Source organism: Vipera ursinii (genome assembly GCF_947247035.1).
Source record: "Vipera ursinii genome assembly, chromosome: 1".
NCBI classification, from domain to species: Eukaryota; Metazoa; Chordata; class Lepidosauria; order Squamata; family Viperidae; genus Vipera; species Vipera ursinii.
In genome coordinates this window covers 252516476-252588564 of record NC_139512.1, presented here as the reverse complement: position 1 = coordinate 252588564, position 72089 = coordinate 252516476, and the positions used below count along the sequence as shown (strand labels likewise).

Sequence of the window (72089 nt, the reverse complement as noted above, 5' to 3'; positions counted from 1 at the left end):
AGTATGAGAGTACAGGCATATATCCCGCTTCAAGGGAATTGAAAAGTGTTAGGTATTCCCATGTTACCTAAAGTTTAGGTTTTTTGGAAAGAAAATACCAGAAGCTGCAGAAGCAGTGGGCTCATTTTATATTCCTTTTAAAGGTAGTGAGTGATTAGGTAAACACTGTGCTTTATTGTTCAGGCTTGGAGCCTCTGAGGAGTGATTTAAGCTTAGGATCTACCAGCAAAAAGCATCTCTGGTTTACCAGGTGGTAGTAATAATGCTGGTAAAGTGGCTTGGTTGATAACTTAAGTAGCTTGCAGATCAGAAACTCAGATGTAGCCTGTCTCAGTTGATGTCCATCGTGCCATGGGAATCTGGGGGACAAAGAAAGATAGTGTATAGAATTTGAAAAGTTAAAGAGAACTGTGATTTCTCCATCTTTTACGTCTCGAGCAGACCAGCATGTGGTCATGCTTCTTGCTAATAAAGACCAAGCTTATGTTGGGCATTCAAAGAGTGAAAAGAGAGCTGCCCTCTGGGTTACTGTTTTATCAAAGGTTGATTTAAGCGTCTCCAATTCCAACCATGTTTCTTCAGAGCATTGTGTTTCCAGATTAGATTAAACACTTAATCTTGTTTCAAGGTCAAGCAGGGTTTGATTAAGTTTTCTGGTCTGACTTTATGAGATTAGAAACCACAACTGCACCTTTTCCCTTCCTGAATCAGAAAAGCACTGGTTATATTTCACTCACTACTAGTCTGGAGTTGTGGTAAAGGAATGCTTTTGATTTCAGGGAAGACAAGGACCAAGATGGGCACTTACTCACTGAGCTTTAAGATAAGAGCTGTGATTTTCATTTTGTTCTAGAAAAATGCTTTAAATCTGAATTTGTTTTTTGAAAAATTATTTTTAGATTTGAAAAAAAATAACCTCACTGATTTTATTTCTAATTCAGCAGTACAGTTTAACAATGCAGTCCAATTCATGTCTATCCAGAACTTTTTTTCTGGGGGAACATATTCAGGAAATTGAGGATATGATTACAGCTTAATTTTGAACAGCAAAAGCCTGCATTTGATTTCATACTCCCAAAGAGTTCTGGGCATGAATTTTCAAGCAGTGGTTCAACACTACAATATTTAATAGGGATCTAATTTCACCAAGAAAAAGAGAAAATGAAAGAAAAAAGGAGCATAGAAACCATTTATTAGGTTTTGAATCTGTCTTTAAAAGTTGCTTCAATTATTTTAGTACTAAAAATAGTAAAGCATGATCAAATTTGATTTGTTCTTAATAAAGGCCTTGTACACTATGTAGTTTCATTGTTGTATATGTGTCTTTCTTGATACTGAAATAAAATTAGTCAAAACCAGGGAAATTTACAATTTAGCAGTGGAATTGATCACAACTATTTTATTTCTGTAGTGCAGGGGTGTCAAACTCAATTTCATTGAGGGCCATATCAGCATTGTGGTTGCCCTCGGGGGTGTGTGTGGGGGTGTGTGGCCTGGGTGGGCGTGGCCTACTGGGTGGGCATGGCTAGAGTGCGTATGGCCTACTGGGTGGGCGTGGCCAGCTCTACATCGTTCGCATCAAGGGTGCCTATGGGGGCCTGGGCAGGAGTGGGACAGATCTGGGGGCCTCTGGCAGAAGGAGGGTCTCTGGGCCAGGGCCAAGGCAGTGGGGGCTGTTCCCTCACTGTTTCCAGGATGGCTTCGTGGGCCACATGAAACCACTTCGTGGGCTGGATCCGGCCCCTGGGCCTTGTGTTTGACATGTCTGCTGTAGTGGGAAGCAACTGGCCTTTTAAGTCACAAGCCAGATGCCCAGAGAGAGTCACCTGATCCCTAAGAGCCAATAAAGGAAAGGCAGGGGGTTCTGTCAGGTTTGGGAGCAGGAAGAGTTTTGGAGTTTGGAGAGAGTTGGCTGAAGTTTTGGAGGATTCAGGCAAGGTGGGAAATTGAGTTGTTTGAGTGTAGCTAACCTAGCACTTTTTTTAAAAAAAATCTCTTTTTACCTGTGTGTTGTGTATGTCACACCTTATCCTCTTTTGACACCTTTAATAAAGTTTCTTTTTTGTTTAAAACTGGAGTTGACTGGACTCTTCTGGCACCCACCTGTACCGGGTTGAGCTGCAGAATGATAAAGTTACGTTTTGATTTCTCTTTCTGTATTTAGCCAGACCCAGTGTGGGGTGAGGGTTCCCCCTTCAATCATCTCCTGGTTCCCAGAGGGCGAAACTGGTTTATAATGAAAGTTCCCCAGCTGTGGGTCACCTCAGAACTGAAGCACTGCAGAGGAAGGAGTTGGTTTAACCCTGAAGGTATCTTTTCCCTTATTATAGTTGTCCAAAACAGTTGCTTCTCCTAATAAAAAATGTGCTAAAAATGATACCTAAGCTTCAGATTGTGGCGGGTCCGTTAGTCAAGAACATTTGCAAGCTACATCCTGGGTTCTTCTGCCTTGCAGCAAGAAGTCCTCACTCTGAATGCCTTGGAGAATGAGCCCGCTGTACCTCTTTTCCTGGCTCTAGAGATATATACTGCTCAAAAAAATAAAGGGAACACAAAATAAGACATCCTACTATTAAATACAGTACATTGTGTTGTTTAAGTGTTCCCTTTATTTTTTTTGAGCAGTATATTTAGATGCCGAAGTAGAGGTCTTTGTCTCTTTTTAACTATTATTCATAGGTACTTTTGGGTTGCACATCATACAGGTAATCAAGGCATGTAGCTAGGGAGTAGAGAGCTCCCAACCAATGTGTATTTGATCCCACCTCTGAAATTAGTGTTCTTCATTATAATATTCTCGCATATTTATTTCCAATCTAAAATCAAAGTTGCATAGTTGGAAGAGAAGTGATACTGCTTCTTCCTCATATTATCTATCCATTCAACGTGCATCTCAGACGTGTTATAGCAATATGAATAATAAAAATGATAAGTCTTCAAGAGGTGTCTGTTCAGGTTACTATTTGGGGGGGAAATACTTCTTTACTCTCACTGGTATTTTAATGAAAGCTGTTTAATGCTAATAAAGTGATTTTATAGCATATTTCAGTCATCCCATTTTGGAATTCTAGAAACAAAGAACAGCTATTTAGATTTTTGTTTCTTTTGAAAATGTGCCTATAAAGTTTATTGGTGCTTTCTAATATTTCAATTTATGTAAAAGCATTCAAGCAGAGGTTAAACACAAAATCTACATTGTTCCTATATTTGCATTGGGGCAGCAACTACATTAAGATGATAACAGAGCAAAGTTCAACTCTACATCTTTCTCTTCTTCTGGCCAAAAGCTGAAAACTGAAACATTGTTCCATCCAAACATAAATTTCAAAAGCCAAATGTCACAAACAAGATAAAACACCATAGAATATTCCATTTCATACTGTTTGTCTGCAATATTTGACAATCCAACATGTTCTTTATTAGTTGAGGGATATAAAACAAATACCATTCTGATTGTTTGTTCCATGCTTTATTGAAAAACGGAGATTTCATGCAAACTAACAACATGTCTAATGGCTTATGCTTTAAGAGATTGCAAGGAGAACATGGAGTCAATGAGGCTGCTACATGCAGCATTTCTAATGTAAGAATTCTAGCAAGGAACAATCCATCTAGAATTTTGTGTTATGACACCATGTACAGAGTTTGCAGACTGGCTTTTTTTTAAAGTCTTACAAGCCTGGAGGGCATGTCTAAATAAAGTATGAACATTTGATATACAGTAAATCCTTCCATCACTCTTCTTGAGAGATATGAAAAAGCTAAGAAATCTCAAAACGGTGTGAAGGACAGAAAGAGTGATGGTTTTAACCAAGAAATTTGGGGTGAAAATGCAACTGAATCCCAATAAACCTTTATGAAAAATCAACTTGAAGCAATCTATGTTCTTGAGGCTGGATCTTCTTGTCAATTAGGTGGCAACTTTCACTTGGATTTTAATGGTGCATGAATGCTGTGTAGAATGTGCAAGAAAAGACGAGCACATTAAGGATGCTGAATATTTTAGTCTGGGTATGTTAATTTTTTTGTCCTGAATATTGACAAAAGCAACTAACAGAAAGTATTATCTGTTAGGCTTCATAACAAATATTAGCAACAATAAAATACATCAGTAAATACATGATTTACCTGCAATTTAATTTCTTTCATGATTATTTATGAAGCAATAGGGAAACAGGATGCTCGTACCACAAAGCGTGATGGTGTTCAATAGAGCTCTTTGGCATCTTCCCCACCTGTTACTAAGACGAGCATATGTGTGATGTTGTGATTAAGGAGCTGAATTTGAAGAAATCTTGGATTAAGTCCACTTCAGCTGTGGAAGTTCACTGGCTGATTTGGGATTACCGTCCCTTGACTTCCACTCCCCTATATTGTAATGTTGCATGATGTGGATAAAGGATAAGGAGGGAATTGCCCCTGAACTCCTGGAGGAAAGATAGGAGAGAAATTTAATGCAGAAGAATAATGAACAAAATGTGGCCTGATGTGAGAGAGAGAGTTAAAGGAAGGGAAAAAGAGCAAGAGACTTCCTCTGTTGTTATTCTGGCTCTAAAAATTGTTTATGCTCAAGAGCATGATTTAGTTAAAGCAGTGTTCAAAACAAAACTAATTAGATGGATGTAAAACATACGATTTGTTCTCTGTCTGGTTTGACATTTCTCCTGTAATTTTGTATTTAGGAGGCTTCCACGGCTTGTAGTTTGCACATTTTCTAAAATACATGGGTAGGATCTCTAGAATGTGCTTGTGATTGTACAGGAACTCAAATATTACACATGTTGGCAAGCATCCCCATCTTCTTCCTGGAATGAGGTTTCCCCTGAGATCCAAATGGCTCCCATCTTAAGAATGTTCTGGAAGGACATGAAAACCTGGCTATGGAGGACGGTGGATGGACAAACCCGCCCTCCCTTTTCAGATTTTTGTGTTGTCTGAATTGCTAACCATTCTCTATTTTGAAATTATTCTTGGTTTTTCAAGCTGTATCATTTATTTGTTGTTGTGTGTTCTTTTTACTTTATTAGTTGCCCAGAGTCAGTTGGAATCAGGCAGCATAAACAAACGGAATCAAATAAATAAATACTGCAGCTGCCTTCCCCAGCTGCCATATAATCCCAGGAAAGTTTAAGGTATTATTGCTTCTCACCCATGAAGGAATGCCTGTTCTACAAATGCTGTTTGTTATTTTCATTAAATGTACTATGGCCATCCATTCCAAAAGACTTTGCTGAGAAAAGGAAAAGGCAAAATAGCAAAGAGAATACTTCTGTGCAAACGGCATTCATTTCTCAGTGTGACTTAATGTTAAGGGTAGGAGTGGCCTGCTGTGGAACACCAGCATTGTGTTCTGTTCCCGTGGAGCCAATCAGATGTATCTGGGGAGCCCACAGGCGGGACATGAAAGTACACTGCCTCTGTTATCAAAGAAAAATCCTATTCCTATTTGCTGAAGGTAAGAGAGAGCCTTAATGATGACTTGATACCCTTTGGTTCCATTGATCTGTACTGTGTTCAGTATGTAGTCCTTACGAATTTTCCTCAGACTGGGCATGCATGCCATTTTGGGATTTTTCTCTTAACTTCTATCCTTTTGCAGTGAACTTTCCAGCAGGAAAACCAGTCGTAACTGTTACCATTATCTTTTCAGATGAATCAAAACAAGCATTACAAAGCGATAAAGTACAATCACAAAATCAAGAAACACATTTTAGATGTAGAAGTAGAGAAAATGAATGCTTCTAAGGGATGCGAGATTGAATTTGGGTCTGTCACCGGGACCAGAGATTTACTCTGCTGAGCTTTCATACACGTGCTGGAGCCCATCTTCAGGGAATTTCTCTCTACTGGAATACATGCTTTGGGCTGTTCTGTGAGTTGTGTTTATGCAGTGCCTTCCTATTGGCTGATTGGTGTGTTATGGCTGGTGATTGGCTGTCATTTCCTGGTGCTGCCAAGCTCTCGGCTCCTAAATATTTGATAAGCTGGTGGTAAATCAGTACTCCTGTTAATTGACAAGGGGCCCATTTCCCAGGCTTCAATCATTTGCCTGACTATCTTTGTACCTGCATGGCCAATGATCTTACTTGCTGCAAAATTAAATTTTTGTCGTTGTTCATTGCAATGTGAGGCTACCAATGAGTTCAGGTCTCCTTGTCTGACTGCTCACTTGTGTTCTTGCAGTCTGGTGGTTAGCTTTCTCCCCGTTTGTCCTGCATAATCACAGGGCAATCTGTGCAGTAGATTATGTTGGAAGTATCTCCCACCTTTAAGCGATCTGTACAATGCACAATTTGTTTTCATATGGTAGCCTCTGGGCAGTGTGCAAAGCCCACTTGCAGATCTCAGAAGCTGCGTTCTACTGCTTCTGAAAGGTTTTTGATGTATGGCAGAGTGTGGTCTTTTGCCTCCCCCCTTTTGCTTTTTGCGCAGGCATCTTGTAATAAATGCTTGTGGGTACCCATTATGCTTGAATTGTCCATGTAGGTACCTTCTCTTTAGTTGTTTAGCTTGCTGGATACTACAGTGGGCTCTCACTCTGCCATATAGTGTTCTGACGCAGCTCCTTTTGTGTGACAGTAGACATCATCCTGGGACACGTATATTTGCCTTCATTCACTTCTAAGAGAATATGCACATATATGCATGGAAGGCTATTTAAAAATGCCATTCTGTCTTGGTCCACCTGAAGAAGTCCCAGAAAGCCACCAAGGATTTGTTACCTAGAGAATGGCAGGCAGAACAGATCTGGGCTCTAGCAGTATCAGGACCCTGGAGAGTTCAAGGCAGCAACTTTATAACCTGGGTTGACACATGGTAATGAAACTATGGCTCCAACACCTGTTGTGGCCTAGAAAAAGGCTAGTGGCAACCTAGAATGAGAAGAAAAAATGGCTGCAGCCATGCTTATTGTACAGCATGTCTCTGACTGTTGTAACCGTGACAGCTAGATGATTCCCTCACTTCCACACTTACTAAGTTAAGTTAAAGAGTCTAAGTTAAAGAGCTTTTAGCTTTTTTTGAAGTTTCAAGATGCAAAATATTAGTACACATTTGGAAAAAAACATTAGGGTTAATACTGCAAAATTTGGCAGTATCCCATTGAACACAGAGCTCTGATGTCTTTGAAAAGATCTGTTGAACCCAGTCTGGAAAATGAGCATCAATATCTCTGGCTCTGGTTCAAAATACCAGGAAGCCACAAATTCCATGTTGCTTATCCCCAATTTGATAAATAGTTATTGGCTTTTATCTGTATTGACAAAAAAAATCTATGGCTTGGCATTTTGAATAAGAAGGGACATAGGTTCACTTGTACAGTGAATATTTGATGATCTTTCACAGAAAAATCCACTGATGTTTTCAGGTTTGTATTTGTATATACAGTGAATTTCAGTGCTATGCAGACATGAAGTGTTTGGAGTGTTTGGGCATCATCAGTGTGATTCTGTGACACTTTAAACTATTCCAGCTGTTTAGCATGATGTGCAATACAGCATGACCACTATCACTCCTGCTTACATTTAACTTGTGTGTTAAACCATATAGGAGCTTCTGACTATGATTAAGAAGCCATATAGGACAGAACTAAGAAGGTAGTAGACAAGCTCAGATCAATCAACCAGAGTGGTTTAATGGAACATGCACATTTTGTGGTATGAATGCGTTATCTGGAATTTTGCAAAGGAAACAAAGCACAATATTTAAAATGCTTCAAAACCAATTTGATACTGAAATGAGCACTTTCCTTTGATATACATTAGGACAATATTGAATTACAGTTTTATTTTACATGACTAGCTTTTGCCCTTTTCAGTAATCATTTTGCAGAATTCAAGTGGTATTTTTAAAGTTCAAGATGCCACAGAGTTTTCCATACAATAGCAAACTAATAATAGCAAATGTACAAACACAATTAGGATATTAATTCCAAATATATACCTTCTTTCTTATGATTATTTCCCCTAAATCAGCCCAATAAATATTTATTCAATACATTTGAACTTGATAGTATTTACTTCCAAAATGTGTTGGATAGTTGCAACCTTTGGATTTAAACCACTGGACTGCTGTTAGTTCAAAAAAAGATAATAAACACAATAAAGAAAAGGCAGATAAATTTCAAGGAGGTATTTATGATTTGCAGATTTGTGTTCTGGGCAGAGATAATAAAAGCTGTTAGGGCTTTTGAAAAATACAGCGCCATTTATTTTTATTTATTTTATTAGCTTGTTCAAACAGTGCTCTCACAGAGCAACTTGTAAATTATGCTGACACACTATGTGATTAAGACCATAATAAGGTCCTTCGTGCTTGTGGTCACTTGACTGAGAACATGAAATGGAGCTTAACCATACAAACCTTCCAATTTCAGCAAGACATTTTACAGGTCAGGAAAGGTTAAGATTTAAAGGCCAGAGCTCCGTTTGTTATGTTCCAAGCAGCACTTTCATTTCAGTGTCAATTCATGAAAAATAACTATGGTATCTTGGTTAAGCAAATAGTTTTGACTTCTTTCTAAAAAGGCAGATGTTGAAGGCTGGCCCAGGAATTTAGTAAATGAGGCATTTGTCTCAGGTGTCCATCTTGACATAAGTATCCTGTAATCAGTTGTGAGGAGTATCCAGCTCCCCAAAATATCTCTTTTTTCCTTGCCCATTCCCCTGTGGAATCTTGTTTTTTGGCTGCTCCTAAGTGCCAGATTTCTATATCTGGAGTATTTGCCTTATAAGATACCCTGTTATTATAAATAATAAGAACTGGGGTTTCATTCTTGGTACACAGACCACCAATCACATATGCAGGTCATCTTGATCTAGTGGTTAAGACACAGGGCTAGAAAGCGGGAGACTGCAAGTCCAAGGCCTGTCGTAGCCATGAAATCCAGCTGGGTGATCTTGGGCCAATCACTCTGTCTCAGCCCAATTCACCTCACAGGTTTGTTGTTGTGGGGAAAATAGGAGGAGGAAGGTATGGTGAATATGTTCATTACATTGAGTTATTTGTAAAAAATAATGAAGGTGGCACACAACCAACCAACCAACATCCATCCATCCAATCACCCACCAGTCTGTCCGTCCGTCAATCCATCCATCCATCCAACCAACCATCCATCCATCCATCCATCCATCCAAACAACCATCCATCCATCCATCCATCCATCTTGCTGGGGCACAGTTTCCAAATTCAAAAATAACTCATCAAAGAGAAAGAAGAAAACCAGGGGAAAAAGGCCAAGTCAACAATCTCCAGTCAAATTCACACAGAATAGGAAACAGCAAAGCAATTCTTGCACTCCAACATTCCATCACTCTGAAGTTTAAGCTTGGAAACCAAAATAAAGCATTACAACCCACTCCTTCATTAAAATGTACAGTCTTAAGTTGAATTGGCTCCTGGGGACTCTTGCCGGCAACACAGAAGAAGCTTCCCATTACCTGCTCTCAGACTTTTATTCAGCTTGCCAGGCTACTCTACAGCCTTAGATGCTTTTTTGATTTAGAGATGGTGAAGACAGCTCTCCTAATGGTAAATACTGCTTTGACAACAGTTAGTTGTCAGTTTATTGCTATAACAATAGTGTCAACAGCATTACTGCAGCTTTCTTTCCTTTCAATAGAATTCCTGTAAATTCCCTCCCTCCCCCTCCACATTGGCGAGACTTAATTTCTTTCACAGAGCAAAAGGTTATGAATCATTGGTATAAAAAATGTGCTTCATAAATGAGTTACATAGAGAACATAAAGAGTACAGCTTGAAATAGTTGGGAGTGAGAACTAATGAGTTGAGCAACGAGCAAAATGGCATCCTCAACAAAGTCTATGGAGATTCTCAGACATCCAGGCCATGGTTGTCCCAAAGGTGCTTTTTCAAAAGGCAACTGGATTTTCTTTGTTTTTCCTTGAAGACGTTTCACTTCTCATCCAAGAAACTTCTTCAGTTCTCTGGATGAGAACTAAAAAGCACCTTTTGGGATCCTCAACAAAGCGGAGTAGATGCTCCTTGTTACCGTAATGGAAGGCCATAGAAGCTGAAGAATAAAGTGATAGAGACATAATGTGAAAGAAGAGAAGTGTAAATAATCTGTAGCCACAATGCCATGCCAGCTATAATCCAACCTCCTTGTAGCTTCTTGTAGCTGTCAGAAATGTGTTTAGAAAGTGCTTAAAATTCCAGCAGTGCAAGCGCAACCTAGCTTTACAAGACAATACATTTAGAACGAAAACATGGTAATGCTGGCTAAAACATATTGCAAGATAATACAGTGAGGCATAAATGTAGACTGTTTACTATGATGTGAAATCTCTTTGAACTGTCCTTATGCTTCTCCTCCATGTCTTTGTGAGTATATGTATATTTCTGAATAGCAGAATGCTGTGATAGGAAATGATGACTTGGAACTAGCATTGTGCTACACCTTTTTTAAAGATTTTAAAATGTCAGTAAATTTTCTGAACCTACATTTAATGTATTTAATTTATAAATTTAATTTTTAATTTACACGTGTGTAAATATTTAAATTTGCATCTGTTTTCTTGTCCTCCAAAATAATGATTGAACATTTATTGAGTATTTATCACTGTTTTTTTAAAAACGAACCAATAATTTTGTAATGAGCGATTTTCTCAGAGAACTTTTTATCCACTTATAATCTTTTAAAGGGATGCAATTCCAGAGCTTTGAATAAAGGTATAAAGGTAAATACTTACCATTCAGAATGAGAAAGGCTTTTGAAGATACACAAAACTATTGGAGAGAAATTACTTGATGCTAGGTAAACACAATCACTATCACTGTTCTATGGTTTAGACAGAAAATTAAGATTTGCTTTTAAAATAATTAAATTAGCCTTACATTTACAGAAAGCCAATAAAGGAAACTGTTTAGTTTGTGGACTGAAATACTCTATTGATTGACTGACCCATTAATTAGATTTAGGTTCTTTTTTTTTACTTGAAAAAAGGCATTCAAGGTGACAAGCAGAAGATGGAAAATTCCTTAAGACAAATTAAGCCACAACACAAATAAAAACACAGAACACTGTCCAAGCGATGTTGTCCCTTATTAGCAGCACAGTGTTGTTGTTGTTTTCATTTTACTGTAGTTTCACCAACAGCGGGAAACAGTGTGAAATCTCGGGGAAAACGACTGCTTTTTTCCATCACCATCTATGGACACAATATTGTCTCTTCATCAAAGGCAAGATACTGCCTCAGAGCCAGGCACCCAAAAGTGGCCCTTTCACTGCTTAAGTGTAAATAAAATAACAATAATTTTAAATATCAATTATTAAAATAGTAATGAAAACCTTTTTGATGAAATATTCTTGCAATTGAAGGAGAAAAAAACAACAATATCCTCTTCCTCCTCTTCCTTTATTTCTTAATAATATTGGTATTTGTTGTGTACAACACCAAGATGCTATTTTTATCCCCCCGCCCCCGCATGTATGGCAAGCATAGAGATCTATGTCACCTTGTCAGCTATATTTTTAATATATTTACTTAAAAAGAAAAGATTCTGTCTGCACCTTTCTTGCCTGTAGATTCTTACGTATATCATCAATTCATTGCCATAGGCTGCTAGTGTTCAATAAAAATGTCAGACCAAAAGAACAAAGGTAAATCTGCAGCAGTGGAAATTGGTCACTTCTACTCCTCCGGTTCCCTTCCTCCAAAGATGCTTTCCAACTCTTCTGGCTCATTAACCAAACCTTAGCAAGAAGCATATTCGGTTGCAGCTCTTCTTTCTGTCACCAGAGTGTCATACTTCAAAGAAACTTCTCCTGAAGGACAGCAAAGTGTCTTTGTTGGTGAATGTGACTTTTTTTTTAAAAAAAAGTGCTGCAAAATGTCACCAAGGACCTGTTTGCTCTGATTCCCTTCCACCCTGAAAAGCAGAGCAGAGGTATTCAGAAGTAATCTATCAGGAAGTCCTAATATATTTAGGGAAGATTTGTCCTCTTTGGGTGTTGGGATGACTTCCCTGAGTTTCAGCTTTGTTTCAAAAAACCCTTTAATTGTGAAACCTGGGGGTGGGTCCAGCTTCAGTACAATTACAGAACAGATAATTGGGGACCTATTCAGTGAAGACCAGAAAATACTTGTTAGCCAAGTAAGAAATAATCCAAGACTGCCCAGGTATTTGAAAGATCCCAATGGGATGATAGAAAGCACCCAAGTGTCTAGTTTAATCTTGGTAAATGGCCCTTTTGAGGCTAATCATTCTTACCATGGCAGCCATTTTGTAAACGGCAGCCATTTTTGAATGCATTTAAATTTCCAAATGTGCATTGTCCCCAAAGGTTGCCTATCACTCAGCAGATAATCTGTGCAGAAGCCAGTTGGGAATATATATATATATATATATATATATATATATATATATATATATATATATATATGTGTGTGTGTGTGTGTGTGTGTGTGTGTATAGCAATGATCTTCATATCTGCCTGGCTGCTCTGTTTGAATGCTACTGCTTGTTTTATTTTATCTTACATTATTTTTACTCTCCCAAAATAAATACCCAAATGAAAATAGCTAATTCCAGTAAGGAGAGTTTTTTTGCTCAGTGAATTATTTATAGCTGCCTTGTCTACATGTGTTACACTTCACTATTCTACACTCACAGGGAGCTGTACTCATGTTGGAATAGTAAGAGGCAAAGCTCTTGGTGTAGTGTCAATGTGCATGGAAATTGCCAGTCAACCATACAAGCACAATATGGGACTATTTAGCATTTTCTTAGGACTTCATTTCTGCTCATTGGCTTTCTGCGCATTCCATTTAAGTTAAAGGGAGCGGGACTGAATTGTTACAAAGAGGAAAAACTCATGGAGAGGCAGTGCACTTTCCTGTCAATAAATTACCAGCATCATATTTTAACGAGCTATGCCTGTACTGTGTATTTTCTCATCTGAAGATCTGAAGTAATATATGGTAGAAACCAGCCAGTCAAATATCCTGACATAACTGTGATTTAAAAAAACCACACAAACCTTAGGAAAACAGGAAATCTGGCTTGCACCAGGAGGAAGCCAGACACACTGTGGCTTGCACATCTGTCATGTACTAAAACAGTCAGGATAAGGTCAGGATAAAATAAGGAGGACATTTTTCGTCCCAGTTGAAAAATTCATAGCAGAAGGAAAGAAAGCTATTAATGATGAAATAAAACCAAATATAATAGACTCCTCCCTACATTAGATCATGGGAGATTTCACAGGACAGTGTGGTGGTTGTAATTACTTCTTTAAAATTAATTTTCTGGTGGGGGGGGAAAGAGCTGCATGCTTTCCAGCAACAAAACATCTGTTAGAGAATACTAGTCACATTTCTCTTGTACAATGCATATAACCTTGAAATAAAGTCTATTTTTCTTTGTTCACCATTATGGGATTTTAAAATGGTTACAACACATAGACCTGTTTTTCCTCCCAGTCCTTTATTAAGTAGGACCAAAAAGTAAAGAAAAAGAATGCACAAAATTGTACTAGAAGAAATAATAAAGCTGAAAAAAAGAGAAACAATTCATAGAGGTCATATATTCATAGACTTTCATTACATTGCATACACATTACACGTGTGACGTTGTACAGTAAGCTGTTCAATGAATGGAAGTCATACCGGTAATTCATTACAGTTCATCCCTAGCTAATCTATGTTGATAAGATATTGATTTGTAATTTGCTGCTAAGATCAATTCTGCAGACCACTGAATAGTTAGTTGGAGCCACATATTTGCCTTTGCAGTGCTGAACAATAGGACTCTCAGCTCTAGGCAAGGTATGGTAAATCCCCATCCTTTCACCAGGTCAGCTCCCATGTGATGGGAATAAACCTCAAAGAATATGCACATCTGAAAATACTGAATCTCAAAACTGAGTTAATGCATGTAATAACTTCTTTCCCCAAAGGAAAAATTGCTGGACGTACTAGAAACACATATTTGAGTAAAGCATTAATTTCACTGCCTCTTCAACAGCATAATCACTTACTCAGGCTTTTCTATATAAATGAAATAAAATCCCTTTAAAAGGTATTATTAGGCTTCTTTAAATGTCTTCACTTAGTAATGGGCTATTGTGAAACAGACTGTTACGTTATGCATCTAATGGAATTTTTCCGATCTTGTCACAAGTGGAGTGGAGAACATCCACTTTGCCTGACCTGGTGATCTCTGCATCTAAATGAAGACCTCTGTTAGAGGACAACAATTTTGAGAGGATTTTCTCTGGCTACCGTTTTAAATTTTGCATCCCTTGTTTTTTTGTCAACAACTGCAAATACCATAGAAATCCACCAGCATATTGGGCTACTGAGGGTTCCTTCCCAAAACTACTTTCAGATGAGTGTATATCTGAACGTATTGGGGAGAGGGAGCTTAGCAAACTCCAGCAATCATTCCTGGGATTTGACCCTTTAAATTTATGAATTAGCGCTTTAACAGTTGAAAGATTAATGAAAGCTTTAGCAGAAGGTTATTATAGCTCATTTATAATTCCACCATCGACCTTTTGCAAATGATATCAAAAATCCATTAAGCCATTAAAGCTACCTATTACAACAGGTTAATTTATGTAGCACTACTCACATTCATGAAATTCGGGAACATAAATGGAATACTCCTTTCATGTATTATTTTCTGCATATCAGATTGCTTGTCCTTTAATTCTGTTGTGCTAAGTATAGTGGCAAATATCTGTAGCTCCCTCGAGTGTAGGATGAGGGTGAAGGTTTGTTCTTCAAGCTTGAAGGTTGGTTTCCGAACGTTTCATTACCAAGCTAGGTAACATTTTCAGCGGTGTTCAGGGGATGTCAGGGTTCTGTTTACATAAGGGCTTCAGGTGTGGGGGTGTCAAGTGAGGATCTTGTGAGTCATCAGAGAGGGGTTTGTGATGGGGAGGTACTTCAGGTCAGGGTTGTTGGAGGGTGTGAATTAGTGGGTCAGGAGTGAGTCATCAGTGGGAGGCTGGTAAGGGGTCTTGTGATGGGGAGATTATGTCAAGTCAGGGTCACTGGAAGGTTAACTGCTGGTTGGGTGGAGGAAGAGGTCAACCAGATCCAGTGATTATCTAGAACCAAAGACAAGACACAGAAGGATGAAAGAAGCAACGTCATCTACAAAATCAACTGTAACGATTGCAACCACTTCTACATGGGACAAACATCCCATCAGTTAAAAACCAGGATCCACGAACACTGGCTAGCAGCCAAATGCCACAATCCCCATTGCTACCCACACTGACACCAAACAACACCAGTTCGATTGGAGCAACACAAATCATCAGCCACTCTCAGGAGTTCATTGAAGCCTGGCACTCCATAGGCAATTCCATCAACTGACACATTGACCTACAAGCAGCATATGAACTCCTCAGAATCCAAATCAATCGAGCAGCCATCTGGAGACAGCACCACCCTCAAGTCCCTCTTCCCCCCCATCAGTTCACCTTCCAGTGACCCTGACCTGACCCAATCTCCCCATCACAAGACCCCTTACCAGCCTCCCACTGATGACTCACTCCTGACCCACTAATTCACACCCTCCAACAACCCTGACCTGAAGTACCTCCCCATCACAAGCCCCTCTCTGATGACTCACAAGATCCTCACTTGACACCCCCACACCTGAAGCCCTTATGTAAACAGAACCCTGACATCCCCTGATCACCACTGAAGAGGTTATCTCAAGCTTGGAGAACGAACCTTCACTCTCACACTAACTATATTTAAAAAATTCATGAAACAGAATTTCAAAATCAACAGTCCCTACTTTATCTGATTGGCCCTAAGGTAGTTTTTTTTTAAGGTAATAAATGGCAATGTTTTTCCTACTGAAAATTTGCCCTTATTGCAGCTTGAAACTGGCATATTTAAAAGAAAGGAGAAGGAAATAATGTATCTGAATGAAGGTATGTTTTTGTGGAGTAGAGTTGATGAAGTGATGCGGGGTGTGTGAAGGTTTAAATATAATTATAACTGAAAGAACAAAATTGTATGCCAGAAAGTATGAATGTGTCACTGAGATTGTTGTAAGTGCATGTGAAAATGGGAATTCATATACTGGTGATATTTGCATGTTATGTTCCAATGAATGGCAATGTAATGGTAACAGTAATAGAGTTGGAAGGGACCTTGGAGATCATCTAGTCCAGCCTCCTGCTCTCACAGGAGATCTATACTATTTCTGATAGATGGCTGTCCAGTCTCTTCTTAAAAGCCTTCAGTGTTGGGGCATCCATAATTTAATGGAAGAACAAGAGTTCTTTAAATTCCATTAAATTTGTAATGGATGAACAAGAGTTGAATTCTGGAGAAATTATGCAACATTCTGAATGAATGGAATTCAGTAAAAATAATCATATTGTTAGATGACATAAATGGTGTCAAGTTTCCGACGTATGGGCTTGACAAATGGGTAGATAGGTAGATGTTATTGCTTGACAAATGGGTAGATAGGAACACAATGAGGGTCAGAAGAAAATAACTGGATCATTAGGAAAACCAAAAATGAATGAATAACAGATTCTTTTGTAACTATCTGTTTTTTTTAAAAGCTCTGTTTCTTCAACTGCAAAAGGCAAGAATAAGCAAGAATAAGATACTATATGGCAGTGATGGCGAACCTTTTAGAGACCAAGTGCCCCAAAACAGACTCTGCCCTGCCTCCCCGCCCACCCCCGCCCTGCCCCCACCCTGCCCGCCCTGCCCCCACCCTGCCCGCCCTGCCCCCACCCTGCCCGCCCTGCCCCCACCCCGCCCCCACTCTGCCCTGCCCCACCTGCCCGCAGAGCCACTCACTGCCTCCACAGCCCACTGCAGATCGCCCAGGCGATCCAGCAGCACCATGGTGGCCACACCCTCCACCCCTGCTCCCCAGCATCAATTGTGTGTTACGGGGTGCGAGGGCAGAGTCTTGTCCCCGCTGCCTGGCTGCCATGTCCTTGGCTATGCTGTTCTGCATGGGCCACACTAGGGGGTAACTCTCCTCCGGGAGGGCTGCTGGTGAGGTGGGGCTGGGGCGATGGTACACGTGCCAACAGAGAGGGCTCTGAGTGTCGCTTCTGGCACACGTGCCATAGGTTCTCCACCACTGCTATATTTATTTATTATTATATTTTTATTACTTTTATATGGCAAAAGAATGAATGTAAATCTGAAAGTATCCTTGTTTATAAAATGAAGTACTAATATTGAGATAATTAGATTTTTTGTTTTTAATCCCATTTATATCCCGCCCTTCTCCGAAGACTCAGGGCGGCTTACAATCTAAAGCACAATGTGCTTATGATATGAGGGTGGTTAGATCCTTAGCTGTGGGGTAGACCATTATTTGAAAATATCAAAAATGGACCATGAGGCAACAATGGACGTGGAAGAAGAAGGAAGTGAAAGAAATAAAAGTAAACTAGACCAATTGTGGGAACGGAAAGAACAAGCTGTGTGAAAAATTATTGCAATTAATCTGCAAAGCAAATGAATGGACAGTAGACTGAAGAAAAGACAAAGTGGCCACTGGTTAGAATAGAACAAAAAAAGTTACAAAGTGGCACAGAAGTGTGTAAACCTGAGAAACTAGGAAGGACGAAGAAGGATGTTTGGAGGAATGATGAAAGAGGCTATGGATGAGAAAAAAATGCTGAGAATGATTGTTAAAAATTAGGGATGAGAGAAAGATGCTGTATTATGTGTACGGAAAGTAAAAATTAGATGCAAAGAACATAGCAACATCACCCCCCAAGCCAGTCATTAAAACAGGCAGAAAAAATAAGGAGCCATTTTGGTGAAAATAAAAATGTTTTGGAAGCGAATGAAGAGGACTAATCAAAATACCTATGAGGATAAATATATAAAAATGCTTGTGGTGACATTAGAGAGCTGCTGGTTGGAGACATGAATATGCAATTTCTTTTCTATGCCAGTGATATCGTTTCACTGAGAACTTGAATGATTTGCAGCAAAAATTAAAGAAATGTATAATCCAACAAGGAGTATGGATCTGAAAATTAATGTATCAAAGCACAAGATAGTGTGGTTGTGTTTGACAGGGAAAATGATGAGCAATTGGAAGCTGTATATAAATGGCAAAAATGTGTACTTTGGTAGAATGTTTATTAAAGATGAAAGAAATCAATGGGAAAAAATGAGGGTGCACAAATGCTGGTAGAAAGATAGGAAGTAGTATGTGTCTATTATGAGGAATGTGTGGCAAAAAAGTGAAAACTGATGAATATAAGAACAGGTTTCTGCCTATTTTATTACATGGAAGTGAGGGTATGTGTGGTCAAACATAAGTTGAATGTGGTGGAAATAGAGTTGTTAAGAACTGTTTGTTGTCAAGCAAGAGAGACAATCAGGAATCTGATTCGGTCACCGGGACTAGAGGTTTAGTCTTCTGAGCTTTTGGACTTGTGCTGGAGTCTATCCTCAGGGAACTTATGGTGACTGACCCAGACTGGATCCTGCAACATTATCCTGGGACACGTTACGTATATTCGCCTTCATTCATGAGAATCAAGAATTAATTGTGCCCATTGAACATTAATTGATATAGAAGAGTGACCAGTGAAAAAGGAGTCTGTGCGGATGATTTAGTTACAGTATATAGAGAAAGTGAATGAAGAGCAAATTGCAAAATGTATATGTGAAGAAAGAGTGCATGGGTTGAGAAGAAGGGAAGACCAAAAAAAAAAGGCATGATGGAATAGAATGAAAGTGAGCCACAAAACAAAACAAAACAAAAAAGGACAAAAAGTTTAAAGGAAAAAATTAATATTTTAAACAGTGTATGGACATGGTGAAAGAAGGATTGTTTGCAAGGATCAAAAGGTATGGAGAGGTATAGTAAATGGCACCTGTGTGAACTGAATTTAGCTATTTCCTTCTCTTTTTTTAATCATGTGCTTTTATTTTTCTTTTGCTTACTTCAGTCTTTCTTACTCTTTATTCACAAAATGGCACCTATCATGCTGGGGAATAATGATGGTTGCATTATGCATGTTAAATATATCCTCACTTTTCATTTTTTTTAAAAAAAATTGCAGCTCCTTTACTTATGAATCATTTGCCGTTCCTGCCTCCAAGACTGGATTCTGTTGACATGCAGTCTTCCAGAATTCCAGGCCGAAAAAGAGGAAGACCCCCACTCCATTCCAGCCCTATGAAAATGGCAGTTCATAATCTTTACTCTTCGCCTCCTGGATCTTTGCCGGTTGTGAAGATCCCAAAGAAGCGAGGGAGAAAACCTGGGTATAAGGTATGATATTTTCTGCTTCTTTCGTTATTTTACTTTTGTTTTTTGCCTTTGCTTAGATTCTGTCCTTGTGCAAAGCTTCGTCAGAGCACTTTGTTCAGGGTATTATCAGAAGACGTAGACTCTTCTAGCTGGCTTATCTAGATCTAGAGGGAAATTTGTAACAACCTGTTCTGGGGGAGCATGTCTATTGGGTTTTTATGAAGCCTTCCAAAAATCATTGTATAGGTGAAACTACCTATTCTGCATGAACCACAATTAGTGGCTTAGGAAATGGCATAAATATACTTCCCTCCACAGGACAATTTGCTGCTACTGCTGCTGAACAAGCTTTTCGCTTCTATGACCCCCCATGCTGTTTGACTTTCTTTGGCAGCTGAGCTAGTTTACTTACCACTTAGCTGTGTAGTAGGGGAAGAGGAATTGGTTTTCAGCTGCAATAAAGGGGCGGGGGGGGGGAAGAGGAGGAGGGTCTTTGGAATTTGGATGCAAGCTGCTTCCCCATTGAGGGAATTCATGCCTCAACCTTCTTCCTGAGATCTGAGGTTCAGCTGCCCTAGCAGATTGTGTTGTGAAATGTTGGTTTGACAGCTCTACATCTCTTCCTCAGTAATTCAGGTGAAAGGAGCAGAGGTGAAATTGACAACATACTGCACTTCTCTTTTTCCTTTGGCAAGTATCAGGCTAGGTATTAAGCAGCGAATTGCTTTGGTCTTCCTTCCTTCTTTGGGTAAAGTAAGGCATGAGGAATTTAGTTGTTATTGAAGTGTGTAAAAGCTTGGGCAGTGCAATGTTCTTGGTTATTCTGAGTAGTCGGAGGGATTGCAGGTCATTTGTAAAGGTTTTGAGGGATAGAGGAGTGGATAGTGATAGTGTACAACTGCCATTAATCTCTTTGCATAGCATTGTTGACAGTAATCATGAGCAGTTCTCTAGAGCTTTAAAGAAATGGAGTTTTTTTCAGCTCCATTTGCCATGAAGTCATTTTGGGACTTTCCTACAACCAAACATTTCTTTGTTTTCTCTATAGTTCTTCTTCAGATTGCTGATAAAGCAAAACACTACTTTAAACCAAATAAGAGTTCCTACATTTAACAGTAAAAACGCTATGGTTACAAATATCAAAAAAAAGCTCTATTTCCTGATTAGATAGGAGAAATTACTTATTTTGAACTGTGGCCAAAAAAAGAAAAAACCAGAAAAGATTTGATGTTTTCATTCCAGGAATCAAGCTTTATAGGATATTTACTAATATATTGCATTAGAAGCTATAAAATAAGTTGTAATTTGCCAGGTTCCTCCACGAATCACACAATGTTTACAATATCAAAAACAGAGTGTTCTGCTTCTAGTTCCTTTGAGATTTCACCTTCACAAAGTCTGTTAGATCAGGGGTCTCCAACCTTGGCAACTTTAAGGCTGAGGAATTCTGGGAGTTGAAGTCTACAAGTCTTAATCTTACCAAGATTGGAGACCCCTGTTAGGTTACTAATGTATATGCATCCAATCTAGAAAGCGAGTCCAATCAGAGCTGGTCATTTTTAATCTTTAGGAAGCTTGCCAAGACTACAAGACTTTTACATGTGATATTAATTCTGTCTTTTTCATCTGGTTTTTATTGTGTCCTTTTTAAAAAAAACAACATTATGAGCTATTATGAATTTCCAACAATTACCAGATGTAAAGATGACTAGAAAAAAACAAAACAAAACATGCATGGATATTTATTTAGAGAATCAGTTTATGTGACCACCCATGATATTTGGTAAATTGCACAGCAGATGATTTAATAACAGAACATTGATTTTAATGGTAAATCCAGACTTCAAAAACTATGAGTTACTTCTAAACTAACTTCTCATTCAGATGCAATTGTTCCATTGTAGGAAGACTTTTTAACATATGGAGTCCTTGGTACTCTGTCAGCTTGGCTGCTTGTTTGCAGACATTTCATTACCTGATTAGGTAGCAACATCATTGCTAGTGAAAGTGGAGTTTGCTACTTGTTTATATATAGTAGCTTGCTCTGCCAGTGTAGGTAGGAATATGTGTTTTTCCTTGGTACCTTCTTGTTTAGAGTATCTGCTTAGTTTTGTCTACTTGATTGCCTCCTTGATAGCTTTTTGATTATGAGAATATTGCTTTCTGCTTGATTGTTTAGTATTAATCTCTGTTTATCTGCTATAACCACACACCCCACCTACGTTGGCAGGGCAAGCCACTGTGTATATAAGCAGGGAACAAACCCCACAGTCATTATGACTGCTAATATTAGTCAGATAAGGAAATATCTAAAGGAAACCAACAAGTTCAGAGAGCACCAAAAATTCCACAGTCCAACCCTGAGATACGTATTTTTTTCTTCTATGGATACTTTTTAATATATGAAGATGCCTAAGGCTGAACAGCGAAACTTGTCTTTTATATTATTATGGAGTTTGAAAGTTATTTTAGCACCTAAATCTTACTGAGCAGATTTTACAAGACTCCTTGTTTTATATGGATTTTTTTTTAAAAAATGTAATTGGTACAACTTTTCTGCCTTACATTTTATAGCAACTAGAGCGGAAACTCAAGAAAAAATTGAAAGTGTGATAAATAGATATTTTCTTATTATTGGGTTGGAGTAATTCAGGCAAATAAATTTTTCATTAATAATAATAATAATAAGTCTGGATAGTGGATAGTACCTGGAGACAGCGGAATAGAAGAGAAAGAACTGGAGAAGATAACAAAATTCTAAAGACCTGAAAATAGAACTAGAACAACGATGGCAAAAGGAAGCAAAGGTAGTACCAGTAGTAATAGGTGCTTTAGATGCAATCCCAAAACAGCTGGAGCATCACTTGAACATCAATGGCATTGACAAAATCACCATCAATCAATTGCAAAAGGCAGCTTTACTTTGAACAACTTACATCCTGCAGTGATACCTTTAACAACATCAACATCAACATCTGACTATCCCAAGTTCTTGGAAATGACTCAATAGGTGGATAAAAATGCCAGATCCAGACTGAACATCTGGCTGACTACAACAAACCATAATTACTCTACATTCTGTGCTCTGGAGAGATACACAACAGGTTGTGACTTCTATATAGCATCCCTTTCAGGTTACTATTATATTCTTCTCCTTTCAAACACCTTCTCAGCTCTTTTCATTTTTCTTAATATGATTTACAGTAGTTTCCAGTCCCTCATGATGTTTGCTACCTTTCTCTATATCTGATGTAGTCTGTTGAATGCTTCGTAAAGTGAGGTAGCCAGAACTCCACATAATATTTGAAATGGGAGGGGAGGGGGAAGAAAGATGATCACTGCAGAAGAAGAAGGAAATTATGTACCTTGAAAACTGTAGTTTTGTGGTGCAGTCTAAAATTTCATTTGCCTTTTTTGCAGATTGCAGATTGTTGATTCATATTCAGTTTACAGTCATGTACTCTTCTCACAGATTCTTAAGACAGCATTAAGGGAGTGGTCAGGGAGTGCCGGCGGGCGATCCCCAGGGGGAGAGCGTTCTCGGTGGGCGCGCCTGCCCTATGGAATCAACTGCCTGTGGAACTCCGGATCGTCCCCGACCTTCGCTCATTTCGCCAGGACCTAAAAACCTGGCTATTTGAGTTAGCCAGCCTGGACTGAGGGCTTTTAATGTTTTAAATTTTAAATTCTTTTGGGGCTATTAATTTAATGTTATTTTAATTTGTACATTGCACTGTTTTAATTTGCCCTGTAAACCGCCCTGAGTCCCTCGGGAAAAGGGCGGTATATAAATCGAAACAAATAAATAAAATAAATAAATTATTTGTATACAGCAGGGTCCCCCCACCTGTGGGCTGCAGCCCACTAGTGGGCCGTGAGGAGATTGCAACTGGGCTGTGGAAATGGCCAGCTCATGTGTGGACATCCTCTGCGTGAGCAGAGAGCGTATGCGCGTGTGCTCCATTTGCGTGAGCAGCAGGTGTGCATGCATGCCACTTGTACAAATGAAGCTGCGTGCAAGTACATGCTTGCTGGTCGCTTGTGCGGAGCTATCCCCTCTCCCTTCCCCTCACCCCAGATATGCAAAGCCGTAAATGTGGGGGAACTCTGGTATACAGTATAGTCCAAGGGACATTTGTTTATCCTGTCCATAAGGATTTCTCTGGAACTTCTATCATCTAAAAAACAGATTTTATATCTGGCTTGGATAATTCTTCGAGAAAAGCATCTCTGTCATAGCAGTAACTCTTTCATATTGTATTGAAAGCTCCTCTCGACATTATTTTGAGATATAGTGTTCATATTGAATATTATATTTAAGTGAATATAGGTGAAATGAAGAAATGAATTCTTATCCATAAGTTTTGTATAATTTTCCATTTTCCATTATTATTTTTTCTGAGCAATTGCATTAAAAATGCATTAAATTCAAAACTAAATATGCCTGTTGCAGTCCATTCTATGCATCTCTGCATTTATAATTATGGAAAATTAAAAAGTCATAAAAAATCACCATATATGGTACCGATAAAAGACCATATTGTTTTGAAATTAGTTTGAATCACTACCTAAAATCTGGTAATAGTCTAATTTGGCTGTAAATGAAGGTGCTGATGCAAAATTCTTGGCTTCTTTTTGAGATGGAATCAATCCTCTAATCTGAAAGAGTACAGGCAGTCCTCGGCTTACAGCCACAAATGAGCCCCAAATTTCTGTTGCTACATGAGACACTTGCTAAGTGAGTTTTGTCCCATTTTATGACCTTTCTTGTCATAGTTGTTAATTGGTTCACTGCAGTTGTTAAGTTAATAGTACCGTTGTTAAGTGAATTTGGCTTCCCCATTGATTTTGCTTGTCAGATTGTCGCAAAAGGGGATCACATGACCCCCTGGGACACTGCAATCGTCATAAATAGGAGTCAGTTGCCAAGTGTCTGAATTTTGATCATGTGACTGTGGGGAAGCTGCAATGGTCATAAGTATGGAAAATGGTCATAAGCCACTTTTTTCCGGTCCTAAATGAACTGTTGTAAGCAGAGGACTACCTGTAACTTTTCTGTTATGATATCTAGCAACTCTTGACTGAAGAGGTTTTGACAGAGATTGTGTGCATCTATAACAGACATGTCAAACTCGCAACGTCACATGACGTCACGAACGTATTGGGATGGTTTTGCCATTGCCGGCAATGGGGTGGGTGTGACTTCTGGATGATGCATCCGGCCCATGGGCCGGCAGTTTGACACCTTGATCTATAAGATAAAAAGATGCTTGACTATGCTACTCCTGCATGTGAAATATACAGATACAAAAAACCTCTTACATTTAGAGCATATGCATTACTATTTACTTTGGTTTCCTTCTATGTTGTCTGTAAAATTTTGTGCTAATTGCTTCTTTTCTTTTTTTAAAAACAAAATCTCAATATTTTGAGTGTTTTATTTCATCACATTGCATCAAATATTACACTTCTCAATTTATTATTTGGTGGAGTTTGTTGTATTGTTATAGATCTATTGTTAATCACCAAGAATCATTCTGATTGCAATGTGCATAAATTAAAACAAGTAAGTAGGTGAGAGTTTTATTGTTGTGAGTAAATGATGATCCAAAATGTTGCAGAACGCTTATATTGAACACAGTAACTTCAAGGATACTTATCATGTATTCTGCCTGTCTGTCTGTCTGTCTGTCTGTCTATCATCTACCTACTTACCTACCTACCTACCTACCTTGGAAAGAATTGTAGACTATTGAAACACTCAGAGTTGGACTGGTAACAAAATAAAAGGTCTCCCCATTAATATTCCTTAATAAGAGTGTAGTTTTACTATAACCATTAAAATATGCAGGACATCCAACTTGAAATTGCCCACATTTTATTTGTTTATTTCTTCTATTTCTAAGGTCTTTCATTCTTGGCAGTTTACAAGAAGATTAAAGACATCAGCAGAAACATATGCAAAAGAAATTGTTCCCTAATTATTTCATCAGCTTGTTCCTACAATCTGATTTTATCTAGGGTAATGGTAGTGTCGATTTATCTACAGATTTGATTACCACTTTGAGGATATTTTATTTCTAAAACCAGTTCTGTTTTGATAGGTCATTATTTATTTTATTCCTGATTGCATTTATTATCTGCCTTTCTGATAGAAAAGGACTGTTTTAGTTGCTAAATGTTCAGGAGGCTAGAGAAATTCTCAGGCTCCTCGGAATACAAAAAAACATTTTACAAAATAACCAAAGGACAATGTGAAGCAAACAAGTTTACAGTTACAGTTGGATTGTGGATCTGCATTTCTATGCTATGTTGTAACACATAACTGTACAGGCATCAGTGTTATTTACAATAGGTGGCTTTACTTCTTCCTTGTGAATTTATTTAACAACTGCATTATACGAGACATCAGTGCTTACTCATTTTGACACCAGTTTTTGGCAGATTTTTCAGCTGAAAAAAATTAATATTTTCCCTCTTTTTAACTCAGTAAATAATCACTATGAATGTTTGCCACTGCCTTCATGGTTTTCTTTAGTTCCCAAACATTGTCTTCCTGGAAGGCACTTATTTTGCTGGTTCTGCTACAAGTTGTTTTTTTTTTGCTTGCCACCTTGCACTCTCACTTGACTGGAGCAAGTGTGTGATTGTGTGTAGCCTTTTGTGCTGTCATTCTGTTTGTAAACTACATATATCAAGAGTCCACATCCCATCCACATTAAAACTGCAAGATCATCTAATCCCAATTTGGGGAAAGATTTCAGTTCAGATGACAGGGTTGTATGTTGAGCTTTGCTCTCAAAGGTTTTGCTAAAATAGCTTTTCACAAGTACCACTCTGGAGATCCAGATTTATTACACTTTGCCCCTTATCTACATATTTATGAAGCCGTCTGTTCACCACTACCATCTCCATGCTGCTTATGCATACCTAATGCTATTTTTGTGGAGAAGCCATGTTTAATAAAGTAGCCTATTTCACTCCGACATAATGATTTCCAGTGTCAGTGGTGGAGGAATGACAGTCTAGTTGAAGGGAGGGCTAAATGGGTCCATAACAACCTAAGAGAGGGATTTCTACATCCTTGGGGGAAAACGTGTAGCAGTCTATTCATAATTTAAATAAAAAATAAAAATGTTAATATAGTCTCTGTTCCCTCCATTCCTGCTCCCTCTCCTTCGGCCCAGTTTCCAGCATCAGCAAACATCCAATAGGAATATATACAGGCACTTGTTTTCCAGAGAGCATTTGCTGCTACACTTATTGTCAAGTAAGCCGTGTGTGATTCACAACTGAAGTCATAGTTATCCAAAGGGAACTGTTGTAGGACCAGTCCAAGCTTTAAAATTATCAGGTGCTACCACTGTGTTTGAAGAATAGTCCCGAAAAATGTGAATGTGCTGCAGTATTTCACTGAAATGTTGGTGCGCGTCTATGTTTGTGTGTATGTGTGCAGTGCTTATCATTTCCCAAATGTCTTTATTCAGGGCCAAAGCTAAATGACTGATTTATTCATTTCCAAGAATATAAGAGGCATGGTGGCTCAATGGCTTAATAACACTGGAGATGGTTTCCACTCCAGCGGTTCAAGTTCTAGCACTGTATGTTTGAGGTGAGCTCCCGAATAAGCTGGTGCTTGGTGCATCAGTCAGATTCCTGTCCTCTGAACCTTCCCAGTTGTGGCATCTGTTTGTGAGGCAGTTCTGGGGAGGGAGGGTGCCTTGGGTGATGTGCAGGAAGACCCACTTGTCTTCTTTCTGATGAGAAACCAGCTTGCCCTCTTGTGACGCACTGTGGGAGGCACGTGAGAGTTTCCTACAACAGAGCTGATACCTTGGCAGCCAAACTTCTACTCTGCAATTGCATTGTAGTCTCCTGGCTACTGTAACAATGCCATACACTAATAATAATAATTCCAAGAATATATTATTCTGTCAAGGAAACATTTTTCAGATAGTTGGATTTTTGCTTTTTTAAAATTTCTATGGGTAAACATTTCTGTTTTAGTGAAGTACAACATAAACACAGTGGTGGGCTTAGATTGATCTGAGCTTGTGGTGTAATGCTTCCTTAATGCACATTTAGATGGCAACGTGGGTTAGTTTGCTAACTTCAAAATTTGGCAATAATTCCTTGCTGTATCTGGGGACTTCTCTGTTCATTCTGCTGATGGACTATGGGAACCCACTCCAAAATTTTCTTTTAGCAAATGTGTTATACAAGTGGAAGATTTTCATCCATTCCCTGTGCTATTTCAAAGCATGGTTTTTGCCTCTGTTTTGTAGAAAGGGCAAATACAAGGAACAGTAAAAGAAAATATGTGGCAGCTGTTATGAAAACATAAATTTAGCCCAGGAAAATAGGATGAGAAAGGAACCCAGGATTGCCCTGCCTTCACTCTCTTTGGTAGAAGAGAGAGGGAAGGACAAATCCCATCAATATTATAACCATATTTTGCAATATTATGACCATATCAACAGAGTTCTAACATCTATGTTTCCTGACGATGTCCACCTTGAAGGGCTAACGGGAACTCAAAAATAGGATTAAACTTGCTAAACACCGAGGAAAGCTAAGTTGAAAAGCGCCAACATGGGACCGCCACTGGGACAATTGGATAGAAATAGTTAGGGATGTCCAGATTCAAAGATGAAATCACTCAGGAACTTCGCAGTTTAGTCTGTTCAGATCAGGTTTTGTCTTTATGCTGAATCCTAGTTCATGATCCATATTAAAGAGGGGTCCAATCTGAGGCCTCAGTTGAAAGACACTCCTATTGAGTTTAGCCCCTAATCCAGGAAACCCAACCAGCTCTGCAGTTTTTGTTTATAGACATGGTGCTTCCAGTAGATCTGGAGTTCAGACCTACCATTTTCCAAGAGCCTGCACATTTGTTTGTTTGTAGTTCTCCACAATACAGGAGCAGACATGCCCAGGGAAAGGCATGAAGACTAGCTCAGCATTCCAGGAAGTAAGATGCTTCTTTCATATGAGGCTGCCCAGATGTATTAGCAATAGCACTTAGACTTATATACCACTTCCTAGAGCTTTTAGAGCCCTCTCTAAGTGGTTTATAGAGTTAGCATATTGTCCCCAGTGATCTGGATTCTCATTTTACCGTCCTTGGATAGTCAATCTTGAGCCAGTTAAAATGGAACTGCTGGCAGTGAGCGGTAAGTTAGCCTGAAATACTACATTGTTACCACCGGGTCACCACAGTTTATTAAACCATTGACTTGCCACTTTCTTGATCACCAGGCTGTATAGCTTTGCGTACCAGGAAAATTGTACTGTAGCCCATTTGGGCAGTGCCAGATTAGGGAAATATACTTTGCATTGATAGAACATTCACTAGGTCTGGACCATTCACTAGGTGGCAAATTTTAGATTTTGGGAGAGATTAGACTTGCCATAAAATACTACTACTATCTTCCTAGAGAAAGTATTTCTATATTTCTATATGTGTATGCACAAATGTGAGAACAAGTGTAAGAGAGAGTATTTTGACTCAAGGGAGAAACAAAAATAGGGTTAAAGTTGCATAAGTTTTTTAAAAAAAAACCTGTGTGAGGTTAGGCACAAGCATGTAATGGTGGATTGTTTGTATCTGGTGATTTTCATTTTGGCAGACAAATGAGATCATTTCATTTATTGATTTACTGTGTTCTATAAACTCTACATCAGATCTAAATTAGAACTTCTAACATGCAATTTTCTTCTCCATTGCTTTTGATTGTCTATGTGAAAGTCTGTTTAAATTAGACAAGGTTTCTCTCCCCCGCTCCCCCCCCCTTTACTGCTTTGGATTGGCTTTGTGGGTTTATAGCATTATTATGAAAATATTTTAAAATATTTTTTTAAAAAAAGAAATATAAAGCTTAAGGAGTCAGAGAAATCAAGTGCAGTTATGAAGGTTCTGTGCTGGACTTTATTTCAGGCTGTTCATCCTCCATTTCTTTCATGGAACAATATAAAGTCCCAGTTTCTGGAGAGTTACTTGACTCTGGGTGGATCTTACACAATATTTGTCTAGCTTTCCAGTCATTGTAATTTGTCACAAAAATAGCTTCAGTAGAGATGGAGAAAGGTATTCCTTTTACCTGTATATATTCTTGGAAAAAAAAAAGCCAACTGGGCCAGTCACACACTCTCAGCCCTAGAAAAGGGATAATGGCAAAGTACTTCCAAAAAACTTCACCAAAAAATCTGCAGTGGCTAATCGAAAACAGTTGCCAGGAGTCAACACTGACCCAGTGGCACATGCATTCACACACGCTGAATACCTGGATGGGAGGAGAGGAGACTAGTTGTATCTTTCTTTCTTTTTTGCATGGAATACGAGTGGATACATTTTTATTCTTTCAGGAGATTCGGCAGTTCAGGGAGTAAGTCTTGGTATTCTCTAGTGGTTCTCAGCATTTCTAGCTAGGTAAAATTGATACTGCTGCAAATTTTGAATTTTGTGAGGGATTAGCGGTAGAAATAGAGTGAAAAGCATGCAGCCCTTTAGCTGCAATATTGTTGCATACCTATAAAAGTCAACCTGGGGCCAATCTCTTTAGTAAAGTCTAGACCAGAGGTGGGGAACTACAGTAGCGCCCCTTTATGATTTGTGGACTTCAGCTCCCAGAATTCTTAAGCCAACCATGCTGGCTGAAGAATTTGGGGAGTTGAATCCACAGGTCATAAAAGGGCCATAGTTCCCCACCTCGGTCTAGCTGATTACAGCCTACAGAATCTGCAGCTGACTCAGGTGCAGTTGAACTAGAGCTGTAGTTGGACATGGCATTTGTACTCATCAGGGACTCATTCATACTCTCGCAACAAGGGGTAATGGCAACAGAAGTTAAGAGTAAGAAAAGAAAAGGCTGCAGCAGATCATTCCAATTTGCAGATAGAGATCGTCTTTGCCAAACTGCAGTGAGTTCAAACTTATTTCTCCAACCTGGATATATGAAAACCTGTTTCACATTATCCTGCTTTAACTTATAATATGATCTTGGCTTTGGATGCACATCTATAAATTACATATTTGCTTCCCAAGTCTGTCTCAGTAAATTGCTAAATGTGCTCCTTGTTTACAAAGACATATGTCTTGTAGCATTTATAGAAAAAAAAACCAGATGGATTTAATCATACCAGCTTTATCACTATTACTTATTGACATGTGTGGCAGTATGGTGGAAATATATTTACAGAAATTTCATTTAGAAGGATGTAGGGACTGCGATAAGCATGTGTCAGAGTCAGACTGACATTTATAAAAGGGGGAAATATGTCTTTGAACATGTAGATTTTACATAACTGACTTTTAATAGGTCCCTTAGTAGCAACTAAAAGGGACGCGGTGGCTCAGTGGGTTAGGACGCTGAGCTTGTCGATCAGAAGGTCGGCAGTTTGGTGGGTCGAATCCTGAGTGCCGCATAACAGAGTGAGTGCTTGTTACTCGTCCCAGCTTCTGCCAACCTAGCAGTTCGAAAGCACGTAAAAATGCAAGTAGAAAAATAGGGACCATTACGGTGGGAAGGTAACAGCATTCCGTGCGCCTTTTGCATCTAGTCATGCTGGCCACATGACCACGGAGACGTCCTCGGACAAGCGCTGGCTCTTCGGCTTTGAAACGGAGATGAGCACCGGCCCCTAGAGTCGGAAACGACTAGCACGCATGTGCGGGGGAACCTTTACCTTTACCTTATAGTAACAACTAAATTGTATCCCAGTATATAATATATGAAAATAATTATATTGATAAGAGTAATTGCAAGTTAGTGATACTTTCCAACTAAGATGCACATTGGGAGTGTGAGTATAAAGACCTTGATGATTCCCCACTGTCTCTTTTCTAAGTTCTGGAAGAAATAAATTCTGGGACAAATTACACCTTAAGGCAGGGCTTTTCAACCAGTGGTATGGGTACCACCTGTGGTACGTTGGCACCTGGCAGGTGGTACGTGACCATCCTAGAAAAGTGGTATCGGGGGAGGGGAATGAGCTGAACTGGTGGCAGCACCGCACAAGCCTGAGCGAGAGATGACTGGAGCTGCAGGGCTGTCAGAGCTCAGCAGAAGCACTAGGATCAGCACCAGGCTCCAGCTGGAGCTTGGTGCTGATCCTGGAGCTTCTGCTAAGCCCAGAAGAAGTGCCGATCAGCTGGAATGTTGCAGCATCTCCAGGGTCTTGTGATTTACATTCAGATGCTTGGCAACTGATTCATATTTATGATGGTCACAATGTCCTAGGGTCATGTGAAGTGACCAAAACCTGCTGCAACCACCCAGCAGATGGGGCGAATAATAACCAAACACCCCCCACCCCACCCTCGCTCCCAATCCTCAACAGAAATGCTCAGAACAATGAAAACCTCGGACAGGAGGAAGAGCGCCACTGGACAGGCAGGCAGGTGTCTTGCTTGTCTGTGGCTTGGGGGGCACTTTTTTCAGTTTCATTTTAATTTCGAACAGTCACTAAGCAAGCTGTTGTAAGTTTAGGACTATCTGTACTTCATCACTTTTTTCCTTTTTTTTGTTTGGTCAAGTTTTTGACACCTTGCTAGGCGACTGGTGGTGCTCGGATGTGGCCATATTCTAAAAGTGGTACAATGGGTGAAAAGGTTGAAAAGCCCTGCCTTAAGGTAGTGTTGTGCATGGCAACTTAAAATGCAATTTGTTTTTATCTTCTTCTTCCTCTTCCTTATATTTCTCTAATTATTAATTAGAGAAATTAATAAACTCTCAACAGACTTGAACAGTGGGCCCTATCTAACAAAGTGAAATTCATTGCACTGAAAAGTAAGGTTTCACACTTAAGCAAGAACAACCAAATGTACAAGTACAGATTAGGTGAAACTTGCTCAGTAGCTGTAATTGTGAGAGTGATCTTGAAATCCTAGTAGACAATCATTTACATATGAGCCAGCAGTGTGCTATAGCAACCAAAAAAGCCAATGCAATCCTAGGCTGCATTAACAGATGAATAGAATCATGATCACGTGAAGTGTTAGTATCGCTTTATAAGACCTTGGTTAGACCACGCTTGGAATACTACATCCAGATTTGGTCACCACAATATAAAAAAGATGTTGAGACTCTAGAAAGAGTGCAGAGAACAGCAACAAAGATGATAAGGGGGCTAGAGGCTAAATCATATGAAGAACGGTTACAGGAACTGGGCATGGCTAGTCTAGTGAGGAGAAGGACCAGGGGAGACATGATAGCAGTGCTCCAATATTTGAGGGGCTGTCATAGAGAGGAAGGGGTCAGCCTATTTTCCAAAGCACCTGAAGGCCAGACAAGCAATTACGGATAGAAACTGACCAAGGAGAGAATCAATCTAGAACTAAAGAGAAATTTCCTGACCGTGAGAACAATCAACCTGTGGAACAGCTTGCCTTCAAAGGTTGTGGGTGCTCCATCACTTTTAAGAAGAGACTGGACTGCCATTTGTCTGAAATGGTGTAGGGTCTCCTGCTTGAGTGGTGGGGGGTTGGATTGGAGGACCTCCAAGGTCCTTTCCAACTCTGAAGTTCTAGGACTAGGTTCTATATTGGGGAAAGAATGCCATGTCACAGAATTTGGGGAGTTGAAAGAGCTCAAAGTTGTGGCATAACAGAACAGATTTGATATGTTTATTCATGACCAACATCTGTTGTGTCTTCCAGCTGAAATCTCGTGTTCTAATGACTCCTTTAGCAATCTCCCCACCAAGAAGCACCCCAGAACCTGACATTAGTTCAATCCCCCAGGATGCGGCTACGATTCCCAACTCAGCAGCACCACAAGCCCTCACAGGTATGTGGAATCAAATCCACCAAAATGAAAGCCTTGTTTTACACCCCGTGGTTTTTAAGCTTTCTTCCCTGTCCTTCTGAGAGCCCCAAGACAGCTTATCAGTTAATTGGCCAGCTGTCTTTCCAAACTGATGTTTTCCTCTATTTTCGTTTTCAGTATTATTTGCTACTTTGGTGGTACATAATAGAAAAAGAGATGCGCAGAAGCAACTTGTGTACTGACTCTGATTTAAGAGACTCTGTGCCACAGGCTGAAAGTAAAATATGGGTCCTTTTGAATGAATAGATCCATCATCAGAACTTAGAAAAGCCATCTGCGCTCCTCAATTGTGCTTACAATGGGGTCTCCGGCTTTGTTTACATTTTCTGCTTTGTTATGCATGCTTTCAGTGGCTTATGGAGCTGTGTAATGCTATTATTGCCATTACCCCCCTATTTAACCAGAATAAAATGCTTTGAGACTTTTTATTGTCGAGTCTGAGTAGCTGTTAACACTTCAAGTACTACATTTTTATTACGATTATAATAATTGTGTATTATCCACAGCACTGCACATCTATCTTCTTTGCTGTGTGATAATTTCTTTGTCACCTCTCTAATCTCTGTCACAGGATGACAGAAATGTTCCGAATGATGACAACTCTAACGCTTTTGTGGCCAGCAATAATAATGTGTCTTGTTTTAATATGACTGAGACCAGGTCTGTTAAGACATAGTCATAGATAGACCTGCATACAATAGAGTATCCTTCTTAAAAGAAAAAAGTTCTGGTATATCAAATGTTAGCCTTTTTTGTTCCAGAAAATTTTACAAGCTACTTTATTAATCTGTGCAACTACATAATAGATTGATTAAGGTTATTTTTGTCAGAAGGACTCACTGGAGAAGAGCCTAATGCTGGGAAAGATTGAGGGCAATAGAAGAAGGGGATAACAGAGAATGAGGTGGCTGGATGGAGTCACTGAAGCAGTAGGTGTGAGCCTAAATGGACTCCAGAAGATGGTACAGGAGAGGAAGGCCTGGAGGAACATTGTCCATGGGGTCGCGGGGGGTCAGACACGACTTCGCAACTAACAACAACAAAGTTATAGTAATGAATTGCATTGAAAGTTTAAATCCAAGTAGTATGGAATACAAGATAATATGGAAGACTCAGTAAAAGTCTTTATGCTGACCTCTGGGATAATTAGAGAAACATGGATGAAGAAAAAGTCACAATCCCCTTTCTTCCTCAGGAATTGTAACTTTTAAAAAAACAAAAACAAAACTTCATTTTATCAAATTTTAACCAATTTGATTTCTTGCTTTCTTCCATGTTTTATTCTCATGATTTTCTTCATTATATAGAACCAAGGTTTTCAGCTCATTCTATATGCCTAAATTTCTGGCTACGATTGGAAATACTTCTGTTCTCTGGAAACAAATCCATATTTGTACAGTTATCCAGTGAAGCATTTTCCAACAGGATGCCAGATACGTGGGGTCTGCAAAGGCCTGAATCTCCAGTTTACAAAACCAAATTAGAGACACAGAGAGGAAATTATGTTTTATGAAGTTGTTAGAGATCCTTTTGGACAATGGCTTTTTCCCTTCCTGCAGTCTGCCTTTATGTCAACAAGCAAGCGAATGTGGGGCCGTATCTTGAGCGAAAGAGAGTGCAGCAACTCCCAGATCACTTTGGACCTGAACGACCTTCCACGGTGCTACAGCAGGCAGTTCAGGCATGCATTGATTGTGCCCACCAGCAAAAGACTGTCTTCTCGCTTGTCAAGCAGGGCTATGGCGCTGAAATGGTTTCAGGTAAAACTGGAGACAGTGCATTGCAGTAAATGTATTTATGCTTTCAGGAGTAATAACAAGGGTCATGGGCCTTGGATAATATTCTATTCAGCATTCATTGATAAAAATGATAAAAAATAGAGTTGGTAGGGCTTTGTTTTATGCCTGTAATGCATCCATTCCATATTTGAGCAAGTCTGGTTTGGTTGTAAGTTGCTTAGAGTCACCTCTAGGAGAGGTGGGTGGCATATAAATTTAATAAATGAATAAGTAGAGCCAAGAATGAAAAGCTGTTCACCAATGGAAATTCATCTCCACTTTGAGTTGTCATACATTCGTGTGAACATCTGAACAGAGTCCATATTTTTTGCATTTCCAATCCACCTGATTTCATTGTTCAACTAGTTTCTGTGCCCCATGCCTGTTTGTCAATAATTAGGTGATTCCACATTTATAATATGTCATGGTTTAAGGTAAAGTGTTAAGTGGAATTTGACTCTTTGTGGCTATATGAACATGTACTTTTCTTGTTTGTTCTCTATATTGCAATCCTTGGATCTCTTGCTAGTATCCTAAACAAGTACTGTACTGTATTAATTAGCTGTTACTCTGCTCAGCTTGTTGACATAACCTAAGGTCAAACAGGTACCGTCACCTGCTGGGACAAAGACAGCCATTTTATCTACCCTCAACCACAGAAACTCACTGGGTGACTTTGGACCAATCATTCTCTCTCAACCCAACCTACTTCAAGGGTTGTAAAATGGGATGAGGATATGTTGCTTCTACTCTTTGGAGTTTCTGACTGAAAATGAAATGGGATATAAATCAAATACATACATACATACATTATTTTAATGAAATGATCATGTGCGAGCACTCTAACTGCTAGCCATTAGATCATATTCTCTTCAAGAGATATTATATATTTATTATACCATAGTGGGCTATTAGGATACTGGCTTCTGTTTTTTGAAGTGTTTTAATCCATATTTCATGTCTGAATTTCATTACTGAAATACAGTAATGAATCACAATATTTATATCATCCTTTTAAAAATACAGATGGAAATATGCTTTAAGAAATGTGGTTGTTTGTTTTTTTTGAAATATTGACAATTATCTTCTCCATTAAATCTGTTTTACTCCACTACCAAGACTTGTCACATTGTGCAATTCTAAGGTTTATCCCACAGTGCAACATTTATTTATATTCTGTTTCCATTTTCATTTCTCCTCTGGGCATTTTGATCCTATTTGCACGTGAAAGAACAAAAAGCTAAACATACACATACAAAAAATATATATACTTTCGCTGAATTCTGAAAACATGCCAGGTTGTAATATTTAGTAAAATTATTGTTATTTTCTTCTATGGCTAAGGCCGAATTCCTGTAAATATGACTGCAATGGCAACTCAAAGTTTCTGATTAGACTCAGTTCATTGTAGCAAGAGTGAAAATATAGCATTTGTTTTTAAGATCGCTGACATCTTTTTTATTTCCATCAAAACTGACAAAACTGAGGAACCATTAGTATAAAGTCCAACCCAAATAATTCTCTTGTCACAACTTTCATATTAGGCTGATATAGACCAGTTTCACTATATCAATGGTGGGGAAGGGCCATACTCAGTCCCATGGACATCAGCCTGCTTTGCATGTCACACTGAAATAACTACAACTACCTACATTTTTTTTCTATCTCTCCTTCAGTTTCTGCCTCTTTTGAAGGAAAACAACACCTCTTGAGTCTCCCGGTTGTGAACAGTATTGGTTATGTTTTGCGATTCCTCAAAAAGCTTTGCCGCAACTTATTATGCGACAATCTTTTCAGCAACCAGCCTTTTCCACAATATAACACTTCTGAAAACCCAGAAGAATATGAAAATGGACAGATGGAATCAGGTAGGTTTAAGAGCTATAACAATATGAATCTTCCAAGAGTGAGGCCGTTGGTGTAGTGGTTAAGGTATTGGGCTAGAAACAAGGAGACTGTGAGTTCTAGTCCTGCCTTAGTCACAAAGCCAACTGGGTGACCTTGGGCCAGTCATTTTCTCTCAGCCCTGGAAGGAGGCATTGGCAGACCATTTCTGAAAGAGCTTGCCAAGAAAACTGTAGGGACTTCTCCAGACAGTCTCCGAGGATCAGACATGATTGAATGGAAGGAAAAAAGATCCCACTAAGTAATTTCCAATTGATTATCATACCAAAATGTATAATGCTGCTTTTTGCTCCGCACCAACTAAAATTCTTTTCATACACATTTAAGTTGCATCTCAAATCAGATGTGATATAGGAGAACTCTCAGTCTTCACTTCTAAAATTTATACTAGGGGTTGGGCTTTTTTGGGGGGGGGGAAATCTAGCAACCCATTTTGATTGCAGCAGCATGGGGAAGAGTTTTGGCTGTTCTGCTGCATGGTGGTTTCCAGCTCTTAAGTTTCTAAAAAAGATGTTTAGTTCAAAGCTAGGAGAAAAAAATAGATACTTTCATATAATTAAAGTCTTCTTTGAGCTGTGTTTCCATAAAGTTTCCTAGGCAATAATAACGTAGTACTTTGTCATTGGTTTTTTCCTGCATAGTGTTCATTTTTCAAACTGGCCCCAGTCCTGGGGTCTCCTGCCAAAGGAATTTTGGATCTGATCCTGCTTAGCTTTTGAGATGCACCAATGTTAGCTAGGTGCCGCCACCTAATTTAAATTCTCTTGCCCGTATTTTTTTTGTCAATTATAGAACTAATGCCAGTTTCAGGAAAGGAAAAGGAATTTAACTGAGGATGACTTTGCCTGTCACAGACCTTGCACTCTCTGAGGGAAAAAAATGGAGGACCGGGGGGGGGGGGGGGAGAAAGATTCATAGAAACTTCTTCCCAGCCATCCATTTTTCATTGGAAATTATAATGGGCTATCTGGGAACAGAGAAAGAGTGAGAAAACACGGGGAATTAAGGTGAAGATTTCTGAGTGCAGGGTTGGAAAGGTAGAAAAGTGAAAAGGAGCTATAAAGTAATTCTGTCTTAAGTACATCAGGTATACGTTGAGCGGGAGAACTAATTGGGAGACTTTCAAGACCGAGGTCAAGCTTTTCAAGGGTAGAAGCCTCAGGAAATGGAAACCGGTTGGATTTCTGGGGTCAGCTTTATTGATAATAATAATAATAATAATAATAATAATAATAATAATAATAATAATAATAATAATAATAATAATAATAATAATTTTATTTGTATACTGCCCTTCTCCCGAAGGACTCAGGGCGGTGAACAGGGCAAACATATAAAAATACAAGAATACAAATATTAAAAAAAGATTAAACAAGGTGCCCAAGACTAACAACAATAAGTTAAAATACACTAAAAACAATGTTAAAATCCAAACCCATCACCCATCAGGCCAGGCTGGCTTGTTCGAACAAGTAAGTCTTCAGATCGCGTCGGAAGGAGCGAAGGTCGGGCGCCATCCGGATAAGAGGGTATTGTAGCAGAATCTTGTCCTGTCCAGTTTGGAATGGCATGCAGATATGTGGGAGAAAGCTGAGGAGGAACTGAAGAGTAGTCAGAGGGACACACCTTAGTGAGAAGAAGACGTAGCACTGGTGAGGAAGGGCTGTCGGGAACAACAGAGAGAGTTATAAAGATTACAACAAAGAAACAGAAGGGAATGTTTGTGATGTCTGTGTATGTGTGTGTGTAAGAGAAAAAGAGTGTGTTAAATTCTTTTAAAAATAATGTAGGCAATTGGAGTACCTGATTTTTTCTGATTTTTGCAGTGATTCAAAATAAAGAAACCTTTGGTTCTGCTCTCTTCCATAGTGTATGTGTATGGGGAGAAGAGAGAGAGAGAGAGAGAGAGAAAGAGAGAGAGAGAGAGAGAGAGAGAGAGAGAGAGAGAGAGAGAGAGAGAGATGTCTTGATATTCAGCATAACTGTTGGCCTTTCTGTGAAATGTGTTTTTGTTAAAGTAAAAAAAAAATCTAATTTCAAAAGCATTCATGTTGTGCATGTTTGGCCTCGCTTCTGCCATGTATTCTAGACAAATATAATTTGAGAGAGAGGGGTTGTTTTTTCCTTCTATGTCATCTTCAGGTCTGCCAAATATAGAATCTTTCTTAGAATGTGCTGGCAAAGGAGTCTGTGAAATTAAAACTTTATAATGTCATATATTTTTTTATCCAAATTGTAAAATGCATTAAATGCTTTGAGGACTTCATTTAAAAAGACTTTTAATGGCTCAACGTAATAGTCATACGTGTCTTTCACCTGACTTCAAAGTTTTCTTCTGAAGGCAGAAAAACACAACAAACGCAACCTGAGTTCAGTTCCTTGTATGCCACAAATGTGCCATTTTATTCTTGCTTTCGCTTAGTCCTGTAGCATTCAATCTTCTTTCCCCAATACAATAATTGCTGCTCATAGCTTTGGAGTACAGTCAAAATAAATGGTTTTTATGGTTATCAGTATTTCTGGCTTTGGTTCGTCATTTAATTACCTGCACAATTCATTTATTGCCTCATAGATTCCTCTGCCTGGAACATTATCCTTTAAACAATACATAAAATATTAAGGTCAGGCTTAAAGGGGGAAACGGGAGATCTGTGCAATCTAGTCAACCACAACAATATTTAATAGAAAGCTATTTGCCTGTCTAAAGCAGTTTGTGAGGGGAAGGTTGCTAGGTTGTCTCCAGCATTTAAAATGAGATGCAGTGGGATGGTTTGAGGGGCAGAATTTTCATTCTTTGTGAAAGCTGAGCTCCAGTCAAAAGTAGGGTGCTGGTTCTGCTGCCTCTGCCAGGTCTTCAATGACAACAATGCAGTAAAGGGACAGGCTATTTCAAGGGCAACTGCAGGAGAGTTTAAAAAAAGTCAAGATGGTGTCCATGACTACATGATTGAACATCCTTCTCTTTTTTAATACGGACCACACATGCAACATACATATAAAAAAAAGGGTAGGGTTTCAGTTCAGCAGGCCCAGAGCTTCACTCTTTTGTATGCCTTGTTTCTCCCCCATCCAGACACCCCTCTATTGTGACCATAGCCTCAGTGGTGGGATTCAAATATGTGAACAACTGGTTCTCTATGTGGATGCCCCTTCCGGAAGTCCATTCTGGGCCTGGGCAACAAAAAAGTTAGCTACCGGTTTTGCCGAAGTGGTGCGAACTGGCTGAATCCCACCACTGCATAGCCTAATGTGTAATTTTGTGAACATGTTTGTGTACTCTGCTGCTTTCAGCTGAGGTCAGATGTGTTGCGCTCTTCTGACATCACAGGAGAATCTGTTTGGTAGATTTCAAACCAGATTGATCAGTTTTGCTAATATATGGGTTTGGTTTTTTTAATCTTATAATGCATACACTCAGTATATAATTTTCAATTTTGTAAACAGAAATATCTGACCCTAATAGTTTAGATAAATTGGTAAATCTTAGGGAGACTTCACTGCCTGGCTCCACATGGCATGATTGCAGAAAGACTCAGTCATCTAGTTCCAAAACCAAGGTTCACAATTTTTTTTGAACCAGGGGCCACTTTGACTGCTGATCATGCATCCCAAAATGTAGCTGTGATAGGAAGAATGGTGTGGTAATGCAGTGGTTAGAATGCAACATTGCAGGCTAACTCTGCTGACTGCCAGCAGTTCAATCCTGATCGGCTCAAGGTTGCCTCAGTCTTCCTTCCTTCCGAGGTCGGTAAAATGAGGACTCAGATTGTTGGGGGCAATAGGCTGACTCTATAAACCGCTCAGAGAGGGCTGTAAAGCACTGGGAAGCGGTATATAAGTCTAAGTGCTATTGCTATTGTTAAATACAAGAAAACAGTTATCATCTTATTAAATAGATAAGCAGCAAAGCTTTGAAGGCCGCAGGTGTTTCAGGAAGCACAGGTTGAGTCAGGAGTGGCAGCTGCATAATCTAGAATAATTCAAAAGTAGCCAATGTCCCAGGCAGATGCTGGCTAGAATAGAGCCTAAGATACATAACAAGGTTCCCTTCCTCCCGGTGTTATTTATTAACCCTCTACAATCTGGCAAGCACCTCTGTTGGTTGCCTGATTAGCCACTGGTAACACGAAGAGGGAACCCGACATGTGGCTTTGAACACAGGTAACTTTTAGATAAAAGGCATTCAAAGTTATATATTTCAACACTATTTAAAAGCTACTGTATATAAACAGAGAGTGAACCCCACATTCATTAATTTAGGCAACATGATACCTAATCTCTGTCTGTCTGTCTGTCTGTCTCCCTCTTCTGTCTGAAAGAAATAGCAAATAGATTGACCCATCCCAATCTGGCCCGTTTTCCTAACTAATAAGTAAAGTTGCAGTTGAAGATATCCAAGGGAAGATTACTGTAGGGCATTGAAAAATGGGGGGTTGTCCCATGACTCCAATTACCTCTTCCCCTACATTCCTTCTTAATCTCCAAATTAATACTGCTTGCATTGAAATGAATGGTCTTTCAGTATCAGTTCATTTATTTATTTTATTTATTTAATTAAATTTCTATACCGCCCTATTCCCGAAGGACTCATGAGACAGCATAAGCCGTTATTCTGATTTTCCCAAAGGCATCTGGTGAGAACACAAGGTTGGACCAAGTGACCCTTGGCTTATATCCAGCACAATATTTTTACATTGGCTATATTCGTTAGTAACTAGGGGTTGTTGTTGTTTTGACCAAGGAAAATACAGTGGTAGAGAAGGGAAAAAGATGAAGTTATATAACCCCAAAACAATGTTATAACCCCCCAAATGAATGGCGGGCCTGCTACTTCCTATAGTTTGCTTCCAAGAAAAATTTAGAGCAGCCTTGCAGCCTCCAGATATGTAAGACTACAACATCCATCTCCTAAACTAGCACACTTGTCCTGACCTTGAGAACAAATGGAGATTCATTTGAATCACCACATCTGGAGGGAGAAGGTGGTGTGGAGACTGTTACTATGAACATGGGAATATGGTCAGTTGCCAAAAGGATGAATCCTTCACTACGGGCTCAGCATGTCACTTTTAAATTTGCATATAATATTATGAAGACTCCTTCTTATCAGAGAGAAATCATCTACCGAGAAAAGAGAGATCTCCATTTGCTCCTGTAGCAAATTCTGAATCCCCAGGCAGTCTTTGTTTCCTTTATTGTTTTAATGTGCATGTGCAGAAAATGTGATAACATTCTGGACATAATGCACAGTCTAGTTCATTCGTGTTTCTGAAATTAAACTGTCAAGAGCTATCTTCCCTGGTAGCAATTTAATGACTAATATTTTTTGTCATAATGGCTTGCTAATGCCAATGAATAAAAGAAAATATTATAGTGATGCAGAGAACACCGATGGAAAATAAAATTTGAAATATTATAACCACTGCTTTTTACCAGAGTATCGGTATTTTGCAGCAGCAGGTAACTGGGATTCAGTGTAAGGTGAAAGATAAGAAGCCTCTCCAATGAATCCATGATTCCCACTCTTTGATTCTGCCGCCCATCATTATAGTATCATGCCTAAAGCATTCTAAAATAGTAAGTTACACCAAGGTTTTTTCAGGATGTGTCTCACAGAACACCGTATAGCTTGATGAGACTAAAGACAAAGAAACCTCCATCCACACAGACAATTTTCTTTCATTAGAGCTTTGCCTCTTGATCCTGGATCCCAGGATTTTTTATTTTTTTAATCAACAGGTTTTGCAGCCTGAAGAAGTTTGAAAACTCAGGAAGAAAGGAGAGGAGAGAGGGAAGAGAGTAGAGGAGGGGGAAGGAAGTAGGAAGGTTGGAGGGAAAGAGGAGGAGAAGTGGGGAGAAACGGGAGGGGAGTGGTGAGGAAAAGAGGAGAGGAGAGGAGAGGAAGAAGAGAGAAGTAGGAAAGAAAGGAGAAAGGGAGAAAGAAAGTAGAGAAGAGGAAAGAGAGAGAAGGAGGGTGGATACAGTGAAAGGGGAAATGGACGAGCAGCACCCAAACTTACGTGTATGTATTTATGTATGGCGATATATAATACCTACAGCATTACTGATATAACAAATGTTAAATACTTGAAAAAATGTTTATATTTCATTGGTTAGTTTGTGGTATATTAAAGGAACTGTGAAAAATAATAAATAAATAAATAAATAAATAAATAAATAAATAAATAAATAAATAAATAATAAATAAATAAATAAATAAATAAATAAATAAATAAATAAATAAATAAATGTTTGAAAACTCTGAATTAGAGAACTGCTGCCAAGGAGTCAGTGCACTACAGGACGACGTCGGCTTCTTCCCTGTAATTCGCTAACAAACCCCCATTTCAAATAAGACGTAGGGCTTGTATCAATAAAAAGCATTTTCTCTGATTAAAGATTAAAGATCTGTCAAAATCCATTTTGATTATTTTCATGACTCAAAATCTAGCACAAGGTTTTACTAATTAAGTTCCCCTTTCACACCTTTCTTTTGTAAGTGCAAGCGAAGAGGAGACTTAGTAGTCAGGTAATCACTAACTGTTCTGTGATTTATTTTGTGCCATTGAGCAGGATGAGACCTCTGCTCCATCTTTCCAGAAGACTCCTGAACTTACATATTTATTTAAGTCTAATAATACCTTTTCTGCACAAATTCAGATAATCATCCCAAAGCAATTTAAGCTCCGAATCTCAGGTTGTCAGTGATGGGCAGTATTAATTAACTACGTACCTACTATCTTAAAAATTAACTCCAACCTATTTTTATTATAAATCCTCATTAATAATTTGTGCATAATGCAACTCTTTCAATTTACAGTGGCTCACACTTAAATTTGCTAGTGGATTTAAACTGTCTGTCCAGTATTTAAAACAGAATAAAAACAAGTTCCAAAATCAATTTTTTTTGCTTTTGGAAATAGCACTGTGTTCCAGGATAACCTGATTCTTGTTTTTCAAGCAGAAACAGTTATACCTGAGGATTATCTGGTTGAACCCCTGGCAACAAAGCACTACAGCATTGATCCCTCTGATTCAGCATTTAATTGCATGGGATCTTTGTACTCTATGAGACAGAGTTCTGGAGAGGGACGGCACGGTGGAGGATCGTCTTCTTCCTGCAGCCATCGTTCTGCTCAAGTGGCTTCTGGAGGACCATCAACCGCTACTCTGAGGCATCAAACATCCAGCCCAACCAGAAACGGAACCATTCTGGAAGGAAACAGAAATGGTAACTTAACACTTTCCTTGTCTTGTAATGATTTTATCATCTTACTGATTTCTATAGTCTTATATCAAGCTTCCTCTTGAGAAAGCAATTGTGTGTACAGTAATTGCATGCAGAAAACAGTAGGATTGTGGCAACAAACCTTGACACCCTTCCCCAACCTTTGTGCAGTAACTCTGCAAGGATGGAGACTCTGTGCAAAGTCTGCAGACATGCAGGGCTTATTCATGCAATCTAATGCACGCAAGTCCATAGAAGTTATGCTTAATGCTGTGACATAAACCCACACAAATTATACTATCTGTACAAGTCACAATTATGAAAGTAACTTTAGATTTTCCATTCAGTTCTTTTGACTGCTCTGATGCAAACAATGATTTAGAACTCTCATTTAGCTCCTTTTGTATTTCATGTAACAGAGGAACATTGCTGAAGTTTGCATATTATTTCTTTCTTATAAACCAGATATCATCAAGATGTTATTTTGTAAAGATGCCGGGCAGCATCAAATGTAGTCCAATCTATCTATGCTGTGCTCTGAGTGTGGAAAAGGTAGAGTAGGAATCTCATACTGGGGGCTACTAAAGATGCCAAATGGGGTCAGTTAATCATAATAAGACATAGATTGTTGATGTATCTATTTAACTTCCCTGCAAGTTCTCCCCTTAATCTTATTATAAAAGAAAATAACATTGTAAATATGAACATTTAAAAGTTCAGACATGAGATTTAGATATTAACTATCATTTGAAAATAATAGTTTCAACTTTTTTTTCAAAATGAAGGAAAATTGGACCCTATTTAATAAATATAGTATTTTTTCCCCAATTGAACAAGGAATCTGAAGTAGCCGAAGGACCACTCGGGACGACAGGCTAGTTAACTTAAAGATGTATTAAGAGCAAGACAACAACAGAATAACTTGCCGGCTTTTTATAGCCGGCGGCTGTCAGTGAGGGCCAATCAGGTTTGTTCGTTTTGGCGCCGCGTCTCTCCCGACCAATCCGCGTCGTCTGTGTTTGACAGCTCCGGCTTCCGCATGGCTCGGTGTTTTGACAGCCGCGAGCTGTCAGTGGTCGCGCCTGCGCCTTGCGGGGAACTTTGACAGCTGTCAAAGTTCCCGCGTGTTCTTCTGTCAATCGTTTTACCTCATCGTCTGACCTGTTAACTTACATATTAAAGATGTTTATACATATAATACACCCCTTACCCCTCCCCTGGAGCGTTCCGTCCCCCTTGATCGTTGGCACCTGCCCACTGGTAGTCCTTTAGGTAGGCGGGGGCCCTTCGGTTTCTGCCGGAGCGGCGTGGAAGAGGGCCGATGTCTGGTTCTGCTGGTAGCGTGTCTCTTAGTCCCTCTTCGTCTTGGTCAAGCATTGGTAGTATTTCTGGGGGGGGTTGTGTGTTATGTTCCTCCGGTTGGGGTTCCGGGGTGTGTGGTGGTTGTCTGGGTCTGAGTTGGTCTATATGGCGGCGTAGATTGCCGTGAGTTTGTGTGGCTATGAGATAGGAGATGGGTCCTGTTTGTTTAAGCACTGTCCCTTGGACCCATTTGTTTTTATCTGTATAAGATCGTGCCCATATCAATTGGCCTGGTGTGAGTGTACGGGTTGGTTGGGGGTGCTCGTTTTCTTCCGGGAACGTGTCAGGATGTAATCTGTTGAGCCGCGTTATCAGCCTTCTCCCCCATCTTAGTTCCGCCGGTGATCTGCCCGTTGTTGTGCATGGCGTAGCGTGTTGTGACATTAGGAACTGGCTGAGTCGCCGCTGCCAGTTCCCCTTGACGAATTTTTTCAAAGCTTCTTTTGTGGAACGCACCATAATTTCTGCCATCCCATTCGTCGATGGGTGGAATGGTGCAGACGTGACCAGCCTAATACAATTCTTCATAGCGAAGATCTGAAATTCACGAGAGGTGAATTGAGGGCCATTGTCTGAAACTATGGTGTCTGGAAGGCCGTGTGTGGCGAATATTTTTCTTAGGGCTTGTATTGTGGCTCCTGATGTAGTTTTTCTAAGGGGAGTGACTTCTAACCATTTAGAATAGCTGTCAACTACAATTAGGAAACTTTGTCCCTGGATAGGTCCTGCGAAATCTAAGTGTATGCGTGACCATGGGTTTTTTGTAGTTTCCCATTTGTGAATTGGTGCTTGGGGTGGTTCGTTCCGTGTTGCTTGGCAAGTGTAGCACCCTCCCACATATTTTTCTATCTCTTTGTCAATGCCTGGCCACCATACATAACTCCTGGCCATTGCTTTCATCTTGACAATGCCAGGATGTCCTTCATGTAGGATGTCTAATGTTTGATTTATGTTTTTGTCGGGTATTATGACTCGATTTCCCCACAGCAGGCATCCCCTATGTGAAGATATTTCATTTTTTCTATTAAAGTATGGCTGGAATTGGGAGTGTGGGTTTTGTGCTGGCCACCCTGTTGTGGCCCATCTGAGAATTCTGCTGAGTATTTTGTCTTTAGCTGAGTTGTTAGCTATAATCTTTGCAGAGAGGGGACAGTCTGGAAGTTGTGAAATTGCTAAAATCAGACCGGCTGGGGCTGGGTCTGGGTCCTGGTTTTGAATTGGCAGTCTGCTGAGGCAGTCTGCATGACCTAACTCCTTCCCTGGTTTATGGATTAATTGATAGGAATAGGCAGATAAGAACGTGGACCACCTTAGAATTCTTGGTGAGAGGATCTGAGGTGTTGTTTTATTCCACGTGAAAATTCCTAGCAGGGGCTTGTGGTCTGTGAATATAGTAAAGGGTCTCCCATAGAGGTAGTCGTGGAATTTTTAACCCCTGCGACTATTGCTAGGGCTTCTCTGTCTATTTGTGCGTAGTTCCTTTCTGCTTTTGACAGAGTGCGTGAATAAAAGGCTATGGGTCTTTGGGTGCCGTCCTTATATAAATGACTTAACACTGCCCCTATTCCATAGGGAGATGCATCGCAAGCGATGCATATTGGTGTGTCCTCTCTAAAAAGGGTGATTGTTGAGCTATTGCAAATAATCTTTTTTAATGATTGGAAGCTATTTTCGTGTATTTTGGTCCAGGACCAAGCAGTTCCCTTGTCCAAGAGCCTATGCAAAGGCTCTGCGATAGTGGCTTTGTGGGGAAGGAAGGCGTGATAAAAGTTTAATAATCCTAAAAAGGCTTGGAGTTCTTGTTTATTCTTGGGGCTAGGTGCTGTTTGAATAGCCTTTAGTTTTTCGGTGGTGGGGTGGATGCCCTGGCCGTCTATTTTGTACCCTAGGAATTCTGTGGCCGTGACTCCAATGGAGCACTTTTCCCTTTTAAGTTTGAGACCGGCTTCTCTGAGCCGGCTCAGCACAGCTGACAGTCTGTCAGCTAAGTTTGCTTCGTTTTCTCCGGCGATGAGCACATCGTCGAAATAGGGGCAGACCCCGGGTATTCCTTTCAGGGTTTTCTCCATGATACCCTGGAAGATACCCGGGGCTGCCGATATGCCGAATTGGAGCCTTTTTACTTTAAAGGCACCGCGGTGGGTGACAATTGTCTGGGCTTCCGCGGTGTCATTGGTGACAGGCAGTTGCAAATACGCCTGCGTGAGATCAAGCTTGGCGAAAATGGCGCCGGAGCGGATGGAAGCAAAAACGTCCTTTACCGCTGGCACCGAGTAAGCATGGGGGCTGAGCGCTAAGTTGAGGGTCGCCTTATAGTCCGCACATAATCTTATTTCACCATTAGGCTTGACAGGGGTGACTATGGGGGTCTCCCAGCTTCCCCCCTCCGTAGGTTCGAGCACCCCGAGACCTACGAGGCGTTCTAGCTCATTTTCTATTTTTTCTTTGAGGGCAAAGGGTACTCTCCTAGCTCTTATCTTAATGGGCTGGATTGCTGGATTTAATTGTAAGGATACGGGGGGACCCGTGTATTTCCCTAGCGTGCCATCGAAAACGTCTGCATACTTGTTGCAGACGGCTTCGAGACTGGGTGATTGGACTGTATTTACCCCCGTTATGGCAATTCCTAGAGGCCCGAACCAGTTTAGACCTATCAGGTTGGTGCGGTTTCCTGGCGTGACTAGAACCTCTAAAGTGCCCTTGAATTTTTTGTATTCCACAGCCACCTTAGCCTTCCCTTCCAAGGGAATAGGGGTTTTTTGAAAATCTGCTAGATGGACCTGGGTTTGTTTCAGAGGAATTTTTCCCTTGGTTTGTTGGCAGATCTCCTTATACGTTTCTAAAGAAATTAAGGAGACAGCCGACCCGGAGTCTACCTCCATGAGGCAGGGTACCCCCTGAATTTTTACCCTGATCCTCACCTTTGAGCTTAAGCTGTTTACCCTATGGTTTCTATTAGGCCCCCTGTCATTTTTCCTCTGTTGGCCCGGGTAGCTGGCCTACCTGGGGAATTGGCCTCCAAGTCATTGACGTTGTCGCGGCCCCGGCTGCGACACACCGGTTTGATGTGGCCAGTCTTCCCGCAATTGTAGCACTTAGCATTTCTGAACCGGCAGCTTCCTCGGGCATGATTGCCCCCGCAGCTGGCGCAGGTGGCCCGTTGCTCGTAGCGCGGCGGTGGCGGAGGGGGGTTCCTGGATCTTCGGCGCTCCGATGTGTCGCTCCTTCTCTGTTGTCTGCGTTCCATTCGGCGCTGAAGGGCCTCTCCATCCGTGAAGTCCACCGACTCGTCGCTGTCGCTGAGCGTTGCACACTCTTGGTATACGGTCGCTGGGCTTTCGGAGGTCGTGGTAGACGGTTTCTTCTTGTGGTTATACTCGTAGGCCATGATCTCTCTGGTCACTTCTGCCAGGCTCATGTCGGTTTTGGATGTCAGCTTCTTCTGTAGACGTTCGTCCCTCAACCCGATCACCACCTGGTCTCTGATGCGGTCTTCTAGGTCGGGGAAACGGCAGTTCCGTGTGGCGTGTCTGACCCCAGCGATGAAATCGTTTGCGGGTTCGTCTGGTCGTTGCTTCTTGAGGGCGAATTGTACCCGCCAGTACAGTTCTGAGCGGGCCGGCATGTAATGCTTCGTGAGCTGGTCTACCAGATCCGCGTAGGAGACCTCGGTGATGGGTACCGGGCTAAACAGCCCTACGGCAGCGTCGTACATGGGGGGTCCGCTGATGTATAGCAGTGCGGCGGCCTTCGCTCTGTCATCGGTGATCTTGCTTACTAGGAGGTGTCAGGCCGAGCACGCCCGACATTCGGACGGGCCGCGGGGTGACTCACCGGACTGCCGGGCTCCCGCAGAGCACCCCGTCAGGCCCCGAAGCCTTCCGCCGGCGCCCGTCGTCTCCCGGAGGGCCAGGACAGCATTCGGCCCTCCCCAGCATTCCGGTAACCGGAGCAACCCACCAGGCCCCAAAGCCTTCCACCGGCGCCCGTCATTTCCTGGAGGGCCGGGTCAGCACACGGCCCTCCCCAGCGTCCCGGTAGCCGCCCGGAGCAACTTACCAGGCCGCAGGATCGTTCGCCGGCATCCTCGCCTCCTCGCCATGCTGCCGGGTTCCGGAAACGGCTGGCCACGCCCATGCTACTCCAACGGGTCGGGGAATGGGCCAGCAAGAAGAACGGCGCAGCGGTGGGCCGCCTGTCAGCTGGGGAGGCCGCGGACCAGCCAGCCGGGCCCCGGAGGCTGCTTACAGGCCGGGAAGGGGCCGTACGATGAACTAGCCGGTGGCTGCCCAGCGCCTGAGCTGCAGGGCAAGAATGGGTGCCTGGGTGGGCCAGGGGGTGACGGAGACGACCGGTGGGCCGGGAAGGGGTTTAGCGAGCAGCTTGCGGCGGTCTGGGGTGGTGAGGGGAAAGAAGAGTCTAGGCAGAGCTTTGGGGGAAAAGGGGGAGGTTTAGGCTGGGGGGTAACTTACCGGCTGCATTGGTGGTGGGACGGGAGCCAAAAGGAGGGAGCCTTGGGAGGCGGGGTTTAAGTAGGGTGGGGGCGTGGTGGTGTAATTGAGGGTGTGGTGGTGGGAGTCGGCCTTGCCGGTTATTTAACAGCGTTGACTGTGCTGTAAAGTCAACGCTGACTTCATTTGTCTTTGAGCGACTGTTTATGCGGACAATAAACACGGCTTAGAAGAACCAGCTCCCGTTCCGGTTTCAATCTTTGGGTGACTCGTCGGACGGGGTCTGAAAGGAGGAATCCCTCGACCTGTCCCAGGTGTGATTGCCACCTCTCGGGATTGCGGGTATCGAATTCCCTCACACGGCCGAAGTTTGCCATGTTGTCCGGTCCTAGGTCTCGCTCCGTTGGAAGTTAAAACCTCCGTGACAGCTCTGGCCGGGAACTCTCTTCCGCGGCCGTGACTTCAGCTCAGGAGCGATCCCATCCTCGTCGCCAGTGAAGTAGCCGAAGGACCACTCGGGACGACAGGCTAGTTAACTTAAAGATTTATTAAGAGCAAGACAACAACAGAATAACTTGCCGGCTTTTTATAGCCGGCGGCTGTCAGTGAGGGCCAATCAGGTTTGTTCGTTTTGGCGCCGCGTCTCTCCCGACCAATCCGCGTCATCTGTGTTTGACAGCTCCGGCTTCCGCATGGCTCGGTGTTTTGACAGCCGCGAGCTGTCAGTGGTCTCGCCTGCGCCTTGCGGGGAACTTTGACAGCTGTCAAAGTTCCCGCGTGTTCTTCTGTCAATCGTTTTACCTCATCGTCTGACCTGTTAACTTACATATTAAAGATGTTTATACATATAATGCAGAATCTTTTGCCTTCCAGAGACTATGGGATCTGTTATACTGTCTGAGGTTAATGAGAGATGAGATCCCTTTTGTAAATTGCAATGTATGATGGAGACTTTTTGAAATAAGATTACCAAAAATCCAAATTAGATGGCAGCAAAGTTTGCTGCATCTCCTTACTGTCACCTACGTCTGGTTTTTTTTTTTGTAGCCCATGTCTTCAGTCAGACAATTTAAACAGTTATTGTGGGGTCTTTGGTGGTCTCTGAGCTTGGTGGTTTTGTTGCAGACATTTCATTGCCAAACTAGGTAACAACATCAGTGCACCAAGCTCAGAGAGCACCAAGGTCCCCACACTTCAACCCTGAGCTACAAGTATTCTCTTCTGAGCCTTGGTGGTGCAGTGGTTAGAATGCAGTACTGTAGGCTACTTCTGGTGACTGTCGGCTGCCAGCAGACTGGCAGTTTGAATCTCACCGACTCAAGGTTGACTCAGCCTTCCATCCTTCTGAGGTCGGTAAAATGAGGACCCAGATTGTTGGGGGCAATAGGCTGACTCTGTAAACCACTTAGAGAGGGATGTAAAAGCACTCTGAAGCAGTATATAAGTCTAAATGCTATTGCTATTCTATTGGTTAAACAGATATTGTCCAGTCGAGGAGCAGATTTTGCTGCTACAATAAATTTATCTCATTGGTAAGTGACTTACCCCATAGTTTGTTCACACAATGTTCTTGCTAAATACAGTTCCATCAAAAGGTCATCAATAATGAATCCTTAGACAAGATAAGAAAGAGACCTGAATTATCCTCTCCTTACTCCTACCACCTACCATACCTAAAATATTAAGTCATAAGAAAAAGGGTTGATAAGACAGGAAAGAACTTCAGTATAAGAACCCAATGTTATCATTTAACCTAGTGGCAGCAAGATTTTAAACTATATCTATTTATCACCAAAATGCAATTATGCAACTTCTGACCAGATAAAATCAGTATTGCTACCCAAGAGAAAACATAACTTTCATAAAGGTACGGGTATCTTTTTTTTTAAAGGAAGTTAACCTGTTGTAGTGGTTAAGGCTTCGGGCTAGAAACTAGGATACTGTGAGTTCTAGACATATCTATGATTGAAGCCTGCTGGGTGACCTTTGGCCAATCACTCTCTCTGAGCCCTAAAAAGAAGGCAAAGGCAAACTACTTCTGAAAAATGTTGCCAAAGAAACTTCAGGGACTTTTCCAGGCAGTCACCAGGTATCAATATTGATTTGAAGGCACATGCACACACAAGGTACCTGCATAGCCCTAATACATTCTGCCTGGAGACTGGAATTCTGATCCAACTCCCTTCTTTCTTGGAGCATACAGGACTCAAGATTTTGGTGGGCAGCGCATTCAGAAGCCTGATCAGTGCAGCCCAAATCTCTTCTGATTCGCAGGCTGCTATGTGCTGGGCAACAAAGGAGGCAGGAGAATTTCTCCTTGATCTGAGTGCTTTTAAATGGCAGGTGATACGCAAAAATGACGTGCTCATGCTGCATGTTGTTTTCTGGTAGTATGAAGGGGATCCAGAATCTGCTGTAATGTTAATGCTATGCAACTCTGTTACCTCCAGGGAAATTGAGTCCCAGGTGAGCAATCACATATCTATAAAGACAGGACAACAAGCTGCTTCTAAGCCAGGAGCTGAGAAATCAAAACAAAACAAAACAAAACAAAACAGATCTTGTTCCCTAGACCAGGGCTCATGCTGGGTGAGGAATTCTGGGAGTTGAAGTCCACAAGTCATAAAGTTGCCAAGGTGGGAGACCCCTGCACTAGACCAAAGAGTTACACTGATTGGACTGAGAAAGTAAAACAGAAGAGGTTGAGCAAGGCTTTAATTATTTGCAGCATTGCAATCTTTAGGATTGGGCCTAGAAGAGACAGTCATTCCATTCATCAATACTAGCTGCTATATTTTCTGCAGAATTGATTATGTTGGCTCTTTCTTCTTGGGGTGATTGTAAGTCTGCAATTCCCATTCTTCCAAAAAGGAAACTTTGAGAAGTTCATTGCATGGAGTGAAAAGTATACAGAGATCAGTCACTGTACAGTTCTTCACAGGAAAAAAAAAGCAGCATTAGTATGGGAGCTCTTGAAATGCTATGAGTCAAGTGGCTAAATTCTAACTTCATGCAGCTTCTGGTTGCCAGGAACAGGGGGTGTTTTATGTAAATCCAAATCTGCTCGTCAATGTTATCACATTCTGTGTACACTGTTTAAGAATGGATAAATAGGTTCACTTTCCCTTTGAAATGCTTTCTAAGTTTTTAAGTACCCCATAGTTCATTTACATTTTTCCTTTCCACCTGCCAAAGCCAGGAAATTGGATTTTATCTAAATTATGATCTTTATGGGTAATTATTGGTAGCAAACAGTCCTCTCTCTTTGTAATTTGAGTATTCTTTATCATCTTGATTAATTCTGATGACAAGTGCCCTAGGATACCTATGACATGTGAGAGATGAGATTGTTATTAATGTATTTAATCCCTGGTGTGAATAATTTCAGATGCATAAATGCAGGATTTATATACAGGAAGAACTCCTACAGCAAGAAAAAAAGCAAAACAAAAAATAACTATATACAATATTCATGAAGAAGAGTGGTGTCAGCCAGTTTTGCATCAGTTCTGTTGACTATCAATTAACTCAGTTCAAGATGTTGAATTTAGTCTCTTAAACTCTTTATGATGTGAGTCCAAAATTCTCCTGGAAGGTTTTTTATGGAATTCATTTTCGTGGTTAGTTTATAAACAAACAGCTGAGCTTATTTTGTTCATTTTTTGGAATTTTTGAGCTTAACATTTAAAGCCTGTAAATGCCAAATAGAGGAAGTCTTAGTAATAAGACTACCTTTATCAATATATTACAGCAATGGACCTTATGTTCATAAACCTTAATCACTGTAACTTTAAACAGGCAATAATCTCTTATAATCTCTATTTATTTAACAGCTTACACTGTCCTTCTGGATCTTTCCTAGTAATATGTTTGAACCTCTTGGCTCTCCTGTTCTTCATCTACTAACTAGACATTTCAATTCCTCCATATCTCTCATACCCCTAATTTGTCTCTTACTCACTTATATTGTATAATGCTCTGTCAGACATTCTGATGCTGCTTTGTACAGCAGTAGTAGAGTAGAAAATAGAAAACTGCAATATAGAACATCAGGTCACTGGTCTGCTTTTTCAGAACAGTTAACATTACCCAACACAGTTCTGCAGCCTCAAAAAAGGACAATCAGTTCCTGCTCTACAAAGAGAAGGTGGAAATTGCATCTGGAGTCTTCAGTGGGCTGCTATCTACTGGGATTCTGCTGTTCCTTGACTCTTATCAAGGATGTACATCCATGCTGATATCCAGATAGTTCTTGTAGCAGACCACAGACCAGGCAGGCTAACATGAAGTTAGCACTGTTGCAATTCCTGAAGATATTTTGCGGTTTGCGCATGTGGCGCTTTTGAACGCGCAGGAAGAGCTCTCTCCCTGCCATCCGATCCTTCTTCATTGGAGGACCCTGAAAAGGGTTGAAAGTCGCCCTGGAGGGGTGACCACCACAAGGAGGCCCTCCTGTGATCTTGGAAGGGTGGCAGCCCTCCGCTTGAATCCGGAGCAGCTCCTTTTGGCCCGAAGAAGAGACCAATCATCAAGTTGGCCGATCATTAAGCCGTTCCCTGCCGAAAGCCAAAAGCACCATTTAACACAACAAAGCAATCTGGAGGACCTGGGTGAGACCTTACCTTTCTTATCCCCCTAACTGCCTGCCTGTGGGACTTTTCTGAAAATTTTCTCCCCCTTTTTTTTAAACAATGGCATTTGTATACTTGGGGAATAACATTTTAAGCCTTAAAGCATGGAAGGAAAAGAAAATCATCTGATTAAGCAAAGAAATTAAGCAATCTTATTTCTACTCATTAAAAAGCTCCTATTTTCTGTTTAAGATATGAATTAAGGAAAAAAGAATGGACTAATTATACAAAAGCTTTATATTAATTTGGGGGGAAAAGAAGAACTTTACAACTTATTCTATATGCTATTGATGACATCTTGCGGCTAAACTTGGAATTGCAAGTAAACCTTTTGCTTATTGTGAGAGCTGACTGAATAACAGAGCTGTCCTTGATACTATCTTCAAAGATAAGTGTGGGAACACCTGGCACTGAAAACAACTTTTAGGAGCATTGGAGGTGCAAAATTATTGACTCTTATTAAAATAGCCTCCATGGAAGACTTAGCTGTAAACACCAATGAAATGCATGACTATATCCCACCACTTAATTACAAATTGATATTGGACATAATCTTGGCTATAACTGAGCAAATTAAAGCCAAATTGCATGATAAACCTGACAACTTAAAGCCACTAAACCAAATTTTGACTTTAAATGATGAACTGACAATTCAAAAACAAATAGAAGAATTGGAAATTAACATCAAAATAAGAGACTTCAAAGAGCAACAAACACAGCCTACAGAGAACCTTGAAGTCCGAACTCCAACTTCAACTACAAAACTTACAACTCAGAAAACAACACCCGAAGAAAGCAACATTAAGAGTGAAAATATCAAAGGCCTTCAAATACAGTATGTTGAGGATTCAGCTAATCAAACGATAACAACATTAGCTAATAGTTTCTACCTAACCCAGATGGAAATGGAAGAAGAAAAAGATCAGACTGAATTAATGACAATTATATTACATCAAACATCAAAAACTGAGCTATTCAAGCAATATTTCAATGATTATAAAGGGGACACCAGCTTGGCAAAACTATCATTTGGATGGTCTCCTCGGATTCAAATAAGAGGTGGAGGAGGAAAGGGAGACACATTTAAAAATGCAAAGACACTAAGATGGAAGCCTGATTGGCACAAAAGGAATGGGAGAGTTAGATTTAAAATTTTAGACTTATCTCTTTTTTGGGATTTGCAAGGACAGAGCTTAAAAAATCTCTTTTGATGGACTAAGGGGAATCTTATATATATATAAACTGGAATCTTATATATATAAACTGATTTTACATTTAGGTTTTAGATCTTTAAAGGAAAACAAAATTAAGCTTTTAGAATAAAATTTTGAACTATACTATAGAATTTAGGATCTTATAACAAAAGATAATATGTTAATAATTGTTGAACGGTTAAGACAAAAAATATTTTTCTAATTGGTGATTTGTTAAGATGAAAACTAGACTTTACTGGTAAATCATAAGAATGTTTTGTAATGAACAATGTAAGTTTTGTAGACAAGAGTATTATTCCAAATAGTATCATATTGAGAGCCACATAGCCAATGTGATGAATTGGAATTAGGGAGAGGTCTATGGAAATCTAACTTTGTTTGAATTTCAGTTAGTTCTGTTCTCCTCAAGCTATCTGTCAAGCCGTCCCCGATGAAAACACAGTCGATGAGCCGTGGTACGGTTAACAACAATGGGTCCTTTATTCGCAAACTCCAAAGTAAACGAAAAGTCAGCGTTGGAAGCCACACGCCTCCAACGCAGGCTTTATAACCGATACACATCTCGGCCCCACCCTCCCCACAACTAGCCAGCATCCGGCTGGTGCCTATTAAACCCCTGTCCTCCTTCCGCCCCCTTATGCGTCCTTGCGCCCGTGCTCCCCTGTGATCTTTTTGCCGCAAAGTAAGTATCCTGTTTGACCCTCCAGCCTCCCCCCAGTCCCAACCCTAAACTCCCAGCGCATAACCATCCCTCTGTAACCCATCGCGTCTTCCTCACCCCCACCTAACTCTAATACACCTTTCCACACGTCCCATAATGAGTCTTTGTCAGGTCCCGGCTCCAGACCATCCGGAGTTGCTGGTGTTGGCTGATTGTCGGGAGACCTCCCTGACTTTCAGGCAACGACGTAGACAGGCCTGTCCTGCCAGGACCCCTCTCAACCGGCCATGAGCCCTCCCGGCATAAGCCTATCCATGGTTGGGCCTCCGGCGTGAGGAACGCCTGCCTCCGTCGGCAACTGTTGGGGTCCTTGTGTGGCTGAGCAGTCCGGGCTGTCCTTTCGAGCACCTGCAGGTCCTCCTGTAGGACCCTCTAATGCAGGCATGACTAGGAGCCGTGAATCAGCTGGCTGTCGGAGCGGTGGAACCGGGAGACGCAGAACAGCTGGTTGCCGGGCTCATGAGGTGACTGATGGCTGAGAGGACCTTGCTGGAGCCCGTGAAGCAGGAGGTAACCTGGCCTGCGCAGCTGGGTCCTGCGGAACAGCTGGCTGTCCGGCCTGTGCAGTCGGGCCGATGCCCAGCTGACCGTTGGGACCGCCGCTTATCCACAGCCTCCTCCCGTGTTTGTTTGGGCGCAAGGCTGTGTGGGTAGGTGGATACATTAAGTCCTGTACCAGTTCCCTAACGCCCCTCGTAATGTCAGGCCCGTGGGGCTCGACACTATCATATGGGATTGCTTTGAGGATAAACTGAGGTGAGACTAGTTTTAGTTTCACACGCACTTTATCAGACTGAAAAACAGAGTTAGGGTTAGAGATACTCAAAGGGTAGGGGATTCCCACACTCTCCTCTAAAATATAATAGACAACACCACAGAAATGGTTTACATTTCACCATATGAACTACAGCCAATTGAGGTTATTCCCTGGTTTAAAGTGACACATGAATTGCATGATTTACTAAAGTCTTGTTTTGGCTTTTTTGATGGCTGTTTTAATCAGTTACCCGTGACAATAATAGCTGGGGTTATTTTATTTATTTATCATATTTATGTAGCCGTTCATCTCATGTAGAGACTCTGGGTGACAGACATAATAAAACAATCAAAATATCTAAAATCATAAATAAAAACAAAATGGTGAGATTTTGTTGTTGATAGAAGCATATGAGTTCTGGACAAAGTCCATGAGTTTCACACTTAAAGTTCAAAGAAATAGAACACTTAATGTCAAAAAATAGAACAGGGTAATAACAAGTAGGATATGGGGATGGGATCAAAGCAAAGTTATGGAACAGCTGTTTTGCATGCATGTTGCAGAATTTGGTACTTATATTCAATCAGCAACTTGGTAGCTAATATCTTTTTTCTTTCATGGCACAAGAAATGGAAGCATTTATAGCTGATCTTTCTACATCTTCTCCCATCTCATTAGCATCTCTCTTTTATATGTATTGATCTGGAATCACACATACAATGGATAAACAAATACTAAAGATCTATTTAGAAATCAAATAAGAAATGAGGGAAGTGACAAACCAACTGCAACAATGCCATAACTATAGCATTAAAAAAGAAATATAAATGTGCAAGACACATTGTACATTTAACAGACAGAGATGGACACAAAAAGTAATATAAATATAAATAACACATGTCCACTTGGATTAGCTTGGATGGACTGTGAAAAGATCTCAGTCCCACTTGGGATGCCTTAGCAAAAGACTGAATGAAGCTGTCATTTCATATATTATCTGAATTTCAACATTATCTGGATGAAAATGACAGTGAAGTGATAAAGTGAAAATATCTAGACTGGATGCAAGTTCCTTTGAATTTAATTGCAAGAAGATATGAAGTGGCAATAAAGCAAAATATGTATAAAAATCAATAGCTGAACTAATTTAAATGTTATTGCTTTTAGATATGTTGAAGGCATAGAATTGCACTTCCACTAAACACTAAGAAATATCCTATCAGAAGAAATTATAGGCTGTGTTCACACAAAGAAACCCTTAGTTTAATTAACCATAGTTAACTAATTCAACCTAATTGATTGGATTCACATAACATACGATCTGCCACAATCATTGTAGGTCGGTATATCAACCATAGACGTTTATACATAGGCAAGTTGCAGCCCTTCAGTTATTGCTGAATTAAAACTCTCAGCACCCTTTATCCTTAACCATACTGACTGAATGCCTAAACCAGTGTTTCTCAACCTTGGAGACTTTAAAAATTCCCTAGACAACATGGGAGTTGAAGTCCATACAACTTAAACTTGCCAAGGCTGAGAAACACTGAGGTAAACATTGCATTCTCACTATTCCTGGAGGTCTACAGGTTCCTCACCTCTGCTTAGGCTGTAAAGCAGAGATTGATAATTGTTTTCAGGCCCTGGATTCCCCCCCCCCCAAATTACCTAAAATCTTGTGAGATTTCTTGTTTCAGGACTTTTTCCCTCAGCTTAAATCTCATGAGGATTGGTGATCTTCTGTCATTATAGCTATTTAAAAATCCTCTAAATAATTTAATTTGGAGGAATGACATTAGCGCATTGCCAAGAACAGATTTTCTAGGCCGGTGTTTTTGGATGTTTTGGAATTACAGTTCCCAAAATTCCCAGCCAGTCATTCATGGTTATCCCGGGTAGGAATTTTGAGTTGAACTTTAAAACAAGGATGGACAGCTTAGAATTCTCTAGAAATTGTTGGTCTGTGACTTCTCCAATGCCTTGTGATTGCCTCTATTAGCTGAGCGGTCTGAAATCCCCAGAAGTTAGGAGACACCAAATTGTCTAATGCTAGATGGAACATTTCTGAAGGGTGCAGAGTTGGGAAAGGTTTCTATAGAGGATAAAGAGAAGCAAAAAAAGAAGAAACAAGTATTTTCTATGGAACTTGGATTTCATTTGCATTCCCCACAATTATTAGTACCAAAAAAATTCAACAACAAATGAGAATACTGCTTGTTCCTGAATACAAGATAACTTATGTGTCCCAACCTGGTTGTTTAGAAAAAAGAGAGCTTTCAGCTACATTGGTAGTGAAAGGAATAACTTTATTAAAGCCAAGTGGTTACAAGATAGAAAAAAACAGATCTGAGATTTGAACACAAAAACTGCCTACTTACTTTCCCCTTTCCCACATCCTCCCCCCCCGACTATCTCCCCGATGTCCAATTGGATTCAAACCAAATTTTTTTTGGTAACAGTTCTGACGCTTAGCTGTGGTGTTGGTGATGTTTCGCATTCTATTCCATAGTTGTGACCTTGGAGTCAGTTGGATGATCTCTTCCCCCCCCGCCCCCCAGGATTTATGGCAGTCTGGTATCAATGAAACAGTGGTGAGGTGAAGCAGAATGGCAGCACTGACATTATGTTTCCTTCCTGGAGAATTCAAAAATTGACAAGCATTAACATTATAAAAATGCATTTATTAAAACTTTCTTATTAAGTTCAGAAAATAGGCTCGGCCATGTTTTGCTTAATTATGACTTATTGGTTAACCATAACTGACTGGGTTCATACAAAATGGTCAGCTTTGAAACATACTTTAAAATTTACAGGAGGCTGAGTTCACACACGATATTAAACCAAACCCAAAGAAACTTTCCTACAACTTAAAATATGCAAACACAGTCATTGTATCAATGTAACCTAGTTAAATAGACCTCAAATTGTTTGGTGTTGCTGGCAGTAGCTGACACACTACTATTGAAACAGTGAATGAATTGTCATGTGTTATTCTCTCCCACCAACTCTTGCTTCACTCCTGTAGCCTCCAGTCCATCTCCAGAAAGACAGGATGCAACAAGACCCATGAGCAAAAATCCTTTGACCTGGACTGTTGATGATGTGGTATGGTTTGTTAAAGATGCGGATCCTCATGCTTTAGGACCCCACGTGGAACTCTTCAGGAAACATGTACGTAAGAAGGCTTTCTGTGATAAATGACAGGATCCAAATTTAACCTTCTAGCAAACGGCTTTGGTCTGTACTTGAACCAATGTAAATTGAAATGGTTTGACAGCTGACAAAAATTAGTCAAAGTGAGTCTTCCTCCAGGCAAATACAATTCATCCTAGGACAGTGTTTCTCAACCTTGGCAACTTGAAGATGGGTGAAGTTCAACTCCCAGAATTCTCCAGCCAGCATGGCTGGCTGGGGAATTCTGGGAACTGAAGTCCACACATCTGCAAGTAGCCAAGATTGAAAAACCCTGAACCCAGATCTCACACACAACTTGATGGCAATCATATCTTAAAGAGCATGAGGTAGGGCTTGGATGGATTCAGAGAGGATGATTCTAAAGCTCATTGTTAGTGCTACAGCTAAACAGGGACTCTATGGCCGGGCAGCCTGCCACTGAGGGTCAACTGCAAGAGAACTGAGTGGCAGAACCATTTTCTTGTGCACTCCCCTGAAATACCACTCCAGTCACTGTGGGAAAAAGTCTGCTGAAGAGCTAGACTAGTGGACTGACCTTGCTGGGCTTTTCATTTTCAGTCAGAAGATTATCCAACAACTAGGCTTGCTAGTGTTTTTGTAGAACAACAATCCTTTGTAAGGAAGATGAGAATACAAAGGTACATCAGTTTTAAATCCTCCACTCACCCCAGCACTCACTCCCCTCCTGCTTATAATTCAGTCAGCTTCACAGGGAAACCTACAAGAGGTCTAGTGGTTGATTAAAACTATCACCGTATTCAGCTCAATTATGCCTTTGAATTACTCATTTCTGAGCAATTGTTAACCTTCATAGCTAAACTGGATTAACAAGAAGACACCAGAGGTGAGAGACAAGTGATTACTCCATTAACCTTAACCACAGTTTTCAGCACGTTAAATCATTTTAAAGAGCAGGGGCATCATTTAAACTGATGTCCTGAATGCCACTGACATTCCCAGCTCCTGACTTCCTTTCCTTGCATTCAGCTAATTTACCTGTGACATGCCCCCACTGTCCAATTAGAAGAATTATTAATTTAACTTATCACAACAAAGAGAGATCAGCAATGTTATTTACTGAAAACAACACCAGTAACTTCAACACTGTGTGTCTTAAGGCATGCTTCATTACTCTGGGATGGCTGATCTTCCCCAGATCCTAAATCGCTACATAGATGCTCCTTGACAGCTGGGCCGAACTATGCAATTTCAAGGGAGAGGTAGAACAATATAAGGAAAGTTTGGGCTGGATTTAAATATTGGCTGAGCGCAACAGGCATTCTTTGGTTGCAGGCTAGGTTATGTAAATTCTGCCCTTGTTGTTTCTAAGCCAAAATTTATAGCTTAGTATATCGTATAAACTCAGTTGGTTGTGGTCTGTTCAACACGCTGTACTTAAATTGTGTTTGAGTGTGGAAACGGAGTTCAGGGGTACAGTTAAAATCGAAGCCGTCTGGCTAATTAACAAATAAAGCCAACCCAAAAGTGAGATTTGATGCAACAGAATTCTCATTGAATTCTGATTCATGATCAAAAAATTAGTACAGAAGAGAAAGTGCAGCCTTTGAATGAAGACAGATTTAACCTGTTCATTCAGAAATGGATCTACTGCCTCCAATGATGCATAGAACTGAAAGCATTTGTATTTCTTAACGTCATCTTTGTATAGATTATTTTAGCTTTATTTCCAATTAGCTTACCCCTTACCTTTAAAAAAATATTTTATTAATTTTCTAAATTTTACAATCATAAGTACTTAATAAACAACGTGTTGTTTGGGTCCATTGATACATATTAACTTTCTCAGACTAGTTCCAATACTACACCATCCAGTGCTTCCTTGATCCTCTCTTCTTTGGGTGGTATGCATTTTTCCACACTGGGCAAATTATACAATTCTTGTTACTGTTAATACATATACAATTAAATATAGGCATCTTTATCACATTTTATGGTATTGTACATAATATCAGTAGTGTCAATTTATAATATCTTTTCTAGCCAAAACATATCTCAATTGCATTTGCACTTAAAATCCATTTGTTCAATCAATATCCTGTTTTTCTCACTTTTTTAAAATTTTAATTTCCCCTCAGTGTTCAAAGTATCTCTATCGCTTATAATTTTCTCATAATAAAATATATTTGGGTAACCAAAGGCTTCCCTTATTCAAACCCTTTTAGAATTTTCATATTTCCCATCTCATAACAAAATATAATATTCTAGATACTATCCTTCTAATTGTAATAATACTTTTATTTCTAACAGTTATCTATTTTCTAAACCATATTCAAACATCTATTTAATAGTATAATATCCCATCTAATAGGTCAAAACCTCTATTTTCTTCAGTCTTACTCTGTCTTTCTTATTTTGCCAAATGATTTTCCAAGTCAGTACATTTGAATCATCAAGTAATTCTTCATCTGTTTTTGTATATATATTTTGGAATGAGGAAGAGAATTTGATTGAAGTATTTTTGAAAGAATGCTCCACCCATGTATATTCATTAAACAGCCTCCATCTTTCTCCTTCAGTTTTTCTTTTCATTTCTTGTTTGTCAGTATTCAGCATTTCTCCTAACAGCTTTATCATCCATTTGATCAGCTCTTCTTCCTTATCCTCAAATGTGTTCTGAGATCTTGACAAGTAAGATATCTTTTCAATTTTGGTGTTACCATTGCATCTTCTAATTTTTCATTTGTCTGTATCTGTCTGTTAATTCCTTCCTTTAGGTCCTCCATGTTTGGATCTGTTTCTTCTAATTTTCCTTCTGTTTTCTGGGTTACTAGTTCCTTCTTTGTAGTTATTGTCTGGATTTGTAAGTTTAGATTATAAAATTGTTCTTTTATCTCATTTGCATTGTTTTTAGTCTCATCGTGAAATAAAATAATTGTCTGTTGGATTGATTTCAACATAGAACTTCTTTCTGAGATTCATTAACATTTTCTTGTTGGTATATCAAGCTGGAGCTTTGGAGACAGGTGTTAAAGATGATTTTTTTTACCATTAAAGGCTAAGTACGGAACACTCATTTTGTTTTTGTATGTAATCTTTATAGTCCAATAGGATCCCCAACACAGATAAGCAGCCCAATAGTTTTTCCCCCTTTTCCCAGCTGCAGTCTGCAAAAGTGAAAGTTTCCCAGAACAACAAAGAAGCAGCCCAAGAAGTCTCCCTCTCACCTTTTTCCAGCTGCCTTCTTCAAAAGTCAAAGTTTCCAAGGACAACCAAAGTCTTATCTGAGTCTGGGCTTTCAAGCCAAGTTCCTTTAATAATAAATTGTAGTGCCATACTTCTCCACTAGATATCATTAATGCTGTCTTCCTGCTTTTTAAATCCAAACTTATATTACAAACTTTTCAAGTCTCTTTTCTAAAAAAGTCTCAAAAATACTTTTAGTCCCCAAATTTCAAAGCTATATATTTGTATTGGTTCCAAATTAATCTTGTAATTTTCTCTGTTTTCCCCCAAACAATTAGTTCGCTGCTTTTCTTTTCTTGGGAGAATGGGGTGGAAAGTCCCCTTCCCTCTCTCATCGGGGAGGATTCTTTGCTTTGGGCATTTTTTTCCAGGAAAAAGTCTTAAAATCATAGAGGATAAAGTCTCACCTAGTTCCATCCACGTTGCTCAAAAGTTGCTTCTTAGTGCTTATTTTCTTCAGTTGTCAGCAGCTTTTGACTGGCCACAGAAGTGTAGCCAGTCTTTCCCCCACCGGTTTGGAGGGCTTCCTTGGATCAAACAGAGGGGTCGCTGCCCCTCCGTGATCAATGAGGGTCTCCTCCTTCTTCATCGCCTCTCTGGGGTGTCTTTCAACCCTTTTTTAGGGTCCCAGCAGGGAGAAATCGAACGTGGAAGATGGACTCCATCTTCCTGATCCTGTTATGCCGCGATGCCTATCCGGAAGTAAGCTTACCCTTTACCTTAATAAAGTGGTTGTACTGCTGGGCAGAATAAAATTTGCCTTCCCAGTTGTTGTTTTTTTTTTAAAAAAAACAACCAAAGAAAAAAAAGATGGCAAAGTAATCCTTCCATTTCTGTTCAATTACCAAGCAGAATGTTTTACACTTTAAGAAGCCACAGCAAAGTCAGCCTTGTGATTTAGAGCTTGTTTGCATTGGTTAGTGGGTCTTTCAGAGAGCTTTACACCACTCTTGAAATATTAAACCTGACAGTCAGTGTTCACAGGATTAGATTGTAATAAAGCAACATGAAATGTTTCCAGTTGCTTTATACTTTGGCAGCCTACACAGCAGACTTTGAGAAGCTAGTGCATGTTATGAGCTCCAGTGGCCATTATAAACCACCCCTGAAATGATTAATATAGTTCAGCTCTATAACTGAACCAAGCCTGTGATGGAAGAATATGTACTCAATCACTGCCTGGAGTGCTGTTTCTGCTTTACAAAATTCTCTGGAGCTTTTTACATTAACCCCAGATTGCTGGGTGTTATTTAGCCATACTTTGAATTGTAATCCACCCTAGCTTTTCCAGTTGATGCAATGTACCCTTAATGAAGGAGACACCAACAACTGAATCATGGAGAGAAGCATCTGAGGAATATGTTCTCTTTACAAGAAATATGGGGCTTTAGGACAACGCATGATCCTCCTGGTTGTGGGATCTTGTTTGTGCCTCTGGGCCTGGGCTCTGGAACTAGCTCTGGAAGGACTAACTAGTCCTTCCTGTTTTTACTAGGTGGTTGCAACCTCCCATTTCATGAAGAGGATAATTTTTGCACTGTGAATATTGTCCCCAAATTCTTTCAACTTTAATAGAAGCTGCTCGGCTATTTTATTATTAGTGGCCAGGCATGTTTGGCAATGGTGTCAAAATGACAGCCATGAGACTTGAACTGAAGTCTCCATCCCTTTTATCTGATTGCAAACACAGGACATATAAATAAAGAGACAGAGGTTCAGTAGTGCAATCAAGGCTGCCATCTTGACTTTTTTGACATCTCCTGCAAAAACCCAGTAAACTGGCAGCTTATATAGTTCATATTTGAACTGGGGTTTTTTTGCCATTCATAGTCATCTGACTATGAGCATAAGAGCCATGCTGGCACAGTGGTTAGACTGCAGTATTGCAGGCTAATTCTGCCGACTGCCAGGAGTTCGATTCTTGCTGGCTCAACATTGACTTAGCCTTCCATCCTTCCGAGGTCGGTAAAATGAGGACCCAGATTGTTGCGGGCAATAGGCTGATTCTGTAAACTGCTTAGAGAGGGCTGTAAAATACTGTGAAGCAGTATATAAGTCTAAATGCTATTGCTATCTGGGGCCTTGTACATGTTCCCATCCCTGTCACCTGATTCTCCAGTTTGTAGTTGCTGCTGCTGCTGTGAAAAATCATATTTATTTATTTATTTTATTTTAATTCCATTTATATCCCGCCCTTCTCCGAAGACTCAGGCGGCTTACAAGCTTAGCAGTAGCCTTCATTCTATGTATATGCCTGCTTATTAGGGCTTTCAGGGGCCCCCAAGCGGCATTATTACAAAGTCAGCTTATTGCCCCCAACAATCTGGGTCCTCATTTTACCTACCTCGGAAGGACGGAAGGCTGAGTCAACCTTGAGCCTGGTGGGATGCGAACCTGCACTAATTGCAGGCAGCTGGTGTTACTTAAGGAGGCATTGGCCCACTGCTCCACCAAGGCTCTTTTTAACTATGCTCTTTATGACTATGTAGTCCTCCAAGCACAATCAATCAATCAATAATCAATCAATCAATCAGAATAGAGCTGGAACGGACCTTGGAGGTCTTCTAGTCTAGCCCCCTGCTCAAGCAGGAGACCCTATACCATTTCAGACAAGTGACTGTCCAGTCTCTTCTTAAAAACCTCGTGATGAAGCACACACAACCTCTGACGGCAAGCTGACAATGACATGTCTGACACTGGGTCTGTGCTTGGGAGGACTTGATGGAAACTGGACCATCAAGAAATTCAACAGCTGCTTCTGAAACTTGACTTCGGTTTAGCCTTATGCTCAAATGTTTAGTGCTTGTCTTTTCATGGTGGTGGTGTTTCGTTATTCAGTAATCTCATTATTACTTTTGTGTTAATTTACATTTTTATGGAAGGCATTTTAATGTTGTATTCTGCCAGATGTTGCATGGCATGGCAGGTTGCATAAACGTATTTTAAATAAATAAATTCACAGCACTTCAGTTAAATATATCCAATTTTGGAATGGTAGAACATTTGGGAATTGAGGTTGTACTTTGCTGAATTTCTCAAACATGTTTAGTATTGTCAGAGACATGCAGGCCAATTCTTTCTACAACATTGCAGTAAATTGTTTTATTTCTTCTGCAAACACAGTTCCAAATTATGATTTATGCTTTTCATTCCGTCTTCTGTCGTTCTTTTTGTATTAGGAGATTGATGGCAATGCTCTCTTGCTACTGAAAAGCGACATGATCATGAAATATTTGGGTCTGAAGCTGGGACCAGCACTCAAACTCTGTTATCACATCGATAAATTGAAACAAGCCAAGTTCTGATGCTTTTTTTAAAAAAACCAAACAATCCCAATATAAATCAAGGAAGTAGATGAAAGGTAACAAGTTGCCTTATGGAAAGATAATCCATTTGCAAGCTGCTTCTCCTCTCTTTTGTACTGAGAACTTGGCCTTTACAAAAGTGTTCCATCTTCACCATTTTAATTCAATGAAAGAGGGTGGGGGTGGGTTGATGTGTTTTACTGATTTATGTTAATACTTTTCCAAAAAAGTATGCAATTATAATTATTTTGTATTATTCATATTGTTATTGTTAATATTATTAAGTCCTATTTTTGTAATCATAAAAGAAAAATCGTACGCCAAAAGATCCTCCCTACTTTTTAGAAAAGAAGAAATTTGAAAAGCTTTAAGGAAACCTTCTGCTGAGCTGCTTGACATAAGTCTGGCCATTGCATCTGACCAGGTCAGGTGACTTGCCTTATGAGTTTGCAATCAAAGTCAGAGCACTCTGATATCACCTCAAACAGAGTGGTTTTCAACTGGAATCAATGAATGCATTTAGCTGCCAGTCATCAATTGTAGTCTAGCAACATTCATGCCTCTGCGAACAAACTCGTTGTCTAATTCTTTTGTGTAACCACACGTGCATTCCTTTAACAGGAGACCCATCTATATATTGCCCAGTGACCTCGGAGGATCACAGAATATTCTGGGAATACGAAGATAAAAATTGTGCATTTACTTGGCGATACACTGTGAATTTAATCATGTTTACACGGCATTCGGTCCGTAAACCTACTGAGCAGCTACTGAGTGCTGCTCCCCAGGTTCTTCCTTGCTACCCTGAATCACATGCTTTCCAACATAGTCATCAGCATGAAGGTTTCATTCATGTGATTCTGGATATCTAGAAGCATATTGGCAACAGACCATTTTATAACATGATAAGTGTACAACATTCCTCCTGTTGAACATAATGAGGAAATGTCCCTTCTGCAGTCTTCACCCAAAGTATAGGAGGTAACGTAGAAACCCACAGTTGCTCAGCATTTGACTTTTAACTCCTGGCTGCATAAGTTCTAGAATGAAAGGTCATGGCCAATTATTCATAGTTCATAGAACTGCTCCCTACGCTTTGAAAATGTTATGTGACAAATGTTAACTTCACCAGAACAGAAGTCACAAGTGCTGATTTGCTTAGTCATTCTTTGGTGGTTAGCTGGCTAGCAGCTAGTCATTCTTTGAGTTGTTACCAAGCTGCCCTGAATGTACAGAGAAACATGCTGCCAGGAGCAAGAGCTCACCTATCTCACAAAGCTTTGAAGTGAATAACATCTGCCTGCTCCAAGCTTGAAGTAACTCAAAGGATGTATATTCTTTGCAACTCGTAATAGAAGGATTGCTTGTTGCTGACCAGGAACTACTACCAGTGACTGCTTAGCAGTCAAATTTGTGAAGTGTAATCCACTCTTACTAAACATCCACTCTGAGCCACATTTTGTACCTAACTTTGATATGATTTGGTTAACTAAAATAACACACTGCAGTTACTTACTTCATGTATCCACAGTGATCATTGGTTGATTAGATAAGCGCCAGGAAACCTACCAATTTTCACCCAGTTAATTGAACATATTATGTCATACTGTGGTATTATGGGAGATCTGTCCCATGGTTTGCACTATCTTGAAAATTTGAATTATTTCAGTAGAAGCAGGAATATTTCTCTCTCTTCTCTGAAGTATCCTGTTTTGTCACTAGAGGATTTGATGTTAATCAACTCCAGTCTTGAGCTGTGATAGCATCATTGCACTCTAAAGAGCAACTTTCCCTTGAGTGATATCTCACCTTTAATCAAATACTGTATGGGCTTATAGCTTCCTCTCTAATCAAACCTTCCTGTTGCAAATGATACTTCTACTCTTCATATGTGGAAGACAGTTTGATACGAGAACAGCAAATGAGAGCCTTATCTCAGGAGTTTTGGTTAGGAAGCCTACACACCAAACAAATAGATTAACCAATAATTTTCCTTCTTGATCTGGTCCTATTCTGCAAATATTTTATTGTGTATTTGGAGGGGGGGAAAACCCGCACAGATAATGCTTCAGGAAGAAAGGTAAAATAATTAAAAGCTGCACTGTAGACTCACAAGGATGTTCACTCTAGAAGAAACGTAAGTTGTCATTAATTTTATCGTGTGGCTGAAGTTACAAAAGTTGCATTAATCACCAATAGATGTGTTATCCTATACAGTTGTACTACATATCTGCCATTATTCCATCTACATGCTACATCTGATCAGCTGTGGGAGAAGGGGAGATCTTTGTGATAAATTGTGATAAATTGGAAAAGTTGAATATTACCTTGTTTTTCTTGGTTTTAAACTTGTGTGTAAGTACATCTCAGAGACAAAAAAGATAGTGTTTTGCCCTAATCATGGAAATGTATTCCTGATTCTTTACATTACATTTATTCTAACTTATTTGTTTAGTTTAACATAATCTCAAATACCCTGGTAATATTCAGAGTATTGGTGTCCAAAAATAGAACAGATACGTATATTCTTATTGTTATTAACTTGAGTAACTTTACATCCTGTTGCTGCAAGGCATGGACCTTTCTACGTGCATCAGATGTTTTACAGAGTGGGAAAGAGGGCAGTTGGAGCTTGTCACATGCACAATGTCAGCATATCCACAACTACTGTTCCTTGGAGATCCATAACTTGGCATCCTGTTAGCATAATTGCAGGATGGGTCCCACAGGAGACGCACACTGGCTCTTCGGCTTTGAAACGGAGATGAGCACCGGCCCTTAGAGTCGGAAACGACTAGCACGCATGTGCGGGGGAAATATATATATATATATATATATATATATATATATATATATATATATATATATATGTTTTCATAGATTCTCGCGGGTGTCTGTATGTGTGGATCTAGAGTCTCGGGTTTCTGGCGACGTTTCGACGAAATCCCATCCGTCATCATCAGGCCGGAGTGTTCCTCCTGGAAGCAGCAGGAGGAACACTCCGGCCTGATGATGACGGATGGGATTTCGTTGAAACATCGCCACAACTTTCTGAAGATGAAAGGAACGCGGGAAGAAACCCGAGACTCTAGATCCACATATATATATATATATATATATATATATATATATATATATATATATATATATACACATATATATATAATATATACCTAGGGTTTAAACTATTTTTGTAAGCACATTTAAATCAGGTCAAGTCCTCTGAGGTTTGGTCAATTAAACTGAAATACATATGTGAATAAACTTAACAGAAGAAGTAAGTGCTTAAGCTCAGTGAATCTGAGGTGGCAGTGAGGATCAATTTCTTTAACTTGAAAATTTGTGAACACACGAACAAGATATTTGTACAGTTAAGCACAATTCTTGCTTTTTAAGACAAAGGTGTTCTGTTTCATCTGAGTGTATATAAAGTTGAATATAACTGTACTGTTGAATTCTGTAAATCCCATGACAATCTTGTCTCATTCTTCCTCCTCACTGGGGACGTGGTTTCTCCTTTAAGTGCAATTCTTTGTTCTGTTTCATTGAAATAACCATATGTAAATATTGTTCCTCTTCAGCAAGCATTCAATTTTCATTAAGAGGTCTCCCATTTTGATGAATCCTTGTAATTTTTTTTTATTAACCAAGATCTCCACCTCATTATGTCAGCTTATTCTACATTAAAAGGCTGTATCGGTTCCTCGGAATATAGAATTTATTTCCTTTTTTTTCAACCAATGAATGACTCACAAATCTGAGCTGCATCACAAAACCTCTTTGATGGATCTGTTGCCATTCCCTCATAGTTCATAGTGGCTGCCAGCTGTACAGTCTTTCCCACCTATTGTGTCACTGTACAATTCTATGCATGCTTACTTGAAAATAAAGTCGATTGAGCTGAGGGGAGTAAGTTCTGTAGAAATATGGATTGGATTTCTGTGCGTGAACCTAGTGTATAAAATGACTACCTCTGTAAATACACACGGAGCAGTGCCATTTAGATGTCTTTAAAATAAAATCGCAGATGCACAAAATATCATAAGCTGGATTTATGGCTTTGAGCACTCGGTCATTAGTCATAGAATAGGGGAAAAGACTGTTTACTAATCAAGGTGGCTTAACTTTGAGATGGATGCAGCTGAATAACCCAGGTTCACGTATCACTATAAGGCATGTTTTTCTTAATCAGGGCTTGTTGAATACATTATCAACCGTGCACATGGCTTGATTCACACAACATGCTAAGAAAAATAACCTAGGAAATCACCCTGCTGGACCCAGTTTGTACATCTATGGAAAGATAACTTTTACATTGTTAACTTAGACATTGCCAGACTTTGGTCGATTTGCTTCCCTTGCCCTATGGACTAGGAGTGAAACTGCAGGTAGTCCTTAAATTACAGCCATTCATTTAGTGACCATTCAAAGTTACAACAGCACTGGGGGGGGGAAGGGACCTACAACTGGTACTCGCATTTACCGCTTTCACAGCATCCCATGGTCATATGATCAAAATTCAGGCACAGGGCCACTGGGATTCATTTATCATAGTTGCAGCATCCTGGGTACATGTGATCACATTTGCAAGGTTCCCAGCCAGCTTCAGACAAGCACTGTCAATGGGGGAAACTGAATCTGCTTAACAACTGCAGTAACTTAACTGTGCAAAAAAGGTCATAAAATCCAGAATAACTCCCTTAACAAACACCTTGTTTAGCAATGGAAGTTCTGGTCCCGTTTGCCAGTTGTAAGTCGAGGACCACCTGTGCTGTAATTATCCTTACAGCAGAAGATGGTATTATGTATTAGTTCACCGATCAGTTCATTAGTCTTGTTCCACTGAAGTGAGCAGCACTAGATCCATCTTCAGACTCTCCATTCATCTGTGACTCTTGAATGCAAAATAAAGGAAATACACCAGGCTACATTTCTATTATCACAAATGGAACCTGAATAACTAGTTTTCCTTGAATTGGTATAAGCCAAGGGTAGGCAACCTTGGCTCTTTTATGACTCGTGGACTTCAACTCCCAGAATTCCTGAGCCAGCAGCAATTGAAGTCCACGAATCATAAAAGAGCCAAGGTTGCCTACCCCTGGTATAAGCTGTAGTACAGAATAAAATAATGTTCCATCAAATGCATTAAAGAGGACTGGCGAGGGGACAGATTCGGTCTATCTTATATGCATCAAGATGGTTTAACTCTGTTTGCAGGTAAGTATTCCTGTTCAGTAATTCTCAAGAGTAAGAAGCATCAGTCTTGCTTTCCC

The 72089-nt window shown here is 40.1% G+C and overlaps 1 protein-coding gene across 1 annotated transcript; it reads left to right on the top strand.

The window, feature by feature from the left end:
• The first annotated feature begins 19089 nt into the window (after window positions 1–19089).
• On the top strand, window positions 19090–68864 carry SCML4 (Scm polycomb group protein like 4). Its single transcript, XM_083349370.1, has 7 exons — window positions 19090–19260; window positions 32897–33026; window positions 34625–34825; window positions 36520–36711; window positions 43713–43979; window positions 60138–60283; window positions 66691–68864. Exons 1-7 carry the CDS (start codon window positions 19105–19107, stop codon window positions 66814–66816), a joined length of 1218 nt encoding a protein of 405 aa, XP_083205496.1. The 5' UTR covers window positions 19090–19104; the 3' UTR covers window positions 66817–68864.
• The last annotated feature ends 3225 nt before the right edge of the window (window positions 68865–72089 follow it).

Coding starts and splice junctions, on each gene's coding strand:
- SCML4 (XM_083349370.1), top strand. CDS start 19,105: ATGCAGTCTTCCAGAATTCCAGGCCGAAAAAGAGGAAGACCCCCACTC. Junction 33,027..34,624: donor AGCACCACAAGCCCTCACAG/GTATGTGGAATC, acceptor CCCTTCCTGCAG/TCTGCCTTTATGTCAACAAG. Junction 60,284..66,690: donor TGGAACTCTTCAGGAAACAT/GTACGTAAGAAG, acceptor TTTTTGTATTAG/GAGATTGATGGCAATGCTCT.